Here is a 61,762-nt window from a genome sequence, read left to right on the forward strand (position 1 = left end):
GAGTGTGCTGGCTGGAGAAATTCCCATGAAAGACTCTCTAATTATGCTGAAAGGCAAAAATTATCAAAAGAGAGACCTGGTCCTCCAAAATCTGTTTCAACCGATAGATTTTCAAAGAAAGAATCTATCACTGTTCCAATGTCCTTTGTTAGAAAGTTTCAAAAACTGCCCTATTGGACTAAATACAATTTGATCACTCCTTTGTCTGCCTTCTGGGAACTCAAATTGAAATGGGTTCCCAAGCTAAACAAGTGATTCTTGGTGCAGGTGAGTGAGAGGAGCAGAAGTCAATGTTCGTATATGGACAGTGGATGCTCTAAACATATGACTGGTGACATCATAAATTTCCTCTCATTCAAGACACTTCAGGGAGGAGGTGTCTCTTTTGGTGATGGAAAGAAGGGGTACATTTTGGGAGTTGGTAAAGTCGGAAAGTCTCTTGAAGATTCAATTGACAATGTGTATCATGTTGATGGGTTGAAGTATAGTCTTTTGAGTGTGTCTCAAATTTGTGACAAGGGAAATGAAGTCAAGTTTACTTCTGAGAAGTGCACTGTGGTTAGTCTAACTACAAAGAAAGTAATTCTCGCTGCTTTCAGAAGTAAAAACATGTATGTGGCCAACTTAGAATCGTCTCATAGAGATGACCTGACATGTCTTAGTGCTCAAAATGAAAATGCTGATCTTTGGCATCGTAGGCTAGGGCATGTGAGCTTATCTTTATTGATCAAACTGATTTCTAAGGACCTGGTCCGAGGTCTGCCAAAGCTGAAGTTTGCTGAAAATAAAATATGCGAAGCTTGTGTCAAAGGAAAACAAATCAGATCATCCTTTAAGCCCAAAAAGCAAGTAACCTCATCAAGAACACTGGAGTTGTTACACATGGACTTATGTGGACCTTTGAAGGTTCAAAGTAGAAATGGCAACACATACATTCTGGTGATAGTTGATGATTACTCAAGATATTCATGGACAAGATTCCTAAAATCAAAGGCAAAAACACCTGAAGAATTGGTGGTGTTTTTCAAAATGATTCAAACTAAATTGAATCAAGTGATTTGTGACATTCGATCTGATCATGGAACTGAGTTTGAGAACTCAAAACTGGATCAATTCTGCATGGAGAATGGTACGAGTCATAACTTTTCTGCTCCAAGAACTCCTCAACAAAATGGAGTGGTGGAAAGAAAAAACAGAACCTTGGTGAACATTGCCAGATTCATGATTATTGAGTCAAATCTTCCTCAAAGTTTCTGGGCTGAAGTTGTCAACACAGCTTGTCATGTTACCAACAAGTGTCTGATAAGAGCTGTTTTGAATAAGACCCCCTATGAGCTGCTCAATAACAGAAAGCCTATGCTGAGCTATCTTAGGGCTTTTGGGTGTAGATGTTTTGTGCTGAACAATGGAAAGGATGATCTGGGAAAGTTTGATCCTAGGAGTGATGAAGGAGTGTTTGTTGGATATTCCTCATCGAGTAAGGCATACAGAATATTCAACAAAAGAACGCAGTGCATTGAAGAAAATATTCATGTTGTTTTTTATGAAGATGGAAACCTGAAGAGCAATGGTTCAAATGATGAAGATTAAGTGATCAAGCTGTTCAGTTCAAAGAAAATTGAAGGCAGTGAAGCTGATGCAGAACAACGATTGAAAAATGACTATGATAATCATAATCATAGCCTACCTGAAGAGGCTGATGAAGTGGAAAAGTGTGATGAGGTACCTGGTACTATTCTGAATTCCAGGCAGAGTACATCAAACTCTCCAGAAAATGATGACACCCTTGATGAAGTAGAACATGCGGATCAGCTCAACCAGTCTGCTTTAAGACCAGGATGGAAACATAGTTCATCACATCCTTTTGATTATCTTATCTTCTCTTTGAACTCTGGAATTCATACTAGATCAAAAACAAGAAATCTAGTTGCATTTTCAGCATTCATATCTATTGAGCCCAAGAATGTGAAAGAGGCATTAAGTGATGCAGATTGGATCAACTCAATGCAAGAAGAACTTCATCAGTTTGAAAGAAGCAAAGTATGGTACCTGGTTCCTCGACCTGTAGGCAGAACAATAATAGGAACCAGATGGGTTTTCAGAAACAAGCTCGATGAAAATGGAGTGATCACTAGAAACAAATCCAGGTTGGTGGTTCAAGGATACAATCAAGAAGAAGAAATAGACTATAATGAGACTTTTTCACCTGTTGCCAGGATGGAGGCTATTAGAATTCTAATAGCTTTTGCTGCATTCATGGGATTCAAGCTGTATCAAATGGATGTCAAAAGTGCATTTCTGAATGGAGATCTGAAAGAGGAGGTATTTGTCAAACAACCTCCTGGTTTTGAAGATGCTGAGCTACTAGATCATGTGTTCAAATTGAATAAGGCTCTGTATGGTCTGAAGCAAGCTCCTAGAGCATGGTATGAGAGGCTGTCAAAGTTTCTGCTGAAGAATGGTTTCAGAAGAGGAAAAATAGACAATACTTTGTTCTTATTAAAAAGAGAACAAGAATTGCTTATTATTCAAGTTTATGTGGATGATATAATTTTTGGAGCTACTTCAGAATATTTGTGTGATGAATTCTCATCATTAATGGGAAAGGAATTTGAAATGAGCATGATGGGCGAACTGACATTTTTTCTTGGTCTACAAATCAAGCAATCATCAAATGGGATTTCAATCTGTCAGGAGAAGTACATTAAGGAGCTACTGAAGAAATTCAACATGTTTGACTCCAAACCTATTGATACTTCTATGGGAACAAATTCCAAGCTTGTAGTAGAGGAATCTGATCCTCTTGTGAATCAAACCATGTATAGAGGAATCATTGGGTCCTTGTTATATCAGACTGCTAGCAGACCTGATATTATTTATAGTGTTGGAATGTGTTCCAGATTTCAAGCATGTCCTCGTGATTCACACTTGAAGGCTGCAAAACATATTCTAAGATACTTGAAGAAAACAGGGGACCTGGTTCTCTTCTATCCAGCAGGTGACACTTTTGATCTAGTTGGCTTTGCAGATGCTGATTTTGCTGGTTATCAAGTTGACAGGAAGAGTACTTCTGGAATGGCTCATTTCCTTGGATCCTCACTCATTTCTTGGGGAACTAAGAAGCAGAATTCAGTTGCACTTTCAACAACTGAAGCTGAGTATGTAGCAGCGGCTGTATGTTGTTCCCAATTGTTATGGATCAAGCAACACTTGGAGGATTTTGGTATAAACATCAAAGTTATTCCTCTTATGTGTAACAATACTAGTTCTGTTAGTATGGGAAAGAATCCAGTTCACCATAAGAGAACAAAGCATATTGATGTTAGACATCACTTTCTGAGAGACAATGTTGAAAAGGGGAAATTGTGCTTACATATTGTCCAACGGAGGAGCAAATTGTAGACATCTTCACCAAGGCTCTCAGTAAAGATTAATTTGAGAGAAATCGACTGAAGTTGGGCATGATGATCTCTAAGTGATGTCCTTAGCTTCCAACAGTTGAATTCCCTTGATGGATAAAATTGTAATGCAGGTATCCTTTGTGTGGATAATCAAATATCTGGATTAAGATCATTTTTGTACCTTTTGTAGGTATACTTTCAGGAAGGACTGGCCTAGCGAAGACATGACTAGAACAACTGGGGAATGAGGATAAAACTGTGTTATGGTACCCTGGTGCCTGTCCAGGTTAGCATTTGTACATTATTTTTAAACTGAAAATTATGACCGTTGATAATGCCACGTGTCATTCATCGGTCATTCTAACCTTTAGTCCTATCGCTTATTCCTCAAGCGACACATCAAATCATGGACCTGGCACCGTTTCAAGTTTTTTTAAACCCTCTTTACTCCTTTTTGAAATTCTCATCCGTTCTTTAACATTCTTTCTGCTTAAAAAGGGAATCAAGTAAAAGTTAAAAGACAAAATCTTTTCCTTCTTCTTCCTTTTTCTCTTCGAAAAGATATTTTTTGTTCTCATTCTAGTCAAAAATGTCTGCTCCTTCTTCTACCTCCAAACAAATGCTCACTACTCTCAGTGAAATAGAACCCATTGCTTTCTACTCTCCTTCTGTTGTGGAGTCCAGATCCAGTGCTCCTTCAAGTTCTCAGAGAGATACACCTGACAATCCATTCTACTCCATAGATCTGAACAAAAGTAGCTTGCCTACCGGACCTGGTCTTTGCCAAGAAATGCTGCCTGATAATCTTTTTGAAGGAGATCTGCCAAGAAATAAATCGTCTGAGTCTAATATCTTGGCAGCAAGTGAAGAACTAGTTATTGATTGTCTGGCTATGTTGAGGGAAGAGGCTAGGGATGAGCAAACTGAAGCTTTGCAGAGGGAAGAGGTAAGAGACACTCAACCTATTTTTGATAAAACTCCTGACATTGGAAGGTATCCTTCTTCCACCTCTTCAGACTCTGAAAGTGAGGAGGAACCCCTTAAATGGAAGGTTGAGAGAAGAGAGGGTGAAATTTCTAGGAAGGAAAAAGAGAAGGTTGTGGAAGAGGCCCCTAGGAGAAGACCTACTACTAGGTCTGATGCTCGAAAATTGATGGTCGATGCCTTAAAGGGCATTACACGTTCTACGACTGCTATTAGAAGTGCCAGAATCTTTAAGGTATCAAACTTCAAAATGCCTGAGTCTGATGTTGTTGAGTTGTTTGCTGAGGAAGTTGAAAAGAAAAGTAAGAAGAAAAGGTCAGGAAACAAAAAGGCAAAGGATTCAAAGAAGGTTGAAAAAATAAAGTCCAAAAAGAAAAGTTCTGCAGGAAAAATGAAGAGATCACAGGGACCTGTTGCCCAAAACAGGAGTGATGAGAGTGTCAACATGCAGGAAGTTGTTGACAACCTGAGAAAGCAAGCCGTCTCGGCTGGGAGAGTCTTTGATATGGGAATAATCAATCTTCCCGGCATGGACTCTTTTCATGATATGGTAGAAATTCAATCATGGTTGCATCTGTTCAACAGAAAATCTCCTATCCTCTATGAAGAAGAAGTGCGTGAATTCGATTATAATATTCAATTCAAAGAAGATGGGAGTATCCTCACAAGGGTAAATGATATTGTTGTACATCTGGATGAGTGTCTGTTGGGAAAAATTCTCAGGGTACCTAAAGAGGGGACCGGGTCTGTGACTGGAAAAACTTTCTCTACTGAGTTTGTGTCTTTGGTTTCTAAGATACCCACAACCAAGGTTGCTGGGATTTTTAAGAAGGTAATGAAGAGCGAGTACCAGTTGGTGTTCGAATTTGTCAACAAAGTTCTCCTTTCTCGTACTGAAAAGAGGACTTCAGCAACTTCTGCTAACTTGTTTCTGATGAAGATGTTGTGCAGATTCGAAGCTCTGAATCTCCCAAGGCTTATGCTTGAGCACATCTACAAAACCGTCATAGAGAGGAAAGGAATTCATGGAATGGGATACGAATACTTTTTCACAGAAGTATTCAAGCATTTTAAAATTCCTCCCAGTGTTGGCAAGGTTGGGACGGTGAAACAAATTGTTTCAGAGAGTACCCTGGTCGAATATGAGTGTATTGAAGGGAGAGGCAATCCCAAGAGCAAGATGACTCAACTCATCGAAGATCGGGATCAACTCAAGCATGAGGTTGAGGAGCTCACTGTGCGTTTGAGTGGTAAAGATGCAGAAATTGCCATACTCAAAGCAGAACTACTTACTGCACAGACTGAGGGACCTGGTACTTTCGTGGTACAAGCTCTAAAGAGAGAAAATGCAGAGTTGAAGGCCAAGATTACTGCCTTACAGGAGAAGGCAATTAAAGATAATGATGCTGCCAATGCACGATTCACTCTCATTATCCAGTCCCTATCTCATCAACCTCCTCCTTTCTAGCCTGTTAAAAAAAAACCTCCCCTATGTCTTTATTTTTGTGGCTTATCTTTGTGTTATTGGATAATCAGTTTGACTTTTATGTAATAAATGTTATTGTGGAATGCTAGCTAACTTTGACCTTATTCAGTACTACTGTTGACATCATTGGTTTACTGCATATCTTTTTTCTGATGCCAAAAGGAGGAAGTAAAATTGGTAAGCAGCTAAATGAGTATGTGTGTGGGGGAATACAGTGAGGGGGAACAAAGTGAGAGGGAATATAGTGAGGGTGAACAAAGTTGGAGTGGTGTCTGAGAATATTGTTTGTCATCATCAAAAAGGGGGAAAATCTTATTTGCAGTTTTGATGATTTGACAAACTTAGGGACCTTGTAAAGGTACCAGGTTTCTTACTTGAGTGTTAAAGATAAAACAAACTCAGGAACCTTGTAAAGGTACCAGGCTCTCAATGTGACGAGTCGGTTAACTGCCAGCTGGAGAAGGTATAGAAAGTAGGTACACTCTTCCCAACGGTGTCAGAAAGTGGGACTTCTCCAACCAATGGCAAAGAGTTTAAGTAAAGTGACTTGTCCATATAAAAGTCACTTTCCTAAACATCATTGGTAGTTTTTGCAACTTGACAAAAAACTTTTCAAGAACTCTTGCAAAGGCTATTACAAAACAAAAAGGTAGAATTATTCAAACAACAGCAGAAATCCCTGGAGCATTGAGTGTAGTTGTTTAAGAATATATTCTCTTGGTCTTACATTGTAAACTATTCCTGAATCTATAAAGGAATCAGTGGGTACTGTTGAAATTCTAAGTTGTTTAAGTGGGATAGCTTAGTGGGTAGATTTATTTCTACTTAGGCTTGTTAAGCAATAGAGACTATTGCTTGAACGTGAAATTAAAAACTTCTTCTCACATTTGTTGTAATCATGTTTTACTTTTGCTTTTGAAGATAAGCGAAAACGATTGAAAATCCTGTGAGACAGGTCATGGTTTTACTCCCTTAAGCAAGGAGGTTTCTACGTAAAATCGTTCTATTGTTTTAAACTACATTTGACTTTCTGTTTATACTTATTAGTGTGTCAAGGGACCTCGTCCATTGTCTGATAAGTGAAAGCACATATTCTATCATATATAATAGCACAAAAAGAACTTAGAACCTCAAATGCGCTAAAGTTAGTCAACTTACCATGTAATTTTTTTGCAGCATCTTGAAGAGTCATGCCAAAATGTTGCTCCAGAATCTTGCGAGTAATCCCATAATCTTTTTCTATTATTTGTATTGTCTTTTTCTTATGCGAATGGATTTTATTGTTGTTAGTCTTTGCAATTGCCGTAGAATTAATTTCTATATTTGGTTGCTCAAAGTGTGAATCAAGTTGCATTATTTTAGGTGTATCCTCAATGTGGTCATCATGTGCTACATCCAGGTTAACTTTTCCATTGTTTGTCACAGATTCCTCTATTGGATGAGGAAGTAACAGATCAACTTCCAGTGTCCTTTCACAGTTGAGTGAATCATGCTTGTCTGATGAACAAGAAGGAACTAATAGTGCAGCAGCAACAACAACATTATTTGACTATTGGTTGACAGAATAATTTCAGTTGTTTCTCCTATCATGAAGAGATTGAACACTCAGCAAACATTGGTCAAATTTTGTTGTTCCTTCTCCATCCTGAAGTGATTGAACACTCTGTAAAGATTGGCCAATTTCAGAAAGGAGTCAAATTCATCACTCAGGGAAACTTTAACAACTTCAACGAGCATCCTCTACCCTAGTTCTTTTCCAGGAGCAACTATGACACCTGGAAGTTGTTCTTTCATTGTGGATAAAATTATATTTATGTTAGTCCTTGTATCTCTAGCATACATTGTGTTGGGTGGTAGGAAGTACTCAACTACGTAAACGCTATTGTTGGCGCATTTACTTTGCAAACAAATTGCAAAACTCCGAGTGAATCTAACTTTTCGTGCACTAGGCACCATACGGTACTCTTTGAATGCTTAATAGAGTAACATCCTTGCAAAAGCATGAATCTTGGGATGCAAATTCCCTCCCGACCAATGCCATACCTATCACGATCGGAATCTAGACCCCCAGATGAGACCGACGTTGTTGACCTCTCAGAGGTTGCAAACAAGCCTACTTACGTCATTCTTACTTTACATAGGTTAATTTTTAGCGGAAAATTTGAAATTTTTGATTCTTTAATCATACTTGCTAAACATTCTTAATATTTCGTAATCTTTCATCATCAACCATCTAACATTTAAGAGATAAGCAACTGAAAGAAATAATTCATTAGACTCTTCACTTGGACCATTAGACTGAACTCTCTCTTTCCCTTGTTCTTGACTTCTCCTAATCGGACAATCCTTCACCATGTGACCCGGTTTGACACAACTATAACAAGCATTAGTGCCCCTCATACATTCTCCTCCATGTAGTTTGCCACACTTCCTGCAAGGTGGTCTCTCCTGAGGTGTATCTACTTCATTGTTTCTCTCAACTCTGGACTCCAAATTTCTATCATGACGACCCTTGGATGAACTTGACTCCCCTTGGTGGGAGAGTCCCTTCTTAAACCTGGGCTTATCCCTGATTTCAGTACTACTTTTCCTTGAAAAATTCTCCTCAGCATGCCTTGACTTGTTCCCTACCCTAGTGTGTATCCTCCTTCTGCTTTCCTCCACTTGCTGGACATGGACCATAAGTCTGGAAAGGTCCATGTTGTCATGCAGCATAGCTGCCCTATATTCCTCTTCGAGATCTTCAGCAATTCCTGTCAAGAATCTAATCATCTCGTCTCTGCTGTTAGATACAAGAGAAGTGGCATACCTTGATAGTTTCATAAAATTTAAGGGAATACTCACTGACCGTCATAGATCCTTGTTTAAGGTTGATGAACTCCTCAACCTTGGCCTCCTTCATCTCTCTAGGGAAAAACCTTTCCAAAAATGTTGTCTTGAACAGCTCCCATGTGACTGGCACTCCACCTAGGACCCGACTATCTTGCCACATTTTGCACCAAGTCTGTGCAACATCCTTGAGTTGGTAGGAAGCCAGCTCAGCCTTCTCAATATCATTGGCCCCCATTGCCGCCAGGATCTTATGCATATCGTCTATAAACTCCTGAGGATTCTCTAAAGTCTTAGCCCATGTAAATATAGGAGGATTCATCCTCGTGAAATCTCACAGTCTATCAGCCATGCTGCGAACCGGTGAGTTTTGCCTCTGAACATTCTGCCGGTTGACTTGGGCAGTCATAGCCTGAGCCTGCATCGTGATGGCCTGTGCCATCTGGGCTAGAGATGCCCTCACCTCAGCATCAGTCAACCTAGCTGGGTTAACTGGCATGGCCACTCCTTCAACTGGAGCCTGGGATGGATTTTGATTACCCCTAGCTGCAGCTGCTCCTGTCCTCCGACCCTTAGTCCTCCAAGTGTTCATTCTCTGAAAACAACAAGGATTGATGTTACACACGTTCATAACACCAAGAATTCAAACGTTAGGAAAAGCACGATAAGATCAGAAGAAGGGAAGTTTTTCCTACGCATCATGCAGTCTCTAATTCGGGATAGTGGTGCACTTCACTACCATGACTTAGAAACTACTCAATGTGGTTGATGTGAACTCATTATTCAAGGAATTTAACCTAGCGCTCTAATACCAACTTTGTCACGACCGGAATCTAGACCCCAGACGAGACCGACGTCGTTGACCTCTCAGAGATCGCAAACAAGCCTACTTACGTCATTCTTACTTTACATAGGTTAATTTTTAGCGGAAAATTTGAAATTTTTGATTCTTTAATCATACTTGCTAAACATTCTTAATATTTCGTAATCGTTCATCATCAACCATCTAACATTCTTAATATTTCGTAATCGTTCATCATCAACCATCTAACATTTAAGAGATAAGCAACTGAAAGAAATAATTCATTAAGTATTAATTCTATATCGGCCAAAATAGCACCTATACAAAGTCTGAACCAAAACAGGAAAGAAACACTAGTGGAACATGATCCACTAGCTCAACTCTAAAACTACTCTAGAATGTAAAACAGTAGCATCCTCGAAAGCATGAGGACCTACCAAACTCCGGATGAATGCTGACGTCCGTATAGCTGCAACAACGAACCTGTAGCTCTACCGTTCACCTGTGCCTGCACCTAAAGTAGATGTTTGTATGGAATTAGTACACACTTGTACTAAGTATGGGTATATGCAAGCACACACCAGGGACATGCATGAGAAAGAATAGCTCTTTCCTAACAACATGATTTTTTTGAAAGTCAAGTCAGTGGACTTTCCAAATTGAGATTGGAAAAATTATGCCATGAGAGTGACATGCATCATTATCATTATCGTACTACACACAACACATAACATCTTCATATAACACATAACATATAAAAGATAGTTTCTTTCATATTATTCATTCATATACCATGAGACCTTGTTATCATAAACTTAACCTTAAGACTTTCCAAAATGAGGGCTCAACATATGGGACCTCAACTAGGGAGCCTTCTTTAGCAAACACAGAGCCTGCTTCATTCATTCATACGTATTTAATTTCAATTCATTCATAGGCCAGTGCGAACACCAGCTATACCTAGGATATAGTTTAAGACTTTCATCGGGTTTGCTGTGCAATGATCAAGAATAACCTAATGTCATTACCTGAATCTAGCTCACCTCTTGATTATCCTATCCTAACACCTTCGGTGTCATTCATTTCTTTATATGATTCATTTGAGGCTGGCCTCATTCATTCATTGGGAACTTTAACTTTAACCGATATAGATCATGTGAGCATCATGAAATCCAGTGTCTCCCCCACACCGAAAAGAGGTGGAATCACCGGCCAAAGCGATTCAATAACATGCTAGCGTATATGGGAATTTAACCCCGCCAGATCCCTATAGTGGCAATATAGGTTCAAAGACTAGGAGGGCAAGCCGGACAGTCTCATCTCATGAGAGTTACGTAAACCTCCGTCTTTCCCGAAAGAAGGCATCACCGCTCATAGCTAGCCTATCGGTGCTCGGTATAAAGTTCCATTACATTCAACTCATACATCATGGAAGCTGGCTTCTAGTATGAGGATATCATAGCTCAATAGATGATTTCTCATCTCATCATTTTTATTAAGTGTTTTAAACTCAATATTTTCATTAGAGTGTTCATAGAGACTGGTCTCTTCATTATCTTATACTCTCATTGGTGAGTACGTATTGGTAACATTTACTTAGGCTCATTTGAGATTGCTCTCATCATATACATTAGCCTCACATCATGATTGTCACCACATTCTTCATTATTAGCACCTTTGTTTTTCATAGTTATTCACCTCTTATTACGTGAGTGTTCATTTCTTCATTTCAGTGTTCATCTCATCATATACCAATGCACTTGGCCATTTAGCGTATCATACATTCGTACTTAACCCTCATAAGATTCATCATTTCATTACGTACATCCTAGGTTCACTTAATTTTTGAACGTATGTTAGACTTATGTGTCTATACATACAAGCCATGGGGCTTCATTCATAGTTCGTTAAGTGATTCTTACTTTCCTAAGATTATGTATTACAAGACTTATGTATCTTGTATATATACCAAGATCTTGATTTTTTATCAAAGTAGATGACATTATTCTTGAATATTTTACTCACGTATGACTTATGTATCAATACGGAGGATTGGGCACGGGAACCCAACTCTTGAATCATTTTGATAGCATTTATATTTTTCATTGACTTTATTTCTAATATTCGTAACATTAGAACTCTAAATTAAATCTCAATATTTTCATAAAATAATTAATTTTCTATTTTAATTAGAATTCTAAATTAAATCTCAATATTTACATGAAGGAATTAATTTTCTATTTTAATTAGAATTCTAAATTAAATCTCCATATTTACATGAAAGAATTAATTTTCTATTTTAATTAGAATTCTAAATTAAATCTTTTTTTTAATTTATTCATTAAATTCGCCTCATTGGGGAGGTTGTGGGTTCGAACCCCCACAGCCCCTTATTTTTCCTCTCTTTTTCGCTGAGGAGGAGGCTGTGAGGTGGTGGGTTCGAACCCCCACAGCCCCTCTATCATTAATTTAATTAAATGGGGCGAGCAACAGTGAGGTTGTGGGATCGAATCCCCACAGCCTCACTTCTTTTCTTAATTAATTTCGCCCCTCTTTCAGCCTTGAGGTCGTGGGATCGATTCCCACGCCTCGCGTCTCTTCTTTTTTTTTTCGCAAACTGGGGGTCGTAGGTTTGATCCCCGCCCCCAACCCTTTTTTTTTATTACTCGCATAACAGGGCCAAGGGTTCGATTCCCCCCAGCCCCGTTTCCTTTCTTTTTTTTTTTGAATTTTCGCTGGTCCCCAACCCCAGTTCGAATCCCCTTTAGCGCACTTTTTTAAAAAAAAAAAAAACAGGCGTTGGTGAGGTCCTGGGTTCGATCCCTGCAGACCTCACCTATTTTATTTTTATTTTTTTGACACCCAAAATTTCCAGATTTCACCTGTAGCAAATTTCCAGATTCTGAAACTTTATTACACATTTTTGTGAAGCGATTTACGAGACTTTTAAGCACCTCTTTATTAGTCATTCGTTAGGATTTTTAAGACAAGTTAAAAGTATGATTTGGTCATTTGTTTAACTAAAATTTCTAGCATTTCAACCAAGTGAACATCAAGCTTTTAAGAGCCTCTATTTGCACATAAAACATGAGTAATCTCTAATCTATTGACATGCTAAAGAAAGTCTTAAAGTCATGGTCAAAATCTTGCACACATACATACGTATATACATTCATACTTTCCGAAAGACACAAAATATAATCACATCATCATGAACACATACTCGAAACGAGATCGTCACCACAAACAAGTATCTCTAAATTCTACCAACAAGAATACCCAACCTAAGATCATAGGGAGCTAGTGACAGGGGCATGCTACAGGGAACAACCTTAGTTTCGAGGTGAATAGTTTGAATCGTAAGGGGCCTCTTGGGAAAGGAGCCAAGAGAGAAGAAAACCCATACCTTTATTGATGTTCAAACGAAGAATTCGCTACCCAAAACTCTCTCCAAAAATCAGTCCAAGTTACTTCAACGTCCACACTACTCAACGAACAACTTCTCTTCGCCTTAATATTTTTTTGATTGCTTTGTTTTTCTTAAAATTTTATGTGAGTTCTTCAAGCATGAAGAACTGTTGATATTTGGCAGAATAATGTGAGAAAAATGGAGAACGTGAGAGAGAGTTAAGAAGCGTGAGAGAGAGAACTATTAGGATTAGGAGACTAATTCAAGAATTAGTCAAATAGAATTTAAAATAAATAAATACAAATCTGTTTTATTTTAATTAATACGCGAAAGGACCATTATGCCCTTAAATACCTATTTATTCTTATTTACTTAATTAATATATATATATATATATATATATATATATATATTGGATCGTTACAATACCACTCTCAATAAAACAGGCCTTAGAAACATGTTCAAACACATGATACATTGAACTCGAACGTTCATATATGGAGGCAACAGCACGATACGAGACTTTTAAGAGACAGATAAAGAATAAGGAACCCAAATTTGAGCAAAGGGTAAACTGTCTCTTTCAAGGATCTTATATAACCCATTCTTTATTTCATCAAGTCTATCATCAACAGGAAGCTATAAAAATGATAAGCTATGGAATTAGTGGGACATATATAGTAGAGTAATGGAAATCAAAACGAAAACACTCTCTAATCCCTTTTATTTATTTTGTTTGGTTTCACCAAAATAAAAAAGGCAACATCATACCTCTAAAAGTCCAAAAAGCATGTCCTTCGAATTACAAATGCTATACAACTGAAATGAACAAATTTTTGACCCCTATGATGAAAAATCAAACACAGGATTACAGACTTGTTCAAATAGTAAATACAGAATATATAAACAAACCTGAATAACCAATGTGGTTGAGCATTATGAAAATAAAATCAAAGAATTGATGAGCAATTACGATAATAAAATCGGGTTGTGTAGATACAATCTCAAGTACACCACGGTACTGCTGATCATAGTTGTTGAACACTGGAACTGCATAATAAGAACGAATTCCCAAGTGAATTGCAGTTTCGAGCAATGGAAACTCTGCAGTGGAGTAAGTTTAGACATCGGGGTTATATTCTGGCAAGCATCTTGTGTAAACTCGTTCAAGTGGGCCAAATAGACTTTCAATTGGAATCAAAGTATCTAGACATAGGTTCCTCTATGAAGAGAGTCTCTTATCAATTTCGTTATAGATTGCAAATGTTGATCCGCAGAGGAAAGGAAAGTAGATCCATTGACCTTGATAGGTGCCCAGAATTGAACCAGAGAAATATTTAAAGTCGAAATTTTCTCCATAACAGATTAGATCCTCCATTTCACAGTTGTAAATATGGAAACAACAGAAGCAACAGCTGTATGAAGAAGATAAAAGTTACTAGTGCTAAGGAAAAATTGGAAAATAAGATTGATATTCACAAGAGACTCACACATGATAGGGTAAATAGTTCGTTGGTAACCCAATTAATCTTCTCGAAAATGCCCAGGCATTGGACTCCATTTGACACCATTCCAATTGACAAGGCATTTGGGAACATACATCTGAAGGAGAGTACTCCATTTCCATATAATAGAATGGAATTGCCTTTTGCCTCTCTGCTTTGTTGTTTATATAGAACGCGACCTGCTTTAGTTTTTAAAAAACAAACTTTAAACTTCATATAAGGAAAGTTGTGCCAATTTAATTTGGGGGTCAAAAAGCTCAACAGGCTCAATTTTAAGAGAGATGCTAAACATCCAAAAAAAATTGGCTAGAATTTTGAAAAGACACTTATAACTTTTTTCTTTCAAAACAAAATTAAGGCTAACTCTTGTCTAGTAAATTACATAAAGCATTTATTATTTTGATAAGATTAATTATTTGAAACTCACCTAATAAAATAGAAAAATAAAATATTTAATAGTTTTGTTTCTTCTTCAAATTCTTTTTTCTTCTCGTTTTTCGTCATTTTACTTTTTTACGTTACTTTTTTTTTAAAATTCTCCTAGCTCTTTTTCTAAAAATATTTAAAATGTGGAGTAAATTAAAAAAAAAAAACTAACAGTTTAAATATGGATAAATTACTTAAATACACACTTTTATTTTTTATAATTTTCATTATTCCCTACTATTTTAAAATATCTCCAAAATCCCTTATTTTCCTTTCAAATCCCATTGTTCTAGATACATTAAGTTTCACGTTCAAGCACACGTTTCTATTCCTAATTTCACTCCCTTAATCCCTCCCTATTTCACTCCCTTTAACCTCTTCCTATTTTCACTCCCTCAATCTTTACTTCTTTTATTTTTTAATTTTCAAATTTATTCTCTCTCCATAAGATTTTTCAAGAATCAAGTAAGTTTTCGTTTCACAATTTTTTTCGAAGAACTACCAGATCTCCTCCATTTCCACATTTTTACAAAATATATAAGGAAAAAGTGAAAGAGATGATGTATCCTCATTGCTCCTTGCAACATCATCGTTTCCAGTGACGTCTTTTGTTGATGAAATCATTTTCCATTGTTGACAGTGAGACAAAGATACAGAAGTTGGTATAGAGCAAAGTAAAAGTGTAGGGGGATTTCTTGGTCATTTGTATTGTTGATTTATTTTTTTGTACTTCATCCTTTATAATACATATGATTTCATATTTAATATATCTAGTTGATTTTGTTTCTTAAACTAATGTATAATGCCTTCGTTGATTTTCAATGTAACTCGTTGTTTAATCGATGTACTGATACATGTATTAGATATGTACCAAATGTTATAACGTTTAGTCAATGCACTGATACATGTATATATGTATCACATGTTTTTCATGTAGTATGAATTTTCTGAAAACTGATATCATGTATCAGTAAGGTATTAGTTGTTTAGTTGATGTACTGATACATGTTTTGAAAATTGTTATAATGTATCATTCACTAAGTTTAATAACTGCGTCATCAACTGTGCTTGATGATACATATAGAATCAGTGTGTATAGTGTTTTGTCGATGTACTGATACATGTATTAGATATGTACCACATGTTATAATGTTTAGTCAATGCACTGATACATGTAGTAGATATGTATCAACAACGATAGAAAACGAAATTGAATCTCCAACAACGATTCCGTCGATTTTGTAACTTTCATACTGCAATTCGTTCACCCAAATTCCGGAATGTCTCATCAAAATTGAAGTATTCATCTTGAAAAATCCACAGTAACAACAATAAAATTACTGTAGTTCAAAATTTAACAGATTGTTCATAAAAAATGTATTCAAACTAGATGATATAATCTTTGATTTTTAAAATTTGAAATTAATATCCAATTACGTACTAGATGATATAATCTTTGATTTTTAAAATTTGAAATTAATATCCAATTACGTGCTGAATTTATGCTGATTAATGATCTGTTACCGTAAAATAAGTTGTTTTAGTAACAACATTAAATTTACCGTTTTTTCTCCATTTTTTCTCAACAGTTTAAACTTACCATGTATCATTTACCATGTATCACTAGAGTCTAAAGTATCACGGCACAACAAATTTAAGGGATTTTTGGTAAATACTAAATTTATCGGGACAGAGTGTAATTATTGAATTACACTATGGGATTCCTTAAATTTTTACCTACTTTATGTCTCCAATAAAGTAATTCTATAAGATAACAGAAAAAACCTATTTTTGAGATTTAAATTCACATTTTTTTATATAAATAGTTAAGGGAAAATGATCAAAAATACCCTTCAACTTTGTTTTATTGGTTGATTATGTCCTTACCGTTAAAATGGAGTTATTTTTACCCCTACCATTACTATTTTCACCATTTTTACCCCTCAATTAGATGGAAAACCCAAATCGACTAAAATTATCCAATTTTAATTGAATCACCCGATTTTCTCTTTTAATCCGGACCCGACCCATTATATCAAATTAAAATCCTAAATACATTTTTCTAATTTCTCCATCTCATTTCTGTTGAAACACATGCTACTAAAATATGTGATCTGATTTGCTACCAATCCCTACATTCCAACTTTAGTTTTTGGATCTCATTTCTGTTAATTTGTGGCTGTTGTTTTCCAGCCTTGATGCTCGCTTGATTATGTTGTTGGTTTGATTTGTTAACATTGCTTCAATTGTTTTCCTGTGGGGTTTTGTTGGTTGGTTGTTTGGAGGTTGGAGAACTGCTGGTCTGGTGGTAATTTGCTAGTTGTTTTAGCTTGGGTGATAGAGGTCTGGGTTCTGGTGGACTGAAATGTCGTTTTACCACCGGATTTCGGGATGGCGAGGGTGGTGTTTGAGAGTTGTTTCAGAACGGTTCTGCAGTTGTTTGAATGATTCCGGTGGTGGGTGGTTTGTTAAATATTGTTCCAGCTTGGAGCTGGCCGAAAATGGAGAAGAAAGGTCTTATTATGGTCACCGGAAAGTAGAGAAAAATTGGAATTGTTGTTAATGTTTTCTGCTTGGTGTTGTTTCTGGGTTTTGGGGCTTTTGAGTGGTGGTTTCAACTGGTTGATTTGGAAGTTGTTTCTCTGGTGTTTCGCCGGAAAAGGGAGAAAATGAATGGGGGGTTTGGGTTGTTGGAGCTTGATTTGGGTTTTTAATTTAGTAAATGGGTCGGGTTCGAATTAAAATGAGAAAATCAGGTCATTCAATTGAAATTGGGTAATTTTAGTTGATTTGGGTTTTCCATCCAATTGAGGATAAAAATGGTGAGAATAGTAATGGTAGGGGTAAAAATAACTTCACTTTAACGGTAAGGACATAATCAACCAATCAAACAAAGTTAAGGGGTATTTTTGACCTTTTCCCTAATAATTAATATATTTAAAAAATTTATATTATAATTCAATTTTAAATACACTATTCATATTTTTGAATAAAACACTTACCCTTCATACACTGTGAAAATTTTAAACTTACACCTTAAATGAAATTATCTATAACTAAATATGTTAAAGTAATTTATTAAAAGATAAACTGAAATTATAAAATAAAAAAAATTGTGAAGGTATTCTCACAAAATTTTAAACTGAAAAGAAAATTTTTATTCATGCATTTGATTTAAAAGAAAATTAATATATTTTTAAAAAATGTTAAGTGATACAAATTAGTTAATAAGATATATAACGGTTAGTAATAACTTATATTTTAATATAAATACGTACATTATTTATAATTTTATTTAAATGTAATATTTATTACGTGCAATTTCTTTTTATTTATTTTCTTGCTTTAGAATTATGTATATATAATTAGTTTGATAGAATTTCATTTATTTAGAACATTCATACTATACAATGTTTATATATAATTTTAGGAAATTAGAAATAACATTATTGGTGGATAAAACTTGTATGATTTTTATAATATAGAAGACGTGAATGTTTGATTTTAAAATATAGAGGGTCTATCTTTGATTGAACATATATAGTATACAAATGTTTAGTGTAAAATTAATTAGGATTGATACTTATAAGTTATATGAAATTTATGGTTTTTGTAATATATTAGAAGCATTTTGAGTTTTGACTGTTTTTATTGTAATATTTTCATATTATATTAAAAATAATAATATATAATTTAAATTTATTTAAACACAATAATTCATCTGATTATTTTATTAGAGCTTATTTAAGTAGCAGTAACGTCAGTATCATCGGAGAACTATGAAGATATTTTTCTTTCAATTATTTTTCTAAAATATTATTTTTAAATCATAAAGATCTTTCTATATCCATTCGATGTTATTATAATTTTTCGATGAAGCTCAATCAACATTTTTATTCATATAATATTTGTACGCGTATCTACTACTCAAGTAAAAAGAATATTAATTTTGATGAGTCTTTATTGTGATATGATTCATCTGGGATTGAGGATATGAAGACAATTTCATAAAACGAGAAACATTATTGTAGTTTCAGTTTTCTTCATATTTCTCTCACATATATTCTAAGTATAATCAGATAAAATACATACTACTTTTATTATTTAACTTATTTCTAAAAATTTTGATGTGTAATAACAATTCCTTTAAATAAAGGAGTAATAATTTTGCCAACTCGATCAATTTTGAGTATTATACATATAAATTTTTAATATTAGAATTTTAGATATAATTTGTTTTTTCTAGATTAGAAAATATAAACTAAAATAGATCATCTACACTTTACTCCTCTTTTTATATTTTTTAAATTTCTCTTATTATCATTAAGAAATAAGAAATGGAAAATAAATAAAAAAAATTTAAAAAAAAAAAGTAAAAAGGAGGAATTTTTGAAACTAAAAAAGAGATACTATACTTTTTTACAATTTTTTTGTTATATACTCTCTCTGTCCCTATTTAGTTGTCAACTTTAGAAATGTCACATATTAAGATAGCAATAATTAGCATAATGAAATTATAATATTACTCTTATTAATTATGATTTCAAAAATCATGAATTAAAACTTGGAAATTTTCAAGAAGTTTAAATGTGGTATAATAGGAAAACTTTTTTTGTCCTTTTTTGATTTGTCAAAATGGACAAGTAAATAGGGACAACTAAAAGAGAAAATATGGATAAGTAAATAGGAATAGAGGGAGTATTTTTTTACTACTACGCATATATTTTTAATTTTTTTTGGTCAAACAATTTTTTTGATATTGAAAATTTCAAGAGAGAAGGGTGGGTGAAACTTATGTTTTTTTTTATAGATCTATTTTGTGATTCATTTTTAATGTTTAACTATGGAATCATGAATAATTAATTTCATCAATCATTTCCAATGCATTAGAAACATAATTGAAGAATATATTCAATATTTGAGTTAAAGGGCAAAAATGTCCAAAAACAAACTAGTTCATAGTGTGAACATGTGCTTTTACTATTATGGCCAAGCTTTTCTGGCCAAAAGGATTTTTTCCAATTTTAACATCGTCAACTTTTTCATCAGTATTATTTTTCAAGTATATTAATTTTAAGTTTGGTATCTCTCAATATTTATCTAATAGGTTAGTAACGTTCATTTTATTACGCTAATCATGATCATTGATTGTGACTTCAAGTTTATGAATGATGTTTTCACAAGTGTTCTTTCAAATTCTTTAAGATATCATTTCTAAATAATTTATTCAATGTCTGTAACAATAATTATTCATTATTGCACCTTTAAAGAAACAATAAATAATAGGAATAATATTACTAAATTATCCTTCATTTTATTAAATTTAATTTATTAAAAAATTAAATAATAAATAATATTCAATAACAAAGATAAAATAAATATAAAAATAAATTATCTTTTAATTTTTAAAATAGGACAAATCAATAAGCTCAAGAGGATCAACAAGCTCCACATTGTACCCAATGTGGAAATTGTCAAAAGAAAAAAGGGAAGGCAAAATATCGTGGAGTTGGTACTATTTGTTCTTTTTTTAATTTATTGAATTTACAGAAAAGAGTAAAAAATGTATTATGAAATGAATAAATATCTACATCGTTTATAATGTGTTTTAAAATATTTTTATAGTCAATATTTTTATTTTAAGATGTCCTTAATATTATTTAACATGTATTATTATTTGTTTTGTTGTAAATTATATACATTTAAAATTAATTCGGGTGAATGTCTAATTTATCATGCATAACTAATATCTTTATTTGTGGGGGTATGCAAAAATCGAATCGACCGATCAGTCGAATCAAAAATATTTTATTGGATTATTGAGTTTTTAATAGTTTATAAAAAAAAAATTATTGGGTTATTGGTTCTGTAACGGTTTTTACTATTGGGTTATTGGTTTTGTAACGATTTTTACTATTCCTAATTACTAAATATTAATAATCAATATATATATATAAATGAGGATCTTCAATCAGCCTATGTGGCATGTCTCAATGATGAGAAAAATATATATTATTATTTTTTAAAAAAGGGCTTTTTAGATTATTTCTTTTTACACAATAATATTATGTGTATATATATATATATATATATATATATATATATATATATATATATATTGCTATTAATAAATTAGTTAATGAGCATTACATCTCCTAACTCCTAACCTTTCATATTCATAACCTTCAAAATATTTAATATAAAAATTATAACTCCTAAATATTACCCCTATAAAAACCCACTTTGAGATATTCCATGATGGTCATTTTATTTTTATTTTCCTTATTCTTCATTTTTTATACCTTTGATTTGTTAATTATTTTTTTTTTGTCTTCTTTGATCTGATTTTTGTAGGAAAGGGATGTATAATGAAAAATGTTATATATTTTGCATATTTTGATTTTGTGAGGTAAAATGATTTAATATGTCTAATTATAATTATCACTTTGTTCTATTGTAATTACATATATATTTGATATTATTAGGTTGGGTTGTTGATGATACAAATCATGATTCTTTTATTGAAAAAATAATTTGTTCATTTTTTTTGCTTCTCTTTGTAGTTTTTTGAGATTTTTTTTTCTTAATCTTGTAGTTTCTATCGACACTGATTGTCTTTATTCACTTTGTAAATTTGAAGAATCGTATATTTTAAATATTTTTGCTTGATTAGTTAATTAATTTTATGTATGTTTGTTGGTATTATTGTATGGATTGTTTATAGTTCTCCGGTTAAACCACTGATGTAACAAGAGTTGATTGGTTCCTTATCAGATTAATTAGTTAATTGAAAAAAAACCAATATATCTTATTTCTGATTTCATCTAACAATATCATCCTCCTCACTAGCTATAAAAATGTTATACAAATATATAATAAATATAAGTAATAAAAAAAGTAATATATCATATCTCAATATAAAGTAAATAAAATACTAAATATTAAATTCAAATATTATATAGCTAAGAATCAAATAAATCGATTCATGTTATAGTTTCGTATCTCACAATCACATAACAATGATATGGTAAAAATACATAATTTTAACGTTGCATTATTTTTTATATTATTCATATATAATTATTATTTATCGGCCAAATGTTTCACAATTTTGAGTATTTAATCAGCAAAAAATTAAATATTTTTTAATTTTATTTTAAAACATTCGTACGATTACTTTTTTTTTTGATAATTTCAAAAAAAATTCTATTCCTTTTGATTAACTTTTTAATTCAGTGTCCCTTTTTAAATTTATTTTTAATTAATTTTTCTCTTAATAGATATCTCTCCTATAATATAAAATAAGAGAAAAAGTATATATTGTTGAAAATAATAATAATTATAAAAATAATGTTTATTATTAGAAGCATATTTGGAGACTTTTAATAATTTAAAAATTTCTAAAATGAGGTAAAAATAAAAATATGTCATATAATAAAATAAATCATAAAAATGGTGGAGGATTTTACTTAAACATATTTTTGTTTATTAAAAAATATGTCACATTACCTTTTTCTCTTATTTTTATATATTTATTTTTAATTTAATTTTTATCATAAACTCACACCTCTTCATCTTTCAAAACCTCTATACTTAATTAATACTTATTAGTAATACCTATAACTTCCAACTATATACCTTCATAACCCCAAATTACTTAATGTTTAAATTTGTGACATCTTAAAATCCCATTAAAAAATATTTCTAACCAAATATATTTATGTTTAGCTTAATTGTCCTCTACTTTAATATTGTAATGCAAAATCTATCGACAAAGACTTCTTTGTATAATTATTTTTACTTCTAATAAGAATAATACAAAATATGAAAATAAGATATATAAAAGAAAATAATTGATTTGTTTTTTTCCATGAAATTATAAGAGCAAGATCATTACTAAAAGTAAGACAAAAACAATTCTTGAAAACATTAAAATGTATTTGTAGATACGCTTAGCGGCGGGAGATAATCAAAATTATTATGAAGTTATTTTTAAATTTTAAATAAAATATGAATCATGAAAAATATAATAAAAATTAATTAAGAGAATTCATTTAAACATTTTGCTTAAATTAATAAAAAGCTTAAAACAAGCTAACTTGATTATGTTAAGATTTGATGCTAATTGTCACTGTTTTACAAAAATATATATAAATTAGTAAAAATACTAAAGACGAGCAAACTTCATTCTCTTAATTACGATGCTAATTGTTTATGTTTTCTTAATAGAATTAAATAAGCAAAGACTAAAAAATAAAAAAGAAAAAAAGAAAAAAGGGAGACTAAAAATAGCGTTGAAATAAATTTTTTAAAAAAAACATAGAATTATAGAAGAAAATTTATCAAGGAAAAAATTAATACAGATAATCATTTCAAATATACTTATTACTTAACCATTCATCGTTAATACAGATAAATTATAAGAAAATATTATTTATCGTTAATAATTATAAATATTCATATTATTTGTGAACAATTTTTTTATGTTTACTTTATTCAGAAAAAATTCAAGACTCTAATTATAAGTTTTTAGTAGATATATAAGTTTTTTTTTTAATCTTAACATAAAACCTTTTATCATTCATCTATAATTGTTCATTTATTACTTATTTTACTATGCATTTTAACAATAATATATCAATATACAGAGAACTTTATATCTTAGTATATAAATATTGAATTACTTTTTTAAGTCTTCAAATTATAGGTAGCTTATCTATTACGAATAATTTTTCATATTTCTAAGTCTGTTTTTGAATTTATTACTATTTTAATTCTTTTGATATTTTTTAAAAAATTTAAAAGACTAAAAATCTCACTTTAATTTTTTAACAAAACATCAAAGTTAACCATATTTAATTTTGAGAACTCATTCAAATGGATAATGAAGTCATAAATTCTTAATTATATATTATAACTAACATAAAATAATAGGTACTATTCAACCAAAAAAAAGTATAGATATTTGACCGTACACGTATTTATTTTTTGATAAAATTAATTCATGTATTGAGTTGAAATTACAAAGCTAAATGATAAAATTTATTAACTAATCTATTTGAATTTAAAAATTAAATAAAAATGAAAACTTTTAGACACCGCGCGTAGCGCGGCTAAGTTTACTAGTTTAATATATAATTAGACACTATAACTACATCAAATTATTAATACAATACCAACTTCAGGCTAGGCCGCTTTACTACTTAGATTAAAGTATGGGGTGTTCATAATTGTAGCTATTTGATTTTATTTTTAGTTTTTAGTTTTACTCTTGTTGGACTAGTTTATTTTAGTTTTAGTTTGTAATTGTAGATTGTAGCATTTGCAAGTTTGTAAAGATCCGTAATTTGATTAACATAAAAAATTTCATACTACGTTTTGATGATAACATGTAATTATAGCTTTCGTACTATATTTATCTTATTGATACACTTTCTTATTATCTTTCTTGTTTCACTATATTAAAACATTTAGGGGTTGTTTGGTAGGGAGTTTTAGGGGAAATAGTCCAAGTATTAAGTGTGATATTATTTAATACTATATTTGATAGAAAATTTGGATCAATCCATGGATTACTTAATTATACACCCTTCATGGTATTAGAGGGTGTATAACTAATACCTTCCATTTTGTGGTATTAATTCTAATACCATGGGACTTATCTAGGTAAAGACAAAAATACCCCCTCAAATCTTTTTATTCATTTTGTTTATTGGGAAAAGGGTCTGATATACCCCTCAACTTTGTCATTTAGAACTGATATACCCCTCGTTATAAAAGTGGCTCATATATGCCCTTACCGTTATACAAACGGCTCACATATACCCCTGCCGTTACAAAATGGCTCACATATACCCTTCATTTAACGGAAATTAAAAAATTAGTTTTAAATTTATATTTGTTAATTCTAATTTTTTTAAAAAAATTATTTAGCGGTATTTTTATCAAAATTCAAGGTATATTTTAATTTTTTTTCATACATAAATTATTTTTTGACTTCTTTTATTATAATTATTTGAGTTTTTTATTCTTAGTTTGTTTTTTCTTTCATTCCTTAGTTTAAAGAAAAAAAATTTAAACTATTTTTTTGTGTGTATTGTAATTTAATTTCGTATTCGAAGAAAAAAATTGGTCATCTATAATAAGTTTTACAAGAATATTAGTGAAACATAAATAAATTTGATTATCAAAATAATAATTATAAATTAGTCATTAAAACAAAAAAAAAGTCAAAAAAAATATGTTTAACAAGGATTAAATTTACTCATATGGGATTATATTTTTTAGAAAAAAATAATAAAAATTTAAATTAAAATTATTATTTTTTTCATTTCCGTTAGAGGAAAAGGATATATGTGAGCCATTTGTTTACAAGTAGGGGTATATATGAGCCACTTTTATAACGAGGGGTATATCAGCTCTAAATGACAAAGTTGAGGGGTATATCAGACCCTTTTCCCTTGTTTATTTTCTTGCTTTTATATTTTATATTTATACTAATAAATTTATTTAAATAAATTAGTTTGCAAATTCTATAATTTAGATATGATCTTTTGTTTCTAAAACATGAGTTATTTAATCTACTTATTATTAATATAAAATATGATAATCTGACTAATATGCTAATATTGATGTATGAATCTAAGAACAATTTATAAGTCAAATATTCTGTCATATCGAAAGTTCATTAAACATTACACAAGTAATCTCAAACAAGAGCAAACACACACACACACATGCGCGCACGCACACACACAAACACACACACACACGCACACGCGCGCGAACGCGCACACACACACACACAAATATATAAAACATCTCGAATATAAACATAGTTTAATTAATTTGCTATATCTATTGTTTATTTTTCTTTTATTTTATGATAAAAAGTTCTTTTTTTTTTAATTTGTTAATACAAAACAAAGTTCAATAAATTTTCTCTATAAATTATTATAGTTGTGTGACCTTTTGAGATATTAACTCTAATTTATTCAGATGACAATTATTTACTCTCAAACAATTTAAGTGAGAAAATAGTGAACATGACAATCAAATTTTTATTCTCCTAGCTATTTAAAAATGCTATAAAAAATAATATTGTCCGTCAATTATCTACCTTGACTCAGTTGTATGAAATAGAAAATCTCATAATAACTCAAGGGTATAATTGGAAAGATTTTTTTTGTAGAGTTTTAAACCACACACAAAATTAGTTAAGAAACAATAAACCAAACACTTGATAATAATAATTTCTGCATTATTAATACCTGCATTATTGTCATTGTACCAAACGACCCCTTAGAGAAGTGAGAAGACATATAATATTTGACGGATATTTTCTTATTGGGTAAACCGAAAACCGAATCGATAATGCTCAATTACCGATAAATCGAAAATCGATAAAGAATATCTTATTGATTTCTTAATGGGTTGGCATATTTATAAACCGAAAATCAATACTGAATCGATAATACATAAAACCGATCCGAATCGACAGATGCACACCCCAATTTATTTTTATCAAAAGCTCTAAAAAAATTGCAACTGGAACTACATCGTTTAGACTAGTTTATTTTATATGGATGAACCTTCTAATTAAGTAAATAAAATCCTTTCGTTTTCAAAACAAAAAAAGAAAAACTTATTCCACTTTCTATTTCGTATAAATTATATTTCCTAATAAGTTATATAAGTATTAATTACGTTACGATTACAAAAAAACACTCAAGCACTGTAAAAAAATAATAAATAACTTTTATACAACATTTAAAAATCGACCAACCAAATATTGTATAAAATTAATAAATGAATAACTCTTATCCTTACAAATTAAACATAATATAAATTAAATACATAAATAACTAAGTTATTCATGTATTAGGTTTAGACTTATCTAGCTACTAACGAGCTGTAGTACTATGTGCATCTACTGTTGCACAACTGTTTTCTTTGGTAATGTATGTGAACAGTAGGAGAGCGGCTTCTTTCTAACAAAAGTATTTATTCAATTATACTCTTTTATTCATTTCAATTTATATGATATAGTTTGACTTGATACAACATTTAAAAAATTTATAAAACTTTTGATTTAAAATAAATACAAAATGTTTGTGTAACTATAAATAATATATTTTAATCTCAAACTATAAGAGAATGAAATTTTTCTTATAATCGTTTAAAAAGGAAATAAATTCATACACAAAGTTCTATTCTTTTTCTTTTTTAGCATCACGTTTCCCTTGTTCTCTCCAATCAGTTCTTTATTTTTATTTTAATAATTTTCATGATCTTTATTTGTTTATAAATAGAGAAAATAATCAAATGATCATTCATTTATGATGGTTATTTTTTTGTTGATCTTTAATATATTTCACATGATCGATATGATCCTTAATATATTATAAAAGAGGATACCATTTTGGTCCTTAGTCCTAGAAACGTAAAAAGTGTTGGGTACCATAGTTAGTGGTCCCTTCTTCCTCTATCTCTCTTGCACATTTCTTCTCCTTCATCCTTTTTTTTTTTCTCCATTTTTTATACAATTTATGTCGTCAAAATCTTCTATGCATAGAGAAGTTTCTTCAAATTTCAAAAGAATATTTGTAAATTTTGTTTATACCTCTGCTTGTTCAATATTTATCCTTTAATTTAAAAAATAGATAAACAAATGACTTGAAAAAACTAATAGTTTTGAAAAGGATCATACGAAAAGAAAGTTATATCCTCCCCATAAATGCTTACTTAGTTTACATTGTTTTAATGATTTTGATTATCTTATTTTTTTTTATGTGTGTTAATGTAAGCATCAGAAAATTTTGTTTCAATGGAGATGAGTAATGAGTGTACTTGTCTGTATTATTTTTCGTATGAGGATAAAGAGCATGACCTCAAATGGCAAAAGAATGAAGTTGAGGAGAAGGGTGTAACGTATTTTTTTTTGTTGGTTAATTTTAGGTTAAAGGAGTAGAATGATCATCCTTTCATATACATTAAGGATCACATAGATCATTCGGAATATATTGAGGATCAACATAAAACAACCCTCATAAATAAAGGACCATTTTGATCATTTTCTAGAATTAAACACACTTTGCTTTTATTATAGTCTTGTTTAACAACACAATCGTAATTTTTTAAATTTTATTTTTAAAAAGAAATGTAATGTGTCGAGTCTGCAGATTAAAACATCGTAAGGATAAAATAGAAAATCAATTAACTTTAACCATGGTTTAGGAGTTATTTTGAATAGATAAATATTGACCGGAGAAACCTTAACCCTGTACAAGAATCAATTTCTTGTTAAATTGTCTTGATAAAGACGCAAAACAATAAAAGAGTGGTTTTATCGTGGAAAATATGACACCACAATTTTACAACCTTTCAAGAACAATTGAAGATCACAACTCAATTATCAAGGAACTGACTCTAATACCTTTACTTTTCAAGTATTCATAATTATTGAAGATTTAGTCTTTAAGAAGTCAAACCCACTTCGAGCCTGTTTGGCTCAGCTTAAAAGCTGGTCAAACTGACTTAAAAGCTGGTTTTTGACTTATTTAATTGTTTGGCAATACTCAAAACAGCTTATTTTAAGTTAAAAAAAACTTATTTTAAGCCAAAAGTTAAAAGCTGGGGTAGGGGTGCTTTTTTTTTTTTTAGCTTATAAGCTGTTTTAAGTTGACCATATTTTTATGTTTTTTCCCTTAATATTTTTATACAATATCCAAATTATCCATATAACCCTAACATCTCTTTCTTCTATTTTTCCCTTTTCACGTTTGGCATAACAACTTCAGCACTTTTATCCAAACGCATAACTGCTTATTTTAAAAATAAGTTTCAGCACTTTCAAAAGTACTTTTTTAAAGCTGCTTATATTAAGCCCATCCAAACGGGCCCTTCTTGTTACAATTCTCTCAAAACTCTTGCATACTTTGGAACAATAATTCCTAAGCACTAATTCTAAAATGAAATAATGCAGACTAAACTTTAGAAAGATTAACCCAACATTAGGTCTTCTTTCTCCTCTTTTATGATCTCTCTACCTTTGCTGTTTAATTCTCTCAATTTATTATTGAGAAAATCGATATTCTCTTCTTTGACGTTGTTCTTTTATAGAAGCAGATTAAACCTTAGTAGAATCCTACAAGGATTTGTTTGTCTTTCCTTTTCGCATCTACGTCATCTTCCATTTTTTCTTTCCTTATTCGACCCAGATTACTATTAAAATATGTTTTGCAATTTCTACTCACTTTTTTATTTTATGTTTGGTAAATGTTTGTGAACCTCGTTAATGTTGTTATCATCAAAAGCTATTTTAGAGGTTGTCAAATCATTAATTTTTCCTTTTCGATGATGACAAATATACTCGTTTTTCTTGCACTTGTTTCAACATAACATAACACTTTTCATCTCCCTTTTGACAAAAAGAAGGAAGAACGAAAAAAATAGAATCTCATAACAAACTTAGAGCCACGAGGGATTTTCCGCCAAGTAGAACAATTAGATTAACAAACAAATTAGATACAATGAAAACACCCATTGGCCTACTGGATGACTTTAATCTAACCTTAACTCAAGCCTCAAAGGCCAGAGGCTAAACAAGGGCTGGATCACAAATATTAGTTTTAAATAAATTTTTTTAAAAAACTTAATATAATTCTTTCTAAATAGCGAATCAACCTTAAGAGCCAAATTTCATTTTGACATTTCTAAATAAAATTGACTAATTCCTATACAAAAAATTACATTCAAATTTGAAAGTAAAACTCACTTTAATACATTTTCTTTTTGGGACCCCTTGGTTAGGACTTAATAACATTTTAATGTTATGTTTTGAAAAGTGAAAACTCAATATTAAATTTTGTATTCTAATGAATTTTACATAGTATATTTATGTTTTTCCCTTTCTATAAATTGACATAGTTGGGCTTGACCATGGGCCTACACTTTATGTTTTTCCCTTTCTATAAATTGACATAGTTGGGCTTGACCATGGGCCTACACAATTTCTTGTTTCTTCAGCCCAAAACTCCACACCTCCTTCTCTCTCAAAAAGGAAACCGTTCTTCATATAAGGCGATACAAACTCAAATCCCAAATTCATAATCTTCAATCGATTTATACAGTTCATATATTATATATATATATATGTAGCTCTAGCAGCATCAACAACAGCTATACTTAGTTTTCTTCTTTATTTGACTATTTAATTAAATAAGATAAATATAGAACTAGGGTTAGGGTTTTGCTGTTTAATCCGCTTTCATGGCGGAAGACGAGGAATCTTTGAATAAACCTATCATTGCTGACGAGCTAAAACTCGATAACGTTACCGGATTGGGCGCCACGTCACCATCACTGGTTGGTGAGGGCGATACGGCTTTGCCGGCGCCGGAGGTGGGCCCACCATCAGTCGAAGAATCGGAGGTTGCTCTAGACAGTTCACAACAGGCTGGCGTTGGTGATGCTGACGTGGGTGCATCGATGGGGGTGTCAGAGAGTTCTCAGCAGGGTAATGGTGATGCTGAGGAAGTTGAGGCGGTTAGGGTGACTGAAAATGAAGCGGTTACGGAGGAAAATGTTACGGCTTTGGAGAAAGATGAGGTGACTGAGGCGGCCTTGGTGAGAGATGAGGGGACGGAGGAAAATGTGACGGCTTTGGAGAAAGATGAGGTGACAGAGGTGGCTTTAGAGAATGAGGTGGCAGAGGCATTGGAAGTCACAAAGGGAGAAGCAGAAATTTGTATGCCAGAGGGTACTGGCGATGAGGAAGTGGTCATGACTGCAAAGGAAAATGAGAATGATGAAATTTTGGCTGGAAATGATAATATTGAGGGGACGGTGAATGGCGAAGCAGTGACAGAGGCAGATGTTTTAACTGTTGAAGGTAGTGTAGGTTTAGGAAAAAATGGGGAAATGGAGGAAGTTAAGTGCGAGGAAGTGGGAATTACTCCTGTTGTGTTAGATGATTCAGGAGGGATCACTCTAGAAAAAGAAGCTGAAGAAATGGAAACTGACCATAAAACTGCTAATGCAGAAGAAAATGATGATATGGTGTCACATGTAGATATTGCAGCTGTTGAAGCTGGAGTAAAATTGGAGAAAGATGTCGAAATGGATACAATTAAGCACGAAGAAGTGGAATATACTCCTCTGGCTGAAGAGGACAAAGGGGCAGGTGCTGAGGACGAGGCTGCTAATGGGGAAAAAGTGGTAGTGACTCAAAATGAGGAAGATGATGAAATGGTGACACAGGTAGATATTTCAGCTGTTGAAGCTAGAATAGAGCCTGAGAAAGATGTCGAAATGGATACAGTGAAACATGAAGAAGAGGAATCCGTTCCTCTAGACGAGGAGGATGAAGGGACAAAACCTGAAGAAGAGGAATCTGTTCCTCTAGACAAGGAGGACGAAGGGACGAAACTTGAGGAAGAGGAATCTGTTCCTCTAGACGAAGAGGACGAAGGGACGAAACATGAGGAAGAGGAATCCATTCCTCTAGACGAAGAGGACGAGGGGACGGGTGCTGAAGACGAGGCAGCTAATGCAACTCCTACTGAAATAGAGTCTGAAAGTGAAATGACTGAATCGGGAAAATCCTCTGGAGGAAAGAGGAAGAGGAAGAATACTAAGAGTACTGGGAAGTCCAGGTCTGGAGGAAGAGCATCAAGTAGGAAGACTATAGGAGAGGATGTTTGCTTCATTTGCTTTGATGGAGGGGATTTGGTGCTATGTGACCGTAGGTAAAGTTTGTTTATTTTGGAACCATATTCATGTTATATTTTGCTCTGTTTGTGTTTTTTGGAATTTGCTCACGTGGTGGTACCTTTTTGGTGCTTTCTGTGGTATAGGGGTTGTACGAAAGCATATCATCCCTCGTGTATTGATAGGGATGAGGAATTTTTTCGTGCCAAGGGTCGATGGAATTGTGGTGAGTGCATTAATCTACCTCTTTGTTGACTCTTTCTGACTTTATTGAGTAACATGATCAATGTAGAACCAAGTTCTCTTTTATTATATTTTTTTAATGATAGATATACACATTGATATGTCTTCCACACTTTGATTTCTAAGGCTTATCTAAAATAAGCAAAAAGATACTCTATTTTGAACTTACAAATAAATTTGTGGGACAATATTTTTGCCGATAAATCAAACTTCATTCATTAATAAGATACCAAGATGGTTTAGCTACCTTGAAATAACATCCTATTCCTTTTATATTTCAAATAATCCGGAGTTGCATGATGGAGTGGTTCTCAAGCTGGTTTCCTACCTTTTCTAATCTTCTGAACATTAGCTTGGAACTGCTTCTCAGAGTCTTTAGTGGGACCTAGCTTTTGAGGAAAAATAGTCTGATGCTATGGTTGATTAGGGTGAAAAGGAGTTGGGCAAGACAAGGTAAAGCAAAAGAGGAGGGGTGATGGTCATTTTTCCATTCAACGTGGAAGGAGTAAAAATCAAAATTTTTTCTAACCCTTCAGAAATTAGATATAGTTGAAGGAGAAAATCTCCTGCAATTCCCTAGTTTGATGATAAATGTGATGTAATTGATGCATTTTGAGAGTGCTTGCAATGCATTCATGCTTATTCAAATTATTTATGTTGTTCTGATACTATACAGTTTTGGGAGTTTAAAATTCTTGTCAGTAATAGCATGCAGTTTTCTTCTGATAAAAATATACTATACAGTTTTGGTACATGAAATTCACTGATCACTTGACTTTAGTTGCTTTTGTGGGTTTGAACTGTACTACAAGGTTGTCTAGGCTATTTTTAACATTATATCCATTCTATATTTATTAGTACCCTAAAGTATTTCTTATTGTTTCTTTTGACGACTTATTTTTCTTTCTTTTCCTTCCGTTCTCTTATTTTCATTTCTTCATTAAATATTGTCTTGACTGCTTTATTCTTCGGAGATTGAGGATGAGTACGATTATGCACTAGTTGTAGGGTTGACCTCTTCATGAGAGTTCAACCTTTCACTCTCCTAATTCTGTTTCCTCTTTTGTTTTGTTTTATCTGAAATTTATTGTTTTGTTTTCTTTTTGCTTTGACTTTGGGCCTGACCTATTGGTGGTTGGTCTTCTTGTGTTTGTCTATATTTTCTTAGTTTATAAAAAGGTCTTTTGCCAAGATTTGATTGAAAAAAAAACAATTGAGCACTAGTTCTTTTGTTCTGGTTTCTCACAGGAAAGCATGCATTTGTCAACTTCAAGTTAAATGTGGCTGAAGTGACTAGGCTTCATCTAAATTGAGACTATACTATGTGCTTTATCTTTCCTCCCATATTTTTCCTGCTTTGACATATGTAATTACATGACAACAATTCATCCTAAAAAAAAAAGGAAAATACATGCCAATAATGTAGATAGAGCTTCTTGGCTGAGCTTCATGAAGATGTGAACCAAAGACTTACTCGTGCTTTTATCAAAACCACATCACATCTAAATGGAGGAAAAAGGACCACAATTTTTTATTTATTTATCCAAATACACTATACATCATTATTTTAATGATGTTCTACGTGCTTGCTTATCGAGAAAGGAAAAGAACATACACTTATTCCTAGCCACGTGAAAGATCCATGAAATGTGCAAAACTACAATGAACTTTGCCATTGTTTTCTCTTAAGTAGATATAGAAGCCATCCGATAATGAGAGATTTGGGATATCATTGAACCATCAAAATCTCAGCTTGAGCCATGTCACATTAACAATAAGAGATATGGCAGTATAGCCTAAAACTCAAAATAACGATGACCTCGGTACCTAATGGAGAGTATATAGTCTCCATTTTGTTGGTACTTAATAGATTCTTGAATATGAATCATTCCGGTGTCAACCTATTAAGTGCATTCCTTTTCCTTCCTTTTGCAACCACCTACTAGCTCTTATCACCTATTAGCTCTTAATAGGTTTGAATTATTCATTATTCACGTATTGTCCCAAGTCCTAAAATTGTTAAGATCTTAACTTGAAGGTTTTGTGAATGTGACAATACCACCATTCAACTACCCCTACCATCAATTTTGTCCATAGCCTGACATCACTATCAATCACTTTTATCACCCGTCAAGGCTTGACTGCATAATCATCTCCGTGAACGACCACCACAAACCACCAAGCACCTCTGCCATCAACTACCTCCATTACCACAAACCATCTTCTCCCTAGCTTCCCCTGTATAATCACCACCACTATTAACCATCACCATCAACAATTTCCTCCACTACTAGTCACCATTAGCTACCTCTACTACAAACTTTCACCGCACGCCCACTACCACTAACCATCACCATCTGCTAAACTGCTCATCCATCATCTATTGTCATCAGCACACAACCACATCCAGCGATTGTGCACAACCACCACCGACCTCCTCGACCAGGCACCATGAACCATTATCATCAAATACCCACCAATGCCCACACTGTTGGAGTGTGGTTCATCAATAAACATTATACAACATCATGTAAATTAATATATTGAGGGTATAAATTATATTTATTAATTTCTTCTATATAAAGATGAATTATAACCTTCTGATGTTGTGGAAAAAAACAACCTTGTTCAGATTTAGATACAATATCTTAGTAATCAGATGTGCGTTTGGATCCAAATATCTTAATAAAAATATAGGGGGCCTTAGCCTTATATCCATCAGTTTAAAACACAATGTTATTAGTGCTACATTTATGAGGTAGAGCCATGAAGACAATGAGCTGAACTGTTAGTTGATTGAAAGACGGAGAAGGTTTACAGTACATATTAATGGATGTATTTCATAAAAGTGGCCACGAAAACTAGTAAAGAAGTTTGTGAACGACAGAGAGGTGGTTTTGGTGTTAGACTAACAATAGAATGGAAGGAAATTAACAAAGACAAAGGTGGATTTGTCCTTTGACAAATGATTGTGCAGTACCAGTTGGGTCGTGTAGATGAATCATGAATGATATAGAGGAGGAATCGGGATACTGGTACATAGAATACATTAATCAAATCTATTTCCATTTTTACAGAAGGTGATTGTAATTATTTTAAGTTGGAATGGAGTTCTCTTGAAGTTCCACTTAACTAGTGTGGAACCAGTGTTGTCTCTATGTATAGTTTGTATGCATTTTTCCTCCTGTGGGCAGATTTCAATCAATGACTTACTTTGGGTTCTTGAGTAGAGAAATGATGACTTTTGGGGACATGTAATTTATATTGTTCACTTCTGCCATCTGATTCATAACTCCTCCCGTGTTTCCTTGAGTTGATGGGAATTTGTATTGGTTTATGCTTGTAGTATTGCATGAAAAAATTTATTAACGCACTATTAAATTGAGAATGTCTATTAAAAAAAGTTCTATCATTGAGAGCTCTAAAGTATCACCTTAAGTACTACTCCTTATTTGAATTCATGACATGAAAAAAACAAACTGTCTGCTATACCATTTAACTTTGAAATATGTTTCTTCTTCTAGTTGCCTACTGCTTTTACATTGTAGCTCCTTTTGTACTTTTCCAGGTTGGCATCAGTGCACTATTTGTCAGAAGAATGCTTGCTATTTGTGCTACACATGCACATTTTCATTATGCAAGGGGTGCATAAAAGATGATGTCATCCTATGTGTAAGAGGAAACAAGGGATTTTGCAAGAACTGCATGAGAATGGTCAAGCTAATAGAAGGCATTGGTAAAGAAGAGAATGATGTATGTCGTTCTATTATACTTGCTATCTTTTTGAGTTGTTGATTGGATTAAGCTATTCTCAACCAACGTTGTCACACATCCTATGCATATGCATAACTTTTTAACTATGATTAGCATTCAGTTAAAATATAAGTTGCTCCTAGTTAATTGGAAACATGCATAAAGAAAAATTCCAAGAAAATTAAAGAGCACATCCATAGCTGATTGGCTAAAAAGTAAGGAAGTTGGGCCGGGGAGTTACCCTATCATATCCATTATCCAATCCACTTAAGAGCATGGTGATTTTGGTTATAAACTTCTATTCTACATCAGGCAGTTATGACATATGAGAGACCTAGTTAAATACTCTAGGTGGGTTACGTTTATTGGTGAGGTAGTGAAATGCATATTGAGATCAATTTTGGGTTGTTATATTAAATTTATATCTAAATATTATCTGATGTAGTATAAATAGAATGTTTAAGTTCTCTTTTATACGGTTGCTAGCAACATGAACTATTCTGTGTTTTTATTATCTGTTCTTTTTTTTCTGGTGGTAATTGATTGATGTTCCTAACTTCTTCCTCCTTAAACTGGGCAGTCTTCTTAATGTAAACCTTTAGCACAGTTCTGATCTTCTTGCTCTTTGCTGGCCCAGGGTCCGATAGATTTTGATGACAAGAGTAGCTTTGAATATCTGTTCAAGGACTACTTAATGGATTTAAAAGCGAAGCTATCTTTATCTTCAGATGAAATTGCTGATGCCAAAAGTCCTCGGAAGGGAGCTGATGTGTCAGCTTCCAAACAAGAACTGTCTCAGGCACAACGTGACAATAATGATGATGGAGGTTCTGGTTCAGATGCATCCATTGACACATTGGAAGCAAGTAAAATCAAAAGAAGAAAGCTAAGAAAACGTTCGAAATCTATCAGAAAGGAAGAGGATGCCACAACTACGGCTGTTACTATTAGCGAAGGCTTCTCCACTGCTGGCACCACTGAGTGGGCATCAAAAGAGCTGCTTGAATTTGTTAAGCATATGAAAAGTGGTGACACTTCTGTTCTTTCTCAATTTGACGTGCAAGCTCTGTTGCTCGAATATATCAAAACTAACAAACTGCGTGACCCTCGTCGTAAAAGTCAAATTATATGTGATTCAAGACTTGAAAGGCTATTTGGAAAAGCACGTGTTGGGCACTTCGAGATGTTAAAGCTACTTGAGTCTCATTTTCTTATGAAAGAGGATTCTCAGATTGATGATGTTCAAGGTAGTGTAGTTGATACAGAATTTAATCAGTTTGAAGCTGATGCAAATGCTGACACTCCTACAAAGGGAGTTAAAGACAGGAAACGTAAACGCAAGAAAGGTGAAATTAGGGGACCTCAATCAAATCTCGATGAGTATGCAGCTATTGATGTGCATAACATCAGCTTAATTTACCTACGACGAAAATTGGTGGAGGACCTTCTTGAAGAGAATGAAAAATTCCATGAAAAAGTTGTTGGAACCTTTTTGAGAATACGAATTTCTGGTAACGTTCAGAAGCAAGACCTTTATAGGCTGGTGCAAGTTGTAGGTAATTTCATGTAGTATTCAGGACATTGTTTCTTTGTACCTTCTTATTATTTTCTTGCTTTTATGATATTATTATGTACTTGCATTTTATGTGAAGCTCCTCAATTTTTTTTCTGAACAATGTGGTGCTGACTGCAGGTACAAGCAAAGCCGCTGAACCATACAAACTTGGCAAGAGGACAACTGATATTCAGCTGGAGATCTTAAATCTGAACAAGACAGAGGTTTTATCAATTGATACAATCTCAAATCAAGATTTCACGGAGGTGATTGAATACGTGTTTCCTGTGCTAAATCATTAAATACAATTTGAAATACTTAGTTTGACATTCTGAAATTGGTGCATGATAAGAAACGCTGTCGGAAAGAGAAAAAAGAACTCCAAGATTCTAATTGAATTCCTGATGAATAATAATAATCAAAGAGGAGAGAAATTTCTCCACAAAATTTATTTATTTCTTGTTTTCATTTTGATTACAAGTAGACTAATGAGAATAAACAATCTTTTGGTAAATTTTAGGCTTAATTCGAAAGCAAATTTCCGATACATGATTCGCTTTGCAATTTGCCACATCTAAATTATGTGAGGTGTTTTTACCCCCTTGACTACTATTTCTAGTGTCTATTTTCACTGAACGTGCCAAGTTACAGGAAGATTGGTTTCAGTTCTTTGTTGACGCATGAGCGTGGGAAATAGTGTAAATACCCTGTGTGGTTATTTGTTCACCATCTAATTGCCACACAATCATATACCATGGCTAGATGATTCAACTACATATTTTTTTGTTTCTCTTTCCCCTCTTTGTTTCTTCATTTTTTTGTTTAGAAAGATCAATCTAGCCCCAAAAGTTGCAACCAAACATGTTACAATCTAGTCAAAAAATGGAGTTCCGTATATGCATTATGCACAAGTATAAACAGAAAAAATGAATTTAGTTAAAATAAATGTAGACTACAAAAATATAGTGGTGGTTAGACCAACTATGTTGGATGGGCACAATGGCGGCCGGTCAAGAACTGGCACATCCAGAAAATGAGATATAGGATCAGGAACGAACCTATCTGGGATAATGTGGGAGCAGCCTCTATGGTGGTTAAGATGAGAAGGTTCGAGCATGTGAAGAGAAAGATGTAGCGATGCCCCAATGGGGAGGTGTGAGATGTTAATTATAGTGGATATTAGGAGAGGTAGTGGTAGACCGAAAAAATTGAGGGGAGGTGATTGGACATGACATGATACACTTGCAACTTAATGGAAGACATGTTCCTAGATCGGAAGATATGGAGGTCGAGGATTATGGTAGAAACTAGAAAGTTAGTAGGTAGTCGAATATTGTCTAGTTTCCTTGTCAATTTTTTTGTAAAAAATCAGTAGTGTTATTATTACTCTCCTACTATCTTATTTTTCGATCTTAGTATTACTTGTGGTTTCTTTTGCTTCAATTATTCTATTATTTCTCGTTGCTACAGTTCTCTTCTTGATTGTTTTTAGCATGATCTCGTTGCTCATATTTTTGCTTTACATACTTGATTTTTGGTATGTTTCCTTGAGTCAAGGGTCTATCGGAACAAACTCTCTACCTTCATTAAGGTAAGGGTAAGAGTGCGTACACACCACCCTCCCCAAGTCCCACTGTGGGATTAAACTAGCATGTCTAAATAGTAAAATAATTGATTCATTTGAAAAATAAAAAGGATTACCAAAAGCGCGTGAGTTTTTAACAGAAAAATTTAATTTGAAGTCAAATGGAATGCTTACAATTTTAGGAACTGATAGCTTCCATCCTTTTTTTAGTTCTGGCTGGGAAGGGTGGTCTACGTGGGATAAAAATAATAATAAATGTATTCAAATTTTAAAAAATCCCACATGCTTGGCGCGTGAAAAAGCACCATCAGATTTTCATCCAAGGTAGAAATAGACATTGAAAGTTGTAATAGGGTAATAGAAACCCTAAATAGTCAAAAATGTTTAAGCTACAGACAAGCAAAGTCTAGAAGAATTGAGTTTGACTGCTGTTTGCATTGTTGGTTGGCAATTGAAGAGGGGGTTATTGGAGTACTAGAACTAAGTTTAGCTCTGCCATATCTCCTTTCTCCGCATGCTTTACAGCGCTGTGCTTAGTATCAACCACCTTGCCTTTTTTTCCCTTCTATATCATCTAAACACAGAAAAGACCTTTGTTTGGTGGGGCTGGGGGGCATCACTCCCCATTCCTTAGTAGCAGAACTCTGGAGTCCAGATGTTGCATGAAGGGAACCTTTAAGACGGCGGAAGGGGTTATATTGTGTGTGGGGGGGGGGATCACTCTCCATCCCTCAGTAGAACCCTTTTCATAAAGGAAAACTCGAGACGAGGGAAAGGGTTATATTACAGCCAGAAAGGAAACATGGAAAGACGAGAGGAAGTGGTTATATGTCAACCAGCAAGTTTGCCCGCTGCATTGGTGTTTGGGTTACTTTTCTAGTCTCGATTAAAGATCATTCCCTAGACACCCAAAAGAACTATTTTGTATTTTTGCCTAACTGGTGTCTTGCTTCAACCATGTTAACTCATTTGTGATACTTTTATGATCATCTGTCCTCTTGGAAAAGAAGCAATATTCTGGAAGCTGGAGTTGATATTGTCTTCTGTTCATTCATATTCACACCTTTTTGGTGCAGCATTTAATGCAGAGGTAGACCTATATGTAAGGGTGAGGTTCACCAGCACCCGCAATTTTGGAAGAAGTTCAATATTTGCATGTAAATATCTTGAAATAATAGTCATATAGTAACTGCGTCCCTTGTATGAATAAACAATGAGCTGGTGCACTGGTTAGTGGTTCCCCAAGCCCAAAAGTCTCTCCATAGGAGAAACCAGGTTCCAAACCTGGTATTAGTCTATTTACTTTTGTTATCAGGCTTTCCCACCCTCTCAAACATTTGTTATTATATATTATTCTTTTACTTATCTTTTAATTTTGATTCCTTTAGGTAGATTTTTACACTACCTTCATTTTTGTTCTGATGCTTTTGTTTTTCTTTTCTTTTGTTCTTTTATACTACCAACTCTCTTTCAACCTTAGATTAAAATAAGTGTTGAGTTTAATTAATAAATTTGCTGCTTATTTGATTATGAGAAGTTGTGATGGCTTCCTAAGCTGCCTTTGATTATTTGTTATTAATTTCAGTATTTTCAATTTTTGAATATAATAAATAAAGAAGAAATCAGTCTCATCAAAAATGAAAAGAAAATTATAGAAGTGAACTATATTCCATAAAACCGAAATAAGAGTGAATAAACATAATAAGTTGAACTGATTTTGGTCCATTGATCTAACGAATTTGTATATAAAAATTGATTACACTGAATCTGTTCAAGCTGTTCACATGTATTTTCTTTTGATGTTTCAGGAAGAATGCAAGCGTCTGCGCCAGAGTATAAGATGTGGACTCATTAATAGACCAACAGTGGTATGATGCAGCTTGATGATGAATTAGTTCATGTTTGCACTTAATTTTCATCTGCTTATTAAATTGGTTTATTCACAGGGTGACATTCTTGACAAGGCCATGGAAATACATGCAGCAAGAGTTAATGAGGTTAGTGAAATGGAAACACTTCTTTGGACTACTTCTATCGATATGCATATAGTTGCCATTTAAAGATGTGCCAGTGATTAATAAGGTTGAAGAAAGTTATTCAGCAGTTGGTTAGAAGTTCTATTATTGGCAGAATATTTCCTCTTTTACTTTCTTTGAACTGGAATCAAGGGAAGGGAGTCTTTTTCTTATCTGTGTGGCTATCTCTTCTGTCCCTGAATACATGGGCAATCGTCATGAGTTACCTTGTTGAAATCCTATGTATAAGCGCCCCTTTTGGACCAGCTAACTGTTTATTTGACCTCCAATGCCTGGTCCTTGACATGCATTTTATCTACTCAAATAGCTACCAGGGTAAGATTCTCTGCTTTTTTTATACCTCTTGTATAGTGGGATTTACTCCTAACATCAATAAAATCTTTTACCTATTAAAGACTAGAACTTTTGGTAGTCAGCACTTTGCATATTAAGCGTCGGAGATGCTACTGTTGAGCTAGGAGTTATGACATTGATTAAAGAAAATAGAGAAGGGCATATTGTAAGCAATATTTTAAATGGATGAGGGGAATTTGTTTCTTGTAATTGACCCTTTCATTCTAACGATTGGATAAGCTCGTCGAGAAATATACATAAACCTTTGTAAATGGATGGGGGAATCTGTGTCGGGTGTAATTGACCCTTTCATTCTAAGGATTGGATAAGCTCGTCGAGAAATATACCATAAACCTTTTGGAGTTCAGTTACCTAGTCTCAAACTGTTTAGCTAGCGATGATGGTTAGATGACATTCAGAAAATCAAAGGAAGCTGCATTGGAACTTTATGCTTTTGGTGTAAAGAACATCATATAGAAAATGCTGAACAGTTAGTAGAATTAATCTCTTATTTTAGCTTGTTACTACCCTTTTGTGGAGGTCTCCAGCATACTATTAATGCTGAGGAACACAACATTACCTATTTCAAAAAAATAAATAATGGTTAGACGACAAACTATCTTATTCATTAACTTTCTGAAAGTTGACTATTTTTTTCTGGCTGGTCAATTTTGTCCTCTTAGTACACTGCCGGTAGTTGATCATATCTCGTGAAAAGATAGCTACTGCTTTCTGAGGGCCTTTAGCATAAAAATTTCTGTTCCTGTTGGTGTGGACAAGATTTGTTAGGGTATGATCTGTAATGGTTGTGTTCTTTGATTGCACTTCTAATGGATTCCTTCTGCTTGTGGTCAACCTCTACTGGGTTCCCAACTTGTTCTAATATATCTTGCCTGATTCTTTTTGCTGATGTTCAGTGGCTGGAATCAGAGATATCCCGTCTCAGTCATCTTCGTGATCGAGCTAGTGAGAAAGGGCGCAAGAAGGAATATCCTTTGTTCGCCAATATTTTATCATTTCTATTCCCTTCCCCTTCCCTGTTGCTGTTATCAAACTGCAGTGTAATTTTTGCTTGAGTAAGTCTTCATTGGTGTCCCTTTTCCTTCTCTGGAGGCAGGACTGTTGGGTCGATAAATAGTGTGCAATGCTAGGGTCTAATAACATTTTTTCTTGATATCAGAGGATGACTTAAAGTGTGGTGATGAATATTATGAACACTTCTATTTGCATATGTACTTCAGGTTATGGATGGATTTGCGTTATGATTCGGTCGCCATATTATTAGTGTTTTGTGCTCATGCAGTAATTCATGACTTCATATGTACCCATTTTTATTTAGAGCTTCTTTAATTATTGATTAATTCATGACTTCATATGTTCCCATTTTTATTTAGATCTCCTTTAATTACTGTTATATATATTGTTTAACGTAGATGGGTATATTGGTGCTATTGAAGAGAACTTATCCTCACTTCGGCATTGCTTGAATTTTAGACCTGGAATACTGTTTTGCCTAACATATATGATACCTTTAGAAGCAGTTCTTTCATCCCTTCTTCTATTGGTCTTTGCTTCATGTTGCTTGGGCTGAATCAGTTGCTCTAAATATGCTCCTTAACTAATGATTACACTTAGAGAATGTGTAGAGAAACTACAGCTCTTGAAGACTCCCGATGAGCGTCACCGTAGACTTGAGGAAATTCCAGAAATACATGCAGATCCAAAAATGGACCCAAGCTATGAGTCAGAGGACGAGGACAGTGAAAGTAATGATAGACGAGGTTCTATTAGTTTCCTTCCTTCTTCATAAGATATGATTAATATGCTTTGCAATGTATAATTTGAAAAAGTTGCTACTTCTCATGCAGATGCTTTTATGAGGTCTAGGGATTCGAGCCTTAACCGGAGAGGACGTGGGCCAGTTTCTCCAAGAAGCAACTTCTCTGCAAAAGATTCTTGGGGGGCTGCAGGAAAATTTTCTTCAAAGAACTATGAACTGAGCAGGAGTTCCTCTAGTAAAAACGTTTTGAGCAGAAGTGAGGATGGTGTGCATTCTGGAGGGGGACTGAATGAAGACACATGGATTGAAGGAAGAGATAAGGAGACAGAATCGATGAATATAAATAAACCAACTTCTGCTGTTATTTCTGAGCCAATGGGACGGAATAGCCAATTTTTGTCGAGAATGGAGTCATTTTCTGGTGCATCATCGGTAGCTTCTCCAGCTGCACTCCAGGGTAAGGTTGCAGAAAGTTCCATCAAGATCAATGAAGCCGAAAAAGTGTGGCATTACAAGGACCCTTCTAGTAAAATACAGGGACCATTTTCTCTTGTCCAGTTGCGTAAATGGAGCAATACAGGATACTTCCCCGCTGATTTGAAAATATGGAGATCTTCAGATAAACAAGAGGAGTCTATTCTTTTGACTGATGCACTGGCAGGGAGGTTTGAGAAAATGCCATCAGCAGTTGACAATATACTTTCAGCAACTGTTCTGAAAATTCAAAATGGAGAGAGACCTCGAGTCGACCAGAATGTTGGATCTCAGAGTACTCGTCGTTTGGTTCCTTCTGGTGGTGGAATGACTTCTGGTGATGTTTCTGCGCTTTCTACTGAGAGGTGGAGTAATGATGATTCTTCGAATCTCCCATCTCCTACTCCAAAGCAGAATACTGCCAGTTGGGCTGTGGGAGATGGGCCATCTGTTCCAGGTGCAAATTTGTATTCTAGTGGCAACAGGATTCTCCAATCTCCACCAGATGATGGGGTTAATGCATCTGCTTCTGTTCAAAATTTTGGCGGGCCTTCAATTAAGGGATCGGAAAATAATTATGTGAATTCTGGTAGTGATTTTGGTCTAGTGCCTACTTCTGAACAGGTCATTGCTGCACAATCTGGATATTCTTTGCAAAATGCTCAATCATTTGCTGCTAGTGAGCAACAGACAGCACTGATTAATAGCCAACTTGGTGCACAACATGCAGCTCTCCAGTCAGTATCTCTTAATATGCAGAACCCTAGTGTGGATGTCCATACATGGGTTGCTACAGCACCTTCTAAGGGAGAGCCGAACATTTCTGCTCTGGCACCAGGGCAGTCCCAGGGATATGTTAATTGGGGTACTACATCCTCATCTGTACAGAATCTTGCTGGCAATTTTTCAAATGCAGGTGCCTCAGTTTTGCCTCAGCCTGATTATTGGAGCACACCAGCTCAAGGCAGCCAACAGATCATACAGCCTACAACTGTGCCTAGTGTTCCATGGGGTGCTGGTTTGCAAGAGAATGCGAGTTCTGCTTCAGCATTAAGACCTGAGAATAACACTGGCTGGGGTATGATGCCTGGAAATCCAAATGTGGGCTGGGGAGGACCCGTACCAGCAGTCATGAATGTAAATTGGGGAGCAGTTCAGGCAATGCCTCCGGGGGCTGTAAATCCTGGTTGGGCTCCGACTGGGCCACTCCCTGGGAATCTGAATCCTGGATGGGTTGCACAATCTGGGAATGCTGGTGTTCAGGGCTTGACACCTGGGAATGCCAATCCAGGTTGGGTTGCTCCAACAGGGAGCATGGGTTCAACTATTCAAGGGCCTACATCTGGTAATGGGTGGGGTATGGGAAGTGGAAATCCTGGAGCACTTGTCCAAAGACCGCCACCTCATGGAGATTCAAATCAAGGTAGGGGTGGAGCTAATGGGAATCGGGGCACAAGAAATAATGATCAGCATCAAGATGGGAGATTCTCTGGTCAGAGGGACAAGGGTAGGAACTGGGATAGGCAATCGTCTTTTGGGAGTAGAGGGCCGTCTAGAGGTGGCTTCAAAAAGAATAATGTGCCCTGCCCATATAATACAAACAATCGATGCATAAAGGGTGATAAATGCAATTATCTTCATGGCTAATCAGGAGGAAACAGAGTAGTAGTAGGAGAGTAAAGTGATTTTGTACAGTGATTTCGTCTCAGTTGTCTTTTAGTATATAGGTCTGTTCTATAATTGTAAACTTGTGCAGATTAGTTGCTCCCCGCCCTCTTCTGATCTGATGCAGTTTTTGCAGTAGCTAGGTTCATCCTGCCTATGTTATCAGCTTCTAATAAAGCAGACAGCGGGCATTATGGCCAAATATTTAGCCTAGTTTCATATTTATGGATTTTGCTGTTCTAGACTTGGAATCATGGCATTTATGAAATGTGTCACAAAGAGTGAGTTCTGGGACAAGGGCTTGTTTTGGTCTGTTGCTTTTTTGTTTAAAAGGTAGTCGGTAATTTACTATTATACCCTTTTCATGTTCTTATAATCTTGAAAAATTTCCTTGGTCCCCCATAGTTGATACTTCAAAGCCTCGAATTTCTTCTCTTTGTATGTGACTTGCAGTGGTTTTATATCTCTCAAAGCACTACTTGTATCTTCTTAGTTCTGACCAAAGCAATAAAACTAAATTTTATTTGCATCTGAAAAATAAGGGAAAAGGGTTGAAAATACACCTTAACTTTAGTTTATTAGTTGTATGTATCTTGCTGTTAAAACTAAATTATTTATGCCCTTGTTATCAATTTCACTATTTATACCCCTCAATTGACGAAATCACTCAGAATTGATCCAATTTCGTAAAAATTACTCATTTCTGATTTTAAACCCATGTCTGACCCATCTAAGAACCTAACCCAAAACCATTTAACCTACATCTTTACAATACTTTTCCTAAAATTTGTCAAGTTCAAGAACCCATTTTTGTCTTTGCATTTAGTTTTGATGTGGGAAATGTGGTGTTTTTTCTTGTAACTAGTCTCTGGGAACGTGCATCGCACGTTTATCCCAAAATTTAAAACAATTCTTCTATGACAAATGATAAAATTTAAATGATATATATATATTACTATAGACTTCTTATGTGCTACAAAAAAAAAAAATCAAATACAATAGAAAACAAAAATTACAAGCTCATAAGTTGAGATTAGAAATTCTTGCAAATTCGATAGTACTTTTCTGACATATATATAGTACTCTAATTTAAAGATAAATACATATTGTAATGAAAAAATATTTATCTTGTGAAACTAACGATTATGTATGAACAAGAAAAACTAAATTGATGCATATATTGGATCGCATCATGACCAATTCAAATGTGGTTAAAAGTCATAGAACCTTGTATTGATTAAATTATATGAAAATTAAGAAAGTAAGCAGAAAAGAAAAAAGAAGGTGAGGTGGGTGTAAGGGATGGGGTTGATAAGTACATGAAGCTGAAGATGGTGGAGAAAAAGACTCAAGAAACTGTGAATATTTTAACCGAATGAAATAGTAAAAAAACTTATTTATAACGTGATTTTAAGAGTAGTAGAAAAGACAATTTATTATGAGATGTTAGGAGAAATAGAAAAGATTTACATTATTATAAGATGTTTGGAGTAGTTGAAAAGACCTAAATTATAATGAGATGGTCTTTTTTTTTTTAATTTTTTAAAACAGAGATTTAATTTCTGAACTTAATGCATTATACCTACGTCCAAAGAGAATGCTAATAGTCTAAAGCATTATCATATTAAAAGTAAATGAACTATTAGTCAAATGAAACTGGACTATACTTAATTTAATTTACTCAAATTCATCATTTTTGGATTTTAAAGGAATAATTAAATAGATTTTTTAAATAAATTTTTTGATACTTTAATGAGGCGACCCTTGTGCGTTTTTTTATCTTGAGGCGAGGCGATCTGAAAAAAGCTCTCGCTTCAGATGAAGAAGCGAGAAGCGGACCCTAAGGCAAAAGCGCAATAAAGCGCGCTTTTCATAAATAAAAAAAGCGACAATTAGTTTTTTTAAAAAAAAATTAGGTTTTTTATTAAAAAAAATCTGAAATATAACCTTCTCTCTCCTCACGGCTCTTCTTTCACGACTCTTTCCCTTCTTTCTCTCCTCGTGGCTTTTCTTTCACAATACATCTTTCCCTTCTTTCTCTCCTGACGGTCTCGAATGAGGCTGCCTCTCTCTTCAACCTTGACCACAACTGCAGGTAACTTTTTGTTCATCTCTTTTTTAGCTAATGTTTATTAGTTCATCTCTATTTTCTCCTGAAATATATAATCTTCGCCTGTGCTTCATCTCTTCATCTCTCTGAGTTTCGACTACTCTAGTTTTTTCTTCTTCTTCTTCTCTTCTTTTCTTCATCTCTGTTGCCTGCTCTGTTTCTAATTACTGACTGCTGCCTCCTCTGGGTTTTTTTTCAATTCTTTTGCTTTTTTTTTTTTATTATTTTGTGATCAGTCTAGCAGCCTTGTAGAAGAACAGGAGTTTGTATCTTTGTGATTTAATTATGTTTTTTATTTTTTGCTTTATATGTTATGACTTATGAGTATTTTTCCCTATGTAATTTTTTCAATCTAAGACTATATTTCCTTTGTTTAGTTATTTAATATTTTTTTATTTCTATACTAAATGTCGCTTTTTTTTAAAAAAACGTGCGCTTCGCTTCATGCTTCTCGCTTCTGTGAAGCAAGCCCTCGTCGTTTTTTTTCGCTTCTCGCTTCCCAAAACACTGATTTGAAAAGGCAAATTCAGAGGAATAATAGAGGTTGTAACACTCGCACTTGAAATAATAAATCGATTGTTGCTATAATCTTCCGTTCTTGATTATTGTTTTCTCGACGAGAATTTTATTATCTACAGATTCTTTGAAAGAATTTTTTTAATGACAATAGTTTTATCACTGAAAATGATATTTTACTATGTTGAAAACAAGTAAAATGAAATCAATAAATAAAGAGATGTTTTATTATATTGATAACAAGTAACAAGAATTCTGTTAAAAACCAATAAATTTAATCACATAATATAATAACACTACTAAATTATTCGCGCTTTGCGTGAGAATTTAATATCACGAAATTTATAAAATAATACTTATAATCTATCCGTCATTAAAACTAAAACACTATATTATCTTACATACAAGATTACATAGTAACAAACATTAATAATGTGAAGGAAAATGAAAATTATTAGTACATCTTTATCATTCGTCCTTAGTAACGTAAGTATAAATTAATGACTAAAAACTATATATCAAGATCTGCAACATAAACTGATAAATAATGGTGTCAGTGGACCACTCAACATGAACAAAATACACAAATATTTAATAGTGAAGAAGAAGAAGAGAAGGTTCATAATTTACGTTTTTTTTAAATGAGAAGAAATCGCTCTATTTATAGACAACAAATGGTAGTATGAACAAATATTTATTGAGCTTTAATCAGAAATTTACAGTTATTAAAAAAGTTGCAATCCTTAGGAAATGTCACAACCTTTCAAAAAGTCACAACTTTTCATAAAAGATAGAAATTTTCATAAAATCGCAACTCTTCATTAAAGTCGTAACTTTTTATAAGAGTCACAAATTTTCAGAGTTAATACCTCAGATGGTCACTCAACTATACACTCTTCTCCCAGAAAGTCACTCAACTTTCAATTTTCACTCAAAAGTCACTCAACTATGCACTTCTTTCTCAGAAAGTCACTCAACTTTGAATTTTAATTCAAAAGTCACTCAACTTTGAATTTTAATTCAAAAGTCACTCAACTATTCACTCTTTCCTCAAAAAGTCACTCAATCTATTAAATTGTATTTTTAATTAAAATTTATTGATATTAATTATTTATATAACAAACCAAAATTTTTAAAAAATAAAAATACCATTTAAACCATTTAGTGATCCAGCCACCTAACCCGCCCCATTAAAAAATATGATATGACCCATTTTATTTTGTCTTTAATCCTAATTCAAGGTTTAAAGAGAGGGATTAATTTAGGATTAAAGACAAAATAAAATGGGTCATATTATATTTTTTAATGGGTCGGGTTAGGTGGATGGATCACTAAATGGTTTAATTTATTTTTTAAATTTTTTGATTTGTTATATAAATAATTAATATCAACAATTTTTAATTAAAAAATAATTTAATAGATTGAGTGACTTTTTGAGGAAAGAGTGGATAGTAGAGTGACTTTTGAGTTAAAATTCAAAGTTGAGTGACTTTTTGAGAAAGAAAGCAATAGTTGAGTGACTTTTGAGTGAAAATTAAAAGTTGAATGACTTTCTGAGGAAAGAGTGCATAATTGCGTGACAATGTGAGGTATTAACTCCAAATTTTCATGAAAACAAAAGACTAACTTTGAAAATAAATAAATTAAAAGAGAATTTTGATTTGTGATGGCGACGCCACGTAGTGGATCTAAGGTTCTATATATATATAAAAAAAAAGTAAGGATTAAAATAAATATTATACAATTGCTAACTCTCATTCAATGAAAATATTAGGTTCCCATTTTCTTATAAGAATTACATCCCCTTCTCATTATTCAAATTCATGGCAAAAAGTGCCATTGGATTAAAGCTATCATTGTTTTTGTTACCAACAGCTGCATATGGCTAAAGTTATTTTCTTTCCAAGAGAATGATGCATATCATTTCTCAATCCTTCAACTCTTCATCACTTCACCATTGTACACTAAAACTTTTCTCCAAAACCATTTCTTCTTCCTCTAAATTACCCCATTACAAAACCAAATCCCCATTCAAATGGAGGACAAATCATGTTTTTGTACAAACCAATCCACTACTTTCTCTTTTAGAGACCAAATGCAAATACATGAACCAACTCAAACAAATCCACTCACAAATGATTCTCACTGGCATATTCTCAAATGGGTTTGCTTCAAGTCGTTTAATAGCCTTTTGTGCACTCTCAGAAAAGGGTAATCTTGATTATTGTAAAAAAATATTGTATAATATGGAAAACCCAAATACATTTTCTTGGAATATGGCTATAAGGGGTTGTTGTGAAAGTGAAACCCCAATTGATGCATTCTTTTTGTATAAACAAATGCTTATGACAGTAGAGAATGAATTTAGTTGTTTGAAGCCTGATAATCATACTTTCCCTTTGTTATTTAAGATATGTTCTAGATTGGGTTTGTATTATATGGGTCAAGAGATTCTTGTACATGTTTTGAGGATTGGTTATGATGGAGATGTGTTTGTGCATAATGCACTGATTCATTTTTTGGTTTCTTGTGGTTTCTTGGAGGATGCATATAAGGTGTTTGATGATAGTTCTGTGAGGGACCTAGTTTCTTGGAATTCAATGATTAATGGTTATGCTAGGAGTGGGAGATCGAGGGAAGCGTTGATGGTATTTGAGAAGATGAAAATGGAGTCTGTGGAGCCTGATGAAGTTACTATCATTGGGATGGTAGGGGCATGTGCTCAGCTTGAGGATTTGGAGCTTGGGAGGAAGTTACATAGATACTTTAGGGACAAGTGTTTATATTTTAGCGTACCACTTTGCAATGCACTCATGGACATGTATATGAAGAATGGGAGTCTAAATGAAGCAAAAGCTTTGTTTGATAGTATGGATGAGAGGACTGTGGTAAGTTGGACTGTAATGATTAGCGGGTTTGCTAAATTTGGGTGTTTGGATGAAGCAAGGAGGCTTTTCAATGAGATGCAGGAGAAAAATATTGTACAATGGAATGCCTTGATTGGAGGTTATGTCCAAGCTAAGCATGGTAAAGAGGCATTGGTTTTGTTTCAGGAAATGCAAACGATGAACATAAAACCCGATGAAGTGACAATGGTTAGTTGTCTATCCGCTTGTGCACAACTTGGAGCACTTGATATTGGGATTTGGATTCACCACTACATCAAAAAACATAAGCTTTGTTCAACTGTTTCTCTGGGAACAGCACTTGTTGATATGTACGCCAAATGCGGCAACATTGAAAAAATGCTTCAGGTTTTTCACGCGATGCCCATCAGAAACTCATTGACTTGGACAGCTGCAATTGGCGCCTTAGCGCATCATGGAAATGGGCATGATGCTCTATCATATTTTTTAAAGATGGTTGACAGTGGTCTGAGACCAGATGATGTCACATTTCTTGGGGTCTTGTCAGCTTGTTGTCATGGAGGTTTGGTTGAAGAAGGGAGAAAGTTTTTTACTCAAATGACCACAAAGTTCAACATTCTGCCTAAATCTAAACATTACGCTTGCATGGTGGACCTTTTGGGCAGGGCAGGGCTTCTGGAAGAAGCTTATGAGCTTGTCCGTGGAGTGCCAAATGAGGCTGATGCTTCAGTATGGGGAGCATTGTTTTTCGCTTGTCGAGTTCACAGGAACATTGAGATGGGGGAAAAGGCAGCTCTGAAACTTCTTGAATTGGATCCTGGTGATAGTGGAACTTATGTCTTACTTGCTAACATGTATGTTGAAGCAAATATGCAACATAAGGCACGAGATGTGAGGAAGATGATGGGTGAAAGAGGATTACAAAAAACACCTGGTTGCAGCTCTGTTGAAGTAAATGGAAATATTTTTGAGTTTTTTGTTACAGACAAGATACATCCTCAGTCCGATCAGATTTATGAATGTTTGATTCAGTTAACAGGACACATTGAAATAGCTGAATATCTGCCATATATCAGATACGACCTGTTATTTGATTCTGATGTTTACAGTGCAATGTAAGAAAATCTGATTCGTCAGTCACCAAACCTACGTAGACAACAGAAGGGCTTGGTCCTGCTAAAGATGTTCAAATGATTAGGAGGGCAGGAGTTGAGTTGCAACCTAAAGGCCACGGGAACGACTTAACCCGCTCCTCTGTTCTACTGAGGCACTGTGAATACAGACAGCTCAAGGATGGATCTAAATGTTCTTTTGTTTTAACTGGAGGCATCACTACTAATGGTAAACAGACTGGTCGAAAACAGTCAAATCAATAATCACTCAAACAATGTTTTGTTGTCTCACAATCTTTGACAACTGAGAGATTATATATGTCTACAGTGCTCAAGCTTAACTAGCCTGTGCACGCACAAGTGGTGGAGCCACATTCAAGCAAGAAATGTTTTCAGAACGAACCTATTTGTATTTTCCCCATGCAATAGGATCAGGACAGTGAAAAGTACAACTAGATATCCTTCCAGTGACAGTTTTGAAATCAAGGCTGAATATGTAAAACAGAACACGTGGTACAAAGCTCCATAGTTAAAAGAAACTGTCGAATGTGGTGTTTCTTTATGTGCTTATTTACCATTAAACTATTTCTCTAATGTAACACAACGAACAGGAAATATAAGATTCTATAATGAAAACAGAAAGGGATAATGCTTTGACCAAGAAGAAAAATAGGATGCTTGTTATTTGCTTCACCGCTTTGATGTATTGATCACCACTTCTGTGTAGCAAATTGGGCAAGCCTGACACATTAGTAAATGACTCAACAATCTGGTATATATGAAATGATGGATTGAGGGAAATAGTTTCGAAAGAGTTCAGTTGATTACTTTGTTGATACTTAGCCATCTGCTTCCACAACCAGCATGATAGACATGTTTGCAAGGAAGTGTGACCTGCTGATCCTTTCGTTTGTACTCCATCTGACAGATCACACACCTGGAAATAACAAGGTAAATCCATCGTGTTCAGTGTAAATGCTTTGATACAAAAAGTACGTCACCAAGATAATCATGATAAACTAATAACTTTTCTAGGGAAATTAGTACTATAATAGATGATAATGACAACGAAAAAAGAATTTCATCAATAACCTGTGGGGAGAAAAACAAATTGAATCACACACAGCCACATACATTTATTAAACTCCACAGTATGCACAAGATGACATCTCTCAAAGGAGATCTAGAAAAAGGACATGATACCCACCCAAGGAAATAGTTAATATAGAATACTGTTGTAACAAACCTATACTTGAATTTTAAAAACATAAAGAGTCTGCCAGTTTCTCAAATTAATGAAAGTTTATCAACTAAGTAACGATTTGTATGATCTGGTCACATGTAGAAAACAACCAACCAGCCTATTATTCTTGAAAAAAACATAACAATCAACACAGAATGAGAAGCAAATGAAGAAAACTATAATACGTTACGGCTAGAGGATAACTTAACATAAATTTTTCCATTACTTGCCCTTGTTATAGGAAGAGATTTTCAATGGTTTGTTCTACCTTTCCTTTCTTGATTTCTTTCTTGAGAAAAATCCACACTTAAACTTTGTGACTGGAAGCAAGGAGATTTGATTTTGGGAAAGGCCTCTGCTTTGAGTTCCAACAGCCTCCCCCAACTCAAGTAATTCCTGCAATTCAATCCACATTTTATCTAAGGGAATTACAACGGCAAGTTTTAGTAAGTCTCCAATATAAATCTTCAAACACCAAAAAAAAACAAGTCTACAATATAAACCTCCAAATAATCCATAATAAAGCAAACTAAAACATTACTTATGATCAGTAAAACAAGGATAGTGGAAACAATCATTAAAAGAAATGATCATTGTTGTCTTAGATGAATTTCTGCAGATAAAGAAGGTGAACACTGAAGAGTATGTAACGCATGTCAGTTAGTTACACCACTCATCACCTACACTATTTCTTGTATGATTTGTCAAGAAAATAAATCATTTCACTTAAATAGTACTCATGACTGTATTGTATACGAAAATGGTTCAATGACAAGAAAGATTGAATATGAAAACTTTCAGGAGTTGTGAGCATCAAAATACTCTTTAGCCTCAAGAGATATAGTAGAATAGAAGAATAAACAATCTCCTGATTTTCATATTCCTTTTCTTCATTTTTCTCTTTTTACATGTATTTCATGCAAAGATTTTTTTTAAAATAAAAAAAATTAAGAAGTTGCAGATCAACTGATGCAGGAGGAAGTTTCATCATGCACTAGCTTGGATATTCAACAAGTATGGACAAAGTTTTCAATATTACATGTGTAATTGGTGCTGGCCAGTCGGAAATAATTATGCAAATTCTATTAACTTCTGAATGAGGAACATGTCCATGAGGATTCACATAACCGTCCCCAAAACTTGTTTGGGACTGAGGCATAGTTGTTGTTGTTATTCTTAGCTTCTAAAATTTTCAATTGTATGTAAAGGACCCAAACATTTTTTAAAGTCTGAGACTCCATAGGTGGCCATAATTCATTGCTAGAGTACAACATATTTTGCTAGATAAATTCTTATCTTGGGTACTGATTTCCCTTTGTTCCTCTCTTTTTCAGATCGTAAGCATTATGAACAAAGGTTCTAACATGAAACCCTGCCCTCTTAGGTAAAATAGAAAACAATGACATGCCTTAAACATCAAAAAAATAACCTACATAAGTCCAAACTAACATATCAATCTTCGAAAACCAATGGATATTCGTTCTAATATACATAATATGATAGGTCAAAGCTTATTTTTCTTTGATTAGAGGACACCCTCAAACAAGGAGCACAATAACTACAAGTCCAAACTAGCATATCAAATCCAAGAAAATCAGTCAATGTCTATCCCTTTAAGTTGCACAATATTAGTTCATCTGATCTTATCCACTCAATTTATGCCTAAGGGCAACCTTCAAAACCTACTTTGCTGGTCATCAGCTGCATGGAGTAATTCATTATTTTAAGGACCTTCAAAGAAGTATAAAGCTAATAGAATCTAATTTTCCATCCATCTATATCTGCTTTGATCATCTAATCATAAGACATAATTTGAAAGAGGGAAATAGTCCTAATCAAATCTAGAATCTGCAAGGTTATTGTAGCCCAATGTAAATGTTTTCACCTCTAGAACAGACAACATCACATCATTGACCTTAGACTATCAAAATCAATTCGTGCAGTATGATGCATAGGTTGGAAAAGTAATTCTCTGCCTTAATAACCACTAAAAGAATTTGGATATGAGATTCTTGGTGTCTCAAAGTGAATTGCGAGATAATGATACCATCTGAGGATGCACAAGGTAATGATAATAGTCATAATACAAGTCTCATAAGTGGAGATGACAGAAATTTACAAATCAAACCTCATAGGTCATGTTGTCAGGGTCGATATTATCTTGCCAAACAACCTGCATTAAATTACAACACAGATGAATGATATAAGTAATCAGTAATTCTAATTATAAGAGGACAATAAAAGCTTCTTCACTCTCTGTAAAAGAAACAAGTATGACCCACTCTTACTCAGCAGCCAGTAGCACTTCTGAAAACATTAGCAGGAACAGAAAATGTAAGACTCCTCTAGTTACTATTACATTTTTACCTTTGTCTTTTGGGAATGGTAAATATAGTATTACAATTTTTTTTAATTCATCAAAAGAGTAGTTTTTAAACTATTTAGCTGTTGTATTGTTTGTCTGCTTTAAATCATTACTAATCATTACTATAGTTACAAACACAAACAGTTCTATTCTTGTCATAGTACGCAGATACTTTGAATAAGAAAAGTAGAGGTTATGGTGGTTATCAATCAGCCAGACTAAAGATCCTGACATGAAAGAGAAAAAAGACATAACATGGTATGAAACTTCATACCTCACTGTCACGAGTATTAATTTGACCCCTGGGACCTGAAAAAGAGCAAAGGGTCATGCTTATCCATAATTTAGTGTATCATAAAATGGGGGAGCTTTTTATGAATAGGTACAGCAATAGTAGCAGAAAATGGAGACAAATGTGACTGCAAATACTCAAAGCATAAGGTCCAACACAAACATATTCCATACACTTTTTGCTGCATTCGGATCGACATATGCCTTACAAAATAAAACTGTCACCGTTAACTTTCAGAAATTGGTATATGGAAAACAGAAAGAAATACATATAAAGAAGAAAAAGCCATTGAGTTTTTCAATATAATATTTTGCATTGAAGCAGCAACCAGTCGTGTTATGCAGTGTTTGTAGACTACAAAAAGAAAAGGGGAAGTGAAATGCAAGTGTAATAAAGCAACCTTAGCACCACTTTGACTTAGAAATGTAGGATGTACTAGTACTTTTATGCATTTTATCACTCTCCACACATTTATAACCTGTATTTACAGGCATCTCTTCAATTTAATAAAAGATCTGTCCAATCTAGAATCTTGGCATTGCGACCAGCTATTTCAGCATCCATACCAAATTGTTACCAAAAGAGATAGTCTTCAGAAATGCTGTAGCAGAGGTCTTTTTTACAGAAACAGCAGAAAAAAGTCTCAGTGCCTTCAGAGAATAATTTGAGTCAACTGCTGCAGACCACAGGACCAATTTCATATGATGAGCATGAATCATTGAAGCAGTTATCCGACAAGGACTTGTTTATTTTGTTGGATGACCTTTTCCTAACCCGTCCAAATCAAATTTTATTGGTTGACTAATGCACTTTGAATGGGCACTCCGGACCACTCGTTCAAACAAGAGGTTTATAGCTCAATGGCTTTCACGACAGCAAGATAACCATTGGAAGGTGAGTGTTTTGATTTCACCTATAACCTTGAGATGCAAAAGAACAGTAGATCCCCGTCCTCAATGCTCAGAACTTTGGAGCGATTATAATCTAGAATTACGGTGTTAAGCGATTGAGGCTAGTATACAAATGGCAGTGAGATTATCTAATATCGTGTTTGCTAAATAATTGACAGATAATAGTAAATAAAATGTGAGCACAGGGAGACATCTTTACAGTAGGAATGAACTGAAAGGGTGCTAAGTAATGCAGGTAACTCATGGAAGATGATCAATATATTATTCCTGATGCATTTTCCTTGCAATATTTTATCATATCTAATATATGCACAAGGCAAAAGAAATAAAGAAAGGAACTGTTGAAGATGTTTCCATATAAACAGGCTTTCAAAATTCTAGCTTTGTTGATTTTCATTTTTAAAAATTGTACATATCAACCGATGTAGGAAGATACTGAAACGGAAACTTACATTCCACAGAATTAGTGAGTGAATTGGAGCCTGAAATTTCCTCTCTATGCACATTTGCAGCTACATTTACAGTGGTGGTTGAAGGGTTCTCTAAATGTCTATCATGCTCCTCGATTCCAGATACATGATCATTCACCACATATTCACGATCATAATCATAATACGAGAAACTACCTGCTTCAGAATAACCAAATTTGTATGGATTGGTGCTGATGGATGGATATAAACTCTCCTGCAAGAATCAGAGAGTCATACGCGGTGTTACTTAAGAACATGCGCTGCTTTCCATGTTACTGACAATTTGATATAGAAGAAACCAAAGATGTATGAAGAAAATGTACATGCTGTAGTTAAGTGATATCCAAAGGCATCTCTAATGTCTTCATATGCTTAGCAGTTTGTAGCAGAATAGAGCAATTGAAAGCTAGTGTCCTTCAGATGCAGCATAGTTGCTAATTATGCAGTTGATACATGTTGTTTATGTGTACTAAGGCATGGTTCTAAGTTTTCTCTATGCACACTACTAGAGTAAATGTATGTGCATATAGAACAGCACATACTTGATAAACAAACTTCCACTTTCTCATGGACTTCTTTTCATATTCATGAGCACTGCTAGTAATATATGCTTATCCTATCATGATTTTTAAAATGTCCAGGTTGCAAAGTTAATTCTACAAGTGTAAAACTTATTGACTGTTCCAATTGCACCCTCATTGTACAAGTTATTTTGCACATCCTGCATAGCAGGGCAGAAGATGGAAATACGGATCAAAATGGAAGTAGTGGAAGGCACAACATGAATATTGAAAAAAAATGTTCAACTTCTGTGAAACTACTGAATACCTGAGCATAGGGAGGATCAGCAAATATATAATTAACATGGTCATACGTAACACCTCCAAAGAAATCCATAAAACTTCCAATTGAATTATAAGGCATAGCACCATTTGTATAATAAATTTCCGTTTGCTGATTCCAGTTCATGGTGAATTACTATTCTGCAGCAGACTGCAAATTTGCCGTGTCAATTCTTAAAGCTAAAGTAGCTATGACGACTAAAGTCAACAAAAATAATATTTACCACTAATTCTTCTGGAGAGCACAGAGAAGAACAATCAACATATGAAACTCCGATTCCAAGATAATAAATGTGGATCCTCTTCAGTTTTAGCAATCCTATTAAAACAAACAATCAGTTTCTTTATCATCTATAAACCAAACCAAAAAGAAAAATCAGAAGACAAAAATACATATGTTATATCCTTGCTGATGCACAAAGATTAACAAAAGGGAAAAGCAAACAAAAAAAAAACAATTCACTATCAAGAAATTTTAACTAATTCTTTTGAACTGAAAATAGAACTAACTCAAGTAACTTCCCTTACATCTCTTCAAAAACAGTACTATATTTTCCACTCATTTCCAGCACTCCCTCAGAAACCAAAATTCGCAACAACAGTTGAGTTAAAAGTAACTCCCTCAGAAACCAAAATTTGCAACAACAATCGAGTTAAAAGTAACAACATATAGGCACTTTATACTTAAGAAAATCAGACATAAAACCAAGCTGCTCCACATAACTTCAAACAAATCAAGCAATAATAACTTGATATTTCAAAACATACACAGAATCAAAAGAAAAAAAAATATGCTTTTTCCTCTTATCTTCCAGCATTAACAGATTGCACCAATGTGGACGAAATTTAACACCAGATTTCACACATTTTACTTGAGAAACTCAGTGATAAAATCTAACCTTTCTCTAGCAAGAAATTTCAACTAAATCAAACAATAATTCCTGAACAAATGCACAAGAAATTTTATACTTTCAGGTTTATTCGTTTTCCTTTCAATTTTTATTTTAATAAAACGGATCGCAACAACAATTAGAAGGCAATTAACACCACATTTGCTTCTAAAAACCAAACTTCACCATCACCCATCATCAATTTGTTGATTTTTTTTCATGAAAACCGGAAGAATGCAGAAATTCCCTACTTGCTTAGAACAAAAGAGTACCCCCAACAGATCTCAACACAATTCAACAGAAATTACCACAATATAATAGCACAGTACACTTCTTTTAAAAAAAAAAAGTAGCCAAACCAAATTTCAACCAAATCGAAATTCCTTTAATTTTTTCTTCAAATAATTTCAAGCATTTTCATCAAACGGATCGCAACAACAATCAGGAAGCAATTAACGCCACATTTGCTTATAAAAACCAAAACTTCACCATAACCTATCATAAATTCCTTGATTTTGCCATAAAAACCGGCAGAATGCAGAACGTAGATTTCCGTCAGAAATCAAAAAAAAATGCAACGAAATTAAAACGGAATTTGAGATTGAAAAAATTATTAGGTTAGCTCACCATTTTTGAGATTGAGAAAATGAAAATGGAAGATAAGGTGGTGAAGAAAGGAAGAATAATAAAGAGATTAAAGAACCGACATTTGTTTGTTTGCTTTATTGAATGCCTTATGCAGTTCATCAAAGTTGTTCTCTCTTCTTCTTTTTTTTTTTTTCTCCTTTGTGTGAAAATGGCATGAGAGAGAGAAGATGAAGACAGAGTTGCAAATTAAGTTTTTTTTTTTCACTTTTTTTCTCTCTCCTCACTTCTATAAAGATGGATGGGAATAATGTACCACATGTAAAGCACATTGTACAAATGTTTTCTCTTTGTACTCTCTTTATACAACACATGCTAGTTTGTTTTTTTGGTTTCCTACCCGGTGTCCGGAGTCGCGCATTGTCGGGCCCTTTTGAGGTGGTCTATTAATAGGATTTTTTCCATACTCAAGATTTAAATACGAGATCTCACCATAACATCACAATTCATATTGATACAACACAAGCTGGTTATGAGTAAATTACAATCTAGTACATAAATTGGTTTTTTTGTCACATTAATGAGAGAGTAATGAAACATTGGAGTATCAATTATGAGTTCTGACCAGAGAGTTGCAATTAAGTGATAAGTATTGTTACAGTTTGAGAAAATGGTCAAAAGTCCCCTTAAGCTATTACTGAATTCTCAACTGCACACTTATTTTTTATTGGGATTTTATCACCTCTGAACCTTTTAAAAGTAAAATATCTAGCCCTTTATAAAGTCACGCTCAGATTTGTATTAGGCAATGGTCTACACGCGCTGCCACGTAATATTTACTCTTTTTTTATTAAAAAAAATAATTATTTTTTTATATTTTATTTTTTTTGCTTTATATTTTCATCTTCTCCTTTTCTCTTTCTTTTCCATTCCTCCATTCTTTTTCTTTGAAACTTTTCTAGATTTGACGACTACCGCATCTTCAAACTTCATTGTAATTTTAAACACTAGGAAATCTCGTTCTAAAAATTCTATCACTGATATTGCTTCTTCTTCCGCTATTATAACATTTCTCAAAGATTGATATGAGAAACTCAATTGATGTTTAAAACAATTTCAATAAGTGGATCTTCTTTATCAAAAAGGGTCAAAATTTGTGTTTGTATCTCTCTACAGCGTTGAACATTGGGTCTGATTCATCCATACAACTCTTATTCAAGTTTTCATTTGACATTTTTGATGAATTTTGAGAAAATTTAAAATTCTAATTAGGAACCTAAATAAGAAAATAGAGCAGATTATGAACCCTAAATTCAAGATTTGAAGTAGAAACGAACATTAACAACTAAATTGTACTTAATTTTGAGTGAAAATCGTGATTTTCTTACAAAAGGATCAAGGATTAATGGTGTGGAAGAAGAATCAATGAGTTATTTAAAGGTGGGGAAGATGTCCCTGGGAAAATAAGAATTTTTTTGTCAAATTTCTGCTTTTGATGCGCCTAGAGACGGTGACAACACCTCCCATGACAGGTAAGCACTTAGGTGTGTAGAAAATAGAGCAATATAAAGTTCAAGTGGGTAATAGGACACCCATAAAGTTAGAGTGTGTAGTTGGGATTTCGCATATAGATTGGGGAGGTTTCAGACCATTTTCTCTTACAGTTTTGATTAGAGGTTTTGAATTGCTTTTAAATATAAGAATGTGTTTATTAATGAGTGTTTTATCTTTTAATATGAAATTTTTCGACATAAATTTAGATTTAGTCAGATCTTAATGTGAATATGGACATTTGATGGAAAATCAAATTTGTAACACTCCCGAAATTTCCAAACTATCATGTGAACTTTTCTGTGTATGTGAGTAAAGACTGGATTGAATGATTTCTAATTGTGCATATAGGTGTTAAGATCAATCCCTAAATGTGAAAAGTGTTTTGGAGATGAATTAAATTCATAAGAATCCTCTACAACAGAGTTAGGTTGAAAGCTTCCTTATTGATTGAGTTTTGGTGTAAGATTTTACTTGGATCAACTTCAAATAAACATATCTCATAAAATATGAAGAGTTATATATCTCATTATTAATCAAATTAAAGATTTTGAGTCTTCTTTCTAGCGTCACCAACCTATGATCAAATCGAGGTTTGAGTCAAAAGTCTTGATCATTTTAGTTTTGTCAGACTTTATGTTTTAGACATGTTTCACCGGCTTTAAACAATTTTTAAACTGGGGAAGCGTCGAATGAGAAAAATTTAAAAGATTGTTTTTTCTTATTTTGTTGAACAATTTTGGGTAGGCGTTTCACCGGCGTTGAGCAATTTTTGATATGCGTTTTACTGGTCAATCATAGTTGGGTAGTGAGAAGTCACTTTAGTATGATTTATCTCACTTTTGGTCATTCTTTCAAGTCCTATAGTGGTTTTCTCTCCTCCTCTCATCCTCCTTCACCAGAGTAAGTCATTCTCTGTGAATTTCAATCTCTTCAAATTAAATTTCTTCATCTATTCATGAATCATTGACAATAACGAACATATTTTATACATTATGGCGGGGTGCTTAAGCACCCACTGTCTTTTGTGAA

General features: G+C 33.6%; 3 protein-coding genes across 7 annotated transcripts; 2 read left to right on the forward strand and 1 right to left on the reverse strand.

The window, feature by feature from the left end:
- Positions 1–29,829: 29,829 nt before the first annotated feature.
- LOC101249239 (zinc finger CCCH domain-containing protein 19) lies at positions 29,830–45,273 on the forward strand. 2 transcript variants are annotated; one of them, XM_010314914.4, is made up of 10 exons: positions 29,830–31,590; positions 31,699–31,778; positions 35,364–35,548; positions 36,186–37,104; positions 37,242–37,369; positions 40,497–40,556; positions 40,635–40,685; positions 41,975–42,045; positions 42,687–42,838; positions 42,926–45,273. In XM_010314914.4, exons 1-10 carry the CDS (start codon positions 30,113–30,115, stop codon positions 44,956–44,958), a joined length of 5,157 nt encoding a protein of 1,718 aa, XP_010313216.2. In that variant the 5' UTR covers positions 29,830–30,112; the 3' UTR covers positions 44,959–45,273. The 2 variants fall into 2 exon arrangements, with proteins under 2 accessions (XP_010313216.2, XP_010313217.2); XM_010314915.4 differs by having other exon boundaries at positions 42,687–42,823.
- Positions 45,274–49,334: 4,061 nt separating this feature from the next.
- Positions 49,335–52,120, forward strand: LOC101255361 (pentatricopeptide repeat-containing protein At2g22410, mitochondrial). Its single transcript, XM_004250828.5, has one exon. It carries the CDS (start codon positions 49,513–49,515, stop codon positions 51,586–51,588), a length of 2,076 nt encoding a protein of 691 aa, XP_004250876.2. The 5' UTR covers positions 49,335–49,512; the 3' UTR covers positions 51,589–52,120.
- LOC101255658 (E3 ubiquitin-protein ligase BIG BROTHER-like) lies at positions 51,971–59,516 on the reverse strand. Of its 4 annotated transcripts, none has more exons than XM_010314916.4 (9): positions 59,302–59,516; positions 57,929–58,023; positions 57,691–57,855; positions 56,845–57,076; positions 55,464–55,498; positions 54,953–54,997; positions 53,093–53,220; positions 52,410–52,518; positions 51,971–52,322 (listed from the first exon to the last, which is right to left on the reverse strand). In XM_010314916.4, exons 3-9 carry the CDS (start codon positions 57,829–57,831, stop codon positions 52,272–52,274), a joined length of 741 nt encoding a protein of 246 aa, XP_010313218.1. In that variant the 5' UTR covers positions 57,832–57,855; positions 57,929–58,023; positions 59,302–59,516; the 3' UTR covers positions 51,971–52,271. The 4 variants fall into 4 exon arrangements, with proteins under 4 accessions (XP_010313218.1, XP_004250877.1, XP_025883942.1 ...); XM_004250829.5 differs by having other exon boundaries at positions 59,222–59,516; XM_026028157.2 differs by having other exon boundaries at positions 57,691–57,845; positions 59,222–59,442.
- Between the last annotated feature and the right edge of the window lie 2,246 nt (positions 59,517–61,762).

The sequence above is a fragment of the Solanum lycopersicum genome, chromosome 11, assembly GCF_036512215.1.
Source record: "Solanum lycopersicum chromosome 11, SLM_r2.1".
Lineage (NCBI taxonomy): Eukaryota > Viridiplantae > Streptophyta > Magnoliopsida > Solanales > Solanaceae > Solanum > Solanum lycopersicum.

Coding starts and splice junctions, on each gene's coding strand:
- LOC101255658 (XM_010314916.4), bottom strand. CDS start 57,831: ATGAACTGGAATCAGCAAACGGAAATTTATTATACAAATGGTGCTATG. Junction 55,499..56,844: donor ACTCACTAATTCTGTGGAAT/GTAAGTTTCCGT, acceptor GCTCTTTTTCAG/GTCCCAGGGGTCAAATTAAT. Junction 54,998..55,463: donor TTAATACTCGTGACAGTGAG/GTATGAAGTTTC, acceptor AATTTAATGCAG/GTTGTTTGGCAAGATAATAT.
- LOC101255361 (XM_004250828.5), top strand. CDS start 49,513: ATGATGCATATCATTTCTCAATCCTTCAACTCTTCATCACTTCACCAT.
- LOC101249239 (XM_010314914.4), top strand. CDS start 30,113: ATGGCGGAAGACGAGGAATCTTTGAATAAACCTATCATTGCTGACGAG. Junction 35,549..36,185: donor TTGGTAAAGAAGAGAATGAT/GTATGTCGTTCT, acceptor TTGCTGGCCCAG/GGTCCGATAGATTTTGATGA. Junction 37,370..40,496: donor CAAATCAAGATTTCACGGAG/GTGATTGAATAC, acceptor TTGATGTTTCAG/GAAGAATGCAAGCGTCTGCG.